The sequence below is a fragment of the Anas acuta genome, chromosome 4 (genome assembly GCF_963932015.1).
Source record: "Anas acuta chromosome 4, bAnaAcu1.1, whole genome shotgun sequence".
Classification (NCBI taxonomy): Eukaryota; Metazoa; Chordata; class Aves; order Anseriformes; family Anatidae; genus Anas; species Anas acuta.
The window spans coordinates 18218751-18290839 of NC_088982.1; the positions used below are offsets into that span (position 1 = coordinate 18218751).

A 72089-nucleotide genomic window follows, 5' to 3' on the forward strand; every position below is an offset into this window, starting at 1 on the left:
AGACTGGGTTTTCAGTTTTGTAGCACGACTTTTATCCATTCTCTTTCTGCTTGGGTCAGCTGTGTTCTCCAATGAGACTGCAGGGAAGCTGGCTGATCACCTTACTAGCTAGTCCTTACAAACTCAGTGTGTCCTTCTTCTCTACCTGTCCATAGCACAAATGAGGATAGCCATTGGGCTAATCTAAATCAAAGAGGTAATAGTCATAGTCCCCCACACTGTGACACTGAAGGACATGTCACAGGCTCACTAAGTGAGGCAAGGAGAAGGCTAGTGGCTCCTATGTTGGCTTTTCACCACATCACATCTTGCTGTGTCAGGGATACTAGATCACTGTTATGGGAATTAGTAACTGTGGAGGAAAAGATGGGAAAGATTGTTCAGAGAAGAGTATTTTAAAAGACAGATTTGAAGAAACACCAAGAGATCAAATGAATAAAACATGACAGAAGTAATCAGAGAGGTAAAGGAGACAAAGGGAGCATTAAAGTGAAAATATTAAGCAAATGATAGGGAGGAAAAATACATGGAAAGTAAAGATTGAGATGGTGAATAAGGTGAGATTTTCAGGGTCTTTGGATGTTCAGGTAAATAGCTTGACTTCATTAGATATATTTGTGTTGCAGTCATGCCAGGAGGAAAGACAGTGATCAAGTCAAACTCACTATTTTTCACACAATACGTCTTTCTACTTCTCAGCTATCGAGTCACTAGAGAGATGGTAGAGAGAGAAAGACTCACATTAAGTACAAATTGACTGGGTCAACTCCATTAGAATATGAAAGAACAAGATCAATGCTGTGATACCGGTAGAGAGAGCACATATAGAAAGTGGAAAGGTCTGAGAAGGGGCCTCACAATCTCAACATCCCTTACTGCTCGCTTTGCAAAACAGTAACCAGGACAAAGCTCCAGTGAACTGGAGTCCATAACTATGAATAAGAAATAAGGGAATAGCATTCATTCTCTCTTCTCTTACTCGTTATTGTGACAGAAGTCAACCAGAAAGGACTAATTGTAAAGAACCACAGCTGCATGAAGACCACCCATACCTTCTCAAGTCTTGCAATTTGTGCAACCTGATATAGGTAAAAGAAACCTACGAGAGGAAGGTATGCAAAGATACTACAATAAGAAATCTCTTTGTTCAAGTTCCAAGGTGAAGAGTTGCCTACAATTCATAAATTAGCTCAGCCTATTTTTACAGATCAAGGAATTTTTCCAGGGAAAACAAACAAACAAATAAATAAATAAATAAGAAGTCACTGGATTATAGTTATTACAAAGCCAGAGGGAAAAACTGCACAGTAAGCCACTATATTTATATCTACAGAACTATAGAGAGCAAACAAAATAAAATAAAAATAAAATACCCCTAAGCAGTCTAAATTGCATTGCAAATAAAACTTTATATTAAGAGTTACATTTGCATACCAGGAAAATTAGATGTTAAACTTATAGTAACCACAGACCAAACCATTAAGAGTAAAATGTGGTCTATGGAAATCTTGATGGCAGGATGACTGAGAAAATACTTAGTAAGGACTTCAAGATTTGACCTAATAGTAGGATTTGCATGTCCAGTTTTAAAAATGAAACCCCATGAAAGTAATTTTCTCTTGATACATGCACATACTTCAGTCTAACAGTAAAGGGAGAAACGTGAACACATTAAGGATAGAATATACCAAGTATCCCAAAAGGACCTAACTGAGTTTAATTTAGATTAATAGGATACTATATAAATACTTCTTGCTTGTTAAGCACTTTTTATTAAGATATAACTACTGTCTAACACTTTTCCATCATTCACACTGTAAAAACGTAGAATGAATAACAATTTCAAAAGCAATGAAATTCCATTTTCAGAGAAAACTAAAGCACTCAAAGCTGGGTTTGTTTTTAAGAGTGTAGAAATGGCATTCATCTCTTAATTTTAGCTCTTCAAAGGACAGCTTAATCTTGTCATTTAATCTGGTCCAAACTAGCTGTCTCAGTTTTCTCAGCAGTCAGTGAAAAGCAATAAATGTCTCCAACAAACAGCTCATCCATCGTAAAAGAGGAGTATAGAGTAGGTGGGATGTGTCAGTCTCTGAAGATGTTTATTTCTCTTAATTAACAATGAAGTCATGTAGACGACAACTGTACACCAGACTCCTAACCTTTACACAGCTGAAATGAAGTCAGGTTATCCTCAGGTCATAGTGTAGTTTTCAAAATCTGGAAAATACCAATTATTTCAAGACTATAGGTACATTTAGCCATTCAGCATCATCAGGTGGGACACTGGCTCTCTTAACACCATCTTGTTGTTTTAGATAATGCGATCTCTGCTGTTTATAAGAATTATAAAAAAAAAATAAATAAAAAAGGACAGGTACATGTCTGGGAAAGGAAACTAAGTCCAAACTCTTCATTGTTTTATGTTTAAAAGAAAGGTTAGCACAGTTATTAATTAGCACAGTTATTTTCACCAATTATGTGGGACTGTTTCTCTACAGAGAAGTTACACTTCTGCTCCTTTACCCTCAGTTTTCAGAAGGACTTATTTCTTCCCTATGAAAACAGTGAGTTACAAATAGTGAGACCAGATTTTGAAGTGCATATTCCATTTATATATGAAAAATTTGAAAACATGATGTATGTGAAAATATTAAGAACTGGACTCAGGTGATGAAATATAGAAAAACAAACAGAACTGTTTAAGTACAGAGAGAAGTGTAAAGGAAAGATGACTGTTACTGGCAGAGAGAGAAATAATTGCCTGTGCATAGAGCACTTCCTCAACTATCTGAATGTTTTTGAGAAATTAAAAGGAATACTTCACAGCATTATTCTGAGGTGAAGAACTAAGATTTGTATGGAGAAATCCGAGGTTCAGAGGGATTAAAGAATTCAGTCAGGAAAGCATTCATTAGTGTGCTAGATTTCACTGTCAGTGGGAGCTATGAGCTTAACACATACTTGGAACTTTGCTCAATCCAGACCATAATTCTCTTTTCGATTCTTCAAAGTAGTTAGCAACTAAGATGGATATAAATTGCTATTTAATTGTGTACATTTTATAGCATTTCCATAGGACCTGATTTATTATGTATATAACCCTATTGATTGTATCTTTATTTAACTCCATTAGAATGGTACTGAGAATGAATTTGCAACCAGCTTATTCTTACATTTAAAATCCTCACTAAAGTAAAATATTTTTATGCTTGTGAAATATGAGATAAATACATAAAAATACAGTTTCTTATAGACCTACAGTGGTCTACTAAGTGTCACTTAGAACAGAAACAATAACAGAAGACAGACATCCATCACGATATTTCTGACAGAAGTCAGGAAAACTTCATGAGCATCCTTTTCCAAATTTTCTTCTCCCAAGACATAATATAGAAACTGCCAATATATCTTTCAGATTTTAGAAGGTTCCTATGCAGCTGGGATAGCAACCTGTTTTTGCAACATTGTCAAAATAGATTATGTTTATTTTTTTTTCTATTTTTACTTGTCTAAAAGCAAAGTATCCATTCATATTTATAACAGTTGGTAGAGGAGCAATGCAACAGACACTTAGTCATGCTTCAGGCTTTGTGGTATCCACCTATTACTCGTTTCTTGTCTTTGCTTTGACTTACATTTTTGAAGCAATGAAAATTCTCAAGACAAAAGAGGATGTTCCTAAATAGTAGGCTAACAGTAAACATTCCATCAAAAAAAAAAAAATAAATTCAAAATATGGAAACACAGGGTCAAAGTCTGGTTGCAAAAAAAGGATGTAGTTTCCATGAAACAACTCATTCACCCAATGTAATCAACATGAATAGAGTGAAAACTTGTAAGTCTTGTACAGCTTGAAATACCATGGCTTTTCTTTTTACATATGTCCACCTATGTTTAGGCATTACCCCGTTGCTTACTGTTAAGAGCTGTTTTTATCAGCTGAATTTTAGTGACCTCCTTCTAGTAGTACAAATGTCAGTGATTATAGTAAACAGAAGATGATGAAAGCTCTCTGAATCTTTTACAATCTTCAACATCAAAATATTGTAATCACTATTTTTCCTAAGGCTCACTCTTCTACTCAATACATTAAGGGTGTGTGCTTTAATCTTACCATTTTCAGTTTGTAACAGAGTTCAGCAAACCACAGTATCCTCAATTCAACACCACCCACCGTTTCTATCCATTTTGTACTGTCAGAAGCACATCAAGCAGCCTCTGAGTGTAATCACATCAAAATCGATTTTCATGGCTGAGAGAAAAATAATGGAAATTTCTCTAATGTAGAAAATGTATGTGTTCCTTTTGGTTAACCAAAATAGACTATATATCAGGACTGTCAAAATTAAGTTTTCTTGATTCAGTGCTCATTCTCAGACTTGTATACAAATTACAAGACCTAACCACAGAATGTCTTCAACACAATTTTCTGTTGGACTGTCTCAATGTGGTTCCAAAAAATCAACAGTCTACTCAAATGATAGACTACGGATCACTCCCCAGATCAGATCCACAACTGAATTACTCCAGGGTTTATAAACAGAATCCTTGAACCTAAACTGAAATGGGCAGCTAGAAATTTTTACTTGCATGGATCCTTGTGACATTACTGACTCCTATCTCCTGTATAAAGCCTACTGCAGTATAGAGACCACACATGAAATCATGTGTCAGCTCTCTGTATGTATTGCCTCTCAAGAAACATGACATTCCATGCAATATTGTACAAGGAAAACTCAACAAAACTTTCCAGAAGATTTTTTTTTAACAAAGTTATCCTGTAGAGGAAAAAGATCACAAATGCAGTAATTGTCTTTCATTATTTGACCACATTTTTTTTGAATTGTATTCAGATATTACTTTGCTATTTGCAATATGCTGCTCATCTATGACTATTCCAATGAGTTGTGTCTGTTCTGGTGTCTGTTCCAAGGTTAAACTTGCTTACTTTTTTTGACAGGCTTGAAATGTTGAAGTGAATGTACGTGGGTTCAGTTGTAGGAATTCTGATAAGAGTCAGAAAGAGACAAAAGGCTCAAATAGTTGTTGTTATTTCCAGGGGTTATCTTAGAATTAGGTGCCAGAGAAGAGACTAGCAGATGTAATAGCTAGGCACATATAACTGTATGAAGTTCAACAAGGCCAAGTGCCAGGTCCTGCACCTGGGGCGCAACAACCCCAAGCAGAACTACAGGCTGGGAGGTGAGTGGTTGGAAAGCTGCCTGGCAGAGAAGGACCTGGGAGTATTGGTGGATAGTCGGCTGAATATGAACCAGCAGTGTGCTCAGGTGGCCAAGAAGGCCAACAGCATCCTGGCTTGTACAAGAATCAGTGTGGCCAGCAGGGCTAGGGAAGTGATTGTCCCCCTGTACTCGGCTCTGGTGAGGCCGCACCTCGAGTACTGTGTTCAGTTTTGGGCCCCTCGCTACAAGAAGGACATCGAGGTGCTCAAGCGAGTCCAGAGAAGGGCAATGAATCTGGTGAGAGGTCTGGAGAACAAGTCCTGTGAGGAGTGGCTGAGGGAGCTGGGTTTGTTCAGCCTGGAGAAAAGGAGGCTCAAGGGCAACCTTATCGCTCTCTACAGATACCTTAAAGAAGGCTGTAGCAAGGTAGGGGTTGGCCTGTTCTCCCACATGCATGGTGACAGGATGAGGGGGAATGGGCTAAAGTTGCACCAGGGGAGTTTTACATGTAGGTTGGATGTTAGAAAGAACTTCTTTACCGAAAGGGTTGTTTGGCATTGGAACAGGCTGCCCAGGGAAGTGGTTGAGTCACCATCCCTGGGGGTCTTTAAAAGGCGTTTAGATGTAGAGCTTAGGGATACGGTTTAGTGGAGGACTTGTTAGTGTTAGGTCAGAGGTTGGACTCAATGATCTTGAGGTCTCTTCCAACTTAGAAATTCTGTGATTCTGTGATTCTGTATTTGGGATGCAGCAAAGACATTTTCTGTGGGAATACATAGGAATCTTCTGAAGGTAATTACAGATGGCCATAAATATTTATAAAACTTTGAAAATGAATATGGTAGTGACCTACATTTTTAAAATGGGATTAACTCACTAATCTTGAAATATGCTTTTTCTGGTGCATATGGAAAAACAAGAGTGGCAGGTTTTGATATAGAAGGGCTTTTGTTGTTGCTCTGCTAAGGAAACATAGTCTAAATTAAACTATGTTGTCATGGGTGAAAAGTTGGTTTAGAAAACCACAAGATCATCAACTCCAACCATCACTTAACACTACCAAGTCCACCACTAAACCATGTCCTAAAAAATGTCGCTAAACACTACATCCATGTTTCTTAAGTCTGTCCAGGGTATCAGAAAAGCAGGTGTCAGATGAGGTTTTGTAGCAGTTGTTCTGGATGTTGCAATTCAGAATGTGGAACAGAGAATATGATCATTAAATTCGCAGCTGAGACAAAGAGAGAGACTACAAACACTTAAGGACAGAATTAGAAATCAAGAGTCTCCACAAATTGAAGAAATAGTCTGAAAAATATATGGTGCTATTTAATAAGTGTGAAGTATTAATGACAAGTAGGAATGAGAAGCTTCATAGTGTAGGAATTAGCAGTTTATTGGTTCAGGAACAATTCAAGAGGGCATGGGGAGCTACAAGCTGAACACAAGCAGCAATATCAAGCTGATATGAAAAAGGTTAATATGAAGTTAGGGTGCATAAACAGAAGTTTCACAGCAAGATATGGAAATGTTCTTCCTGTCTACTTAGTTCTGATCAGGTTTAATTAAAATTACATGTCCAGATTTGGGTACTGTGCTTCAGCAAGAAGCTCAGTTGGAAGGTCAGTCTCTCCACCTGGAGACACTCCCACAGTAGAGTGACCAGAATGAACGGAGCACTAGAAGAAACAATCTACCAGGAAAAAAAGAAAAAAAAAATAGACTGTTATTTAGCTTAAGAAAAACTGTCAGGAGACCCTACAAGGCTGTTGCACAACGGAATGGAACAATAAATCCTCCATGACAGCTCACAGGTTAAGAAGAGATGATCTTAAATTATAACACAGAAGATTCAAGTTACAATTTAGGAATGGTTTTCTGAATATAAAGCAGTGATCACTGAGGAGATGATTGTCTTTCCACTGTCAGGGATCTTTAAGAACAGCCTGAGCAAGAATGACGTGAATTTAGTAGATCTCAACTGTAACTAAAGAGGTGGACCAGATGAAGCTCTTTCCAACTCTATTTTTATGTGAAATGATGACTGTGCACTTAAGCGTCTGTGCACAGACACTTGGACAGGTCTAACCAATTAACTTGGTCATGATGATGTGCAGCATGTCTTAGTGACAGAAGCACCTGATAAAAACATCAGACAGTGTTGTCAGCTCCTGCAGTTTTTACATTGGCTTGGTTCCTGAACTTGTATGATGACAGCCTTCCATCTCATGAAGAGGGAAAAATTCCTAATCTAGCCTTTGTGAAGAACTTAAAAACCTGACTCCAAATGGCTTAAAACATCCAATGACAAAGAAAAAGGGACAATGTTTCTACACCATTAAATTCTCATGGTCGGGGAGGGAGGGGTAGGGGGGTGGGCTGACTCATGGTTTTTCAATGGAGTTGGCAATAATGGTAATGGACTAATTTGAATAGACAAATTTAGAAATTGATATTCCTGAACTTCCTATTACAGAGAAGGCAATGCTGCCTGAACAGCAGGTCTATTTCAGGAAATTAAAACCTCCTCGTATCCTTTCAGATGACTTGATCGTTTCTACATTTCAGTCAATGTTACACAGGGGACGTTGCACAATGCTTAACATGGTGGCAGAAAATTCACCTAGCAGAGAATTGTGAAGGCACAGTGTATCTGCTGAAAGACTCTCCAGCTGGGAGCAGACATAATGGGGGCACCAGGAATTCATTCTTGGGCAAACTCTGTTGGGAAGCTGTTGCCTCAAATTAACAGTACTTCTCCCACAGGGAGATCTAGGTAGAAACTGCACACAGAAGAGCAGCTATCCACTGCACCAAGCAGACCTAGACACCTGCATTTTCAAAATACACACAAGTTAAAATATATCATAGTTGTCACTGAGAGATTTGTTTGTGAGATTCGTTTGATGGAGTATCTGGCTACAGAATGAAAGAAAACACAGGATGTTGCTTCTAAAAAAATAATCTTTAAAATCCTTTTCTCCTGAATAGTGCTGTTATTTATGAACTTTTTTTTTTTTTTTTTTTTTTTTTTAATAAGGACATATGTATGTCCTTACTGATTGTTCCTGTTCCTCCTTTCCTGGAAACAGCTGTTTTCTGTGATCTCTTCCCTCCTCCTCACAGAGAGGTGAGAAAACCAGTGCTACGATAGATCGCTTTCACAGGATGGCAAGGAAAGTAAAATTATGGAAAAGACCTTTCTGATTAGGTATTTTCTCTCTTCCTGCACTTCCCTCATTAAGACCTAGAATAAATATCACACATTTCACAAAGCTCTGATCATATTAAAGTTATGGAAGGCATGTTTTAAAGTGCTATTTAGGCTCAGTTGAGCTTGGTCAGCCTTTCCCAATATCAAAGCCCTCCTATGGGATCACCTTATCTCTTTATGAAGCTGATAACACAGAAACAAGGCAGAGAGTACTGCCAGCTTCTACATTGTGACGCTTGGTTCTTTCTTTACCTTTATCTCTGCATTTAAAAGATCTATCTGTATTATATGTCTTCTCCAGGTATTGCCAATCAATGTGTCCATTGGCTTTTTCTTTGCTCATTTTGTTATGAGTAGTGTAATTCTCCCTAAGAAGGCAGCATTTTTCACATTGTGCAGCTTTTTCTGCAACACTCTTTCTGAATCCCCACCAAATTTTTATCATCCTTCTGAAAATCCACACTTCTCAGAAGACTCCACCTGAGACACACATTCCATTTTGCTACTCTTTCTATAAACAATATCAATAGGGCCAGAAGCCACTGAAACACTCTTGTCAAGCAAGAGCTCTCCTGCAGCTTCCATGGCAGATGTTTGTTTCTTGAACTTTTTAGTTCACCAAAGAAGAGCAATAGGATTTTTGGAGCATTCAAGAATACATATACAAAGAAAGGGAAGGAGAGGTGTTCTGCAAAAAAAGTCGTGCACACCCACACCATCTTTCAGCTTACTATCTTCTTAGAAACAGCTGTGATCTGAACCCCTGACAAAGTAGGTATAACAGTGGGAGATTTGGCTCCATGTCTGCAGGGGGAGAAATTCTTCCCAGAAATCCTTGGAGCACAATATTGAACTCCCTGAGCTGGGTTTAGCCCAATGAATGCAAAAAAGCCCTTAAGTTACATCGAAAAAGGAGGATCCTCCTTGCAAATGTTAAGCACAGTTATAATGATCTGTACATAAGGAGCAGAGACCACAGAGAAAAATCTATTATTGTTGCTGAAAAAATAAAAAAAAAAAACGTAGCAACTCATGAGAGTTTTACTTTTATTATTCATGTTGCTATTAGGAGTTGCATTATTACTAGATCCTGGCTAGCACAGATGGCTGCTGTGCTTTGAGGTCTGCTTTAGTCATGTTTTTAGCTACTTTTTTTCTGCAGATTTTATAGAGTCTGGGTTGATTTTAGCTTCCTTCATTTGCTTGATAATTGTTTTGTTTTTTGTTTCAGTTTTTACTTAATTAGCAGGAATATGTTCATGTTTATAGTGTGCTTTATTCACTCTTTTTGAACTTGTGGTAACCAGAATCAGCAATGCAATTATACCTTCTGTTGTTTGTGTGGGACTGGCTCAGGCCAGATGCTTTGGTGGTGGCAGTAGCTTTCCTAGAAGGTTGGTATCAGTTTGTTGGCAGTGCTGGACTGGTATTTCTCACCTTTTGATAACTTTCCCCTTTGCAAAGCATCTTTCTCAGCATCTCTTCTGTTTGCTGATAGAGCAAGGGGGAACCTTTTGTGCGAATAGTTCTTTCCTTGAATTGCTCATTTGAACTACTGCCCAGACACTATTGAGGCTTTTTGCTTCCTGGGCTCCTCCTCAGATATACATACACTCATCTCAGCCATCATTGCCACTGCTACTACTTTTTGCTTGCTTAACAGGTTATCCACATGCAGTATCTTCTGTTTCCTTGCGCCTTCAATTTATTGCCTTAGTAATAAAGATAAACAGCAGGAGTAAGTTACTTGCACTGCTGTACCTGGTCAGCTCTTGTCACAGGTGTGACTGAGCAGAAAATACTGATAAATTTTTATGGTCTGTTAGGCAGAAATTCAGGCTCAGTCATAAATGGGTGTGCCTACGCTGCTGTTTACCTTGGCTCCATTGTCACAGCACCTTTAGAAGAGATCAGGGTGTAAATTTCAGCAGACCCTGCTTTCCTTTTAAGCACATGAAGCACATGAGCCAGGAGGGGAAGTGTGTTAATAGCCACTTATTCCTCCTTGTCTGCAGAACCAGTACTTGGCCCTTGACAACAGACAGTTATACTTGCTAGATCTGAAATACATTGTTCAGGCCCCTCCGTGCAAGGGTCCATACACTTACATGTCATACCTTGGTCTTCAGTAACTTCCCACAGTCCAATTCTTTGACCACTAAAAGTGTAGCCAACTGGTTAGGATTCACAGAAAGCTTGGTGTCCTGCCCATGGTTGCACCACCTCTTCTCTCTCTTCCTCTAAGTATCACCACCCATTTGCAGTGGTAAAGAAAAATTGTGAAATATAGTTATTGGGAACAAGTTTCATTTTACTTTTATATTTTATTTTATTTTATTTTATTTTATTTTATTTTATTTTATTTTATTTTATTTTATTTTATTTTTGAATGAGTGCTTTTTAGGCATCTCTTAAAAAAAAAAAAAAAAAAAAAAAAAAAAAAGAAGTTTTGAAAACCTGTGGGTCTTAGGTCTTCCACTGCAGGAGGCAAGTAATTAATTACCATTGTCTCAATGTCATGGAATAGTTTTCAGTGTTATGACCAAAGGGAATATATCCCGAAGAGGATGCACTAACTTACAGTAATTGGCTCCTAATCTTCTGCTATAGGATTTGGGTAACTGCCTTTAAAGTCTATGGAAGTTGTTTGCATGCTGTGACAGGGGACCAGATCCCCTAGCTTTTATCTGCTCTTCACATTAGCCTGAGTGAAAGTCTATGAGACAAAACTATAACCCCAGCTCCAGATGCCCCGTAATTTGGATCTGGCTGAGAATTTAGGAGCTCAGGCCCATCTCTAATTACAACAGACAAATTATTGGATAATTTCTTCTGCTTTATCTTTGCAATTCACTGGAGCAGTTAATTTCTCCAAAAGCAGGCACATCCTTTCTCATTAGAAATTCTTTTTTGGCCTTTTAATATGAGCTCTTTGTTATTAAACACACAGATGCATTCACACACACACACTCACAAACATCCAAAAAGTTTTGCTGATAAGGGATTATATAACTGGTACCTAAGATAAAGTGAGATGTTTAACAGAAACTTGGCTTTAGCCACTAGATAATTTGCCACTTCATGGAAGCAGTCTCAGCTGACTTCTTCTCTTTAATTTGTCATAACTACAGCCAAAATTTGAAGAGTAGAAGAACAAGAAACACATTAGTTTTTATGCTTCCATAGTGCAGAGCCAGTGGGCAGCAAGGAAGGGCTGAAAGAGGAAAGGGGTGGTGGCAACTGATTTGAATATCCACTTTGTGGGGTTAAAGAACACAAATTTCTGGATTACATTTTTGTAATTTATGTTTCTTTCCTGCCAATCTGCCAATGATGGAAGTGAGTCATTCAGCAGTTGCAACTTAGATATTTATTTTACCTTTTCTTCCCTTTTTAGATCTCTTTTCATCCAGTACAGGTCCACCCCTATTCACTATTTGTGATTTCAGCCATTCATGCAGGGTAGTACAAACAGAGGCTGGAGACAGAGATTACAATTTGTACAGATGAAACAGAAACTGGAGCAGGATGTCTGCGATACCTGGAAATGTCAGGCTGTAGATCTAAAGTCACTCAGCGGCACTTCTGGATACAAAGCTCTGGATTCTTTTTTCTTTTCTACATTGCTCTGCTCTGGTTCCTTCTATCCATACAAAAACCTGGAGTCATATTTCCACATCAACATAATCCTAGAAAAAAAAACTTATCATTCTGCTTTGTTTTTATATTGAATGAATGCTGCATTATTCTATTTGAAGTGAGAAACCCCAGGAGTTTACCCTGAGACTTTCAGGAGAATAACAGTGGCACCCATAACATTTTAAGCTGTTGATTGTAATTATTTCCAACATTTCTCCTACTAAAACAGCAGTATTACATAGGAAGTTTTAGCCTCTTGACTTAGCTACAGAACTGCATGCCTCTCAGTTTCACAAAATTTTGGAAATGCATGCTTCATTGAAGTGTCATTGATTTTCAACTAAAGTGAAAATGCCCTCATTTAATGCTTTCTTGAGAGAATTACAAAGGAGGCTGGAGAGGGTTTGGACAAAGTCATTATTAATTATACATAAGAAAATTGGGATTTATATGTATTTTAATACAGAACTTCTTTACAGCTCCTAAATCAAAATATTGTTCTAAAATTATGTCTAATTTTATAAATGGAAGGACCCTATTTTGTTCAAGACTTTTAAATTTCTTTGCTTTGTTCAACAAACCCCTGTACTTGCTGTGAGGGGATTGCTGATTCCTTTGTCAGCAAGACCAATGATATTCAATCTTTGATTTCTGATTCATTTGCTACTTCCTTCCCTTTGATGAAGAGAATAAACGTCTAGCTTTCTCCTCTCCTTTCAAAAAAATTTATCTCGCCTCTCACTTCCTTAGTAGTGAGACCGTTTCATGTGAAACATTCTGCCTGTCTTTTGGACTATCTCCTCCTCTTCACTGAGCTGTGTAAGTACTTTAGAATTGTGCATTAGAGAAAACAAGCATTTCTTTCCCCTTCTATTGTTGGCTCTGATGTGTCAGTTTTGCCAATGACCGTGATGCCCCCTGGCTTTCCCTTGGCTGTTTCCTCATGTCTTCACATTGGCATTGGTCTCTGAGGTGCCCAAATCTATCCCCATTCCAGTAGGAAAGGGATAAGAATGTCAAATACTCTGAAACTGATGTACTTAAAGGATGCTGTGAGGTTGTGGAAGTATCTTTAAACAGACTCTAGCAATTAGCATAAATTAGGACCAATTGACCATGGTGTTGGCCTATGAGCTTCACTGAGCCCTGCAGGACCAGGGCACAGATTAGTTACAAGCAGTTATAGCCAGCTGCCAGGCACCACACAAATTTGAACAAAGACAATCAAAAATGGAATGTTCTCTACCCAAGCCAAAAACCTGTGGTATCCAGAGTTGCATGGGCAGAGAGCCCATGGACATCCCAACTTGAACCCAGGAGCACCTTCTACATGGCTCCAGCTGCCACTCTGTCCCTGTGACTTTCTTCCTGGACTTTTGCATGGGAAAGGGGAGTTGCGTAAGTTATTGTATGCCTATATTTGTCATTGAAGAGTTTAGATATCTGAGTCCATTTAGTTGCCACACTGTCATTTGGTCCTGAACCATAACCCAGGATCCTGAAGTTGTGTCTTACTAATATTTCAGAAAGTCCCAAGCACACCTTCATGCTAAGGGTCACAAAAAATCAAGAAAAAGGCAGGTTCTTACTGCCCAAGAGTGATTTAAACCAACAGAGCAGATAGCAAATGGAAGAAATGGATGACTGGAATCCTACCACACAACAAGTAGCATACTATATGTTTAAAGGTGAAGAAAGGAAGGTTCTGTGTGATGAACAAACTTATCAAAGCTTGGACAGCAAGTCTGAGAAAAAAAAAAAAAAAAAAGTTTAACACTCAGAGATGGGATCACAACCATCTTACCATATTATAATTGCTAGAGCTCATCTTATTTGGCTAAAATATGTTAAAAGTACAGTTCACCTAATCTGTATGAGAATTATATTATAATTTAGTTAATTTGAATTACCAAATTCTAATAGTTCAGCTAAGATCTTTGTCTTGTGAAGTCTTGACCACTGTACTTAATCAGTTCGAAAAAACATGTCTACTTACTCTGAAATGCTGAGTACAGCTACCTACTCACCTCAGTAGATATTAACCTCAGTAAAAACTATGCCTTTTCTTTCTGGGAATACCCTTCCAGTTTTGGGTTTTGCACACTCTCTGGATAACAGAGAAGTGCAAATGTCTCCTTTTTGTTATGCACCTCACTGGACAACACAAATAAGTTTTAGGCACAATTCCTGCTCCAGGACTCACTGGCTGTCCTGACAGAAAATGTTTATTTCACTGAGTATACAGAAATGTGAAGGAATATGTGCCCAAACGTCTTCAGGTGAGGCTGAGATCACAGTTGTGTCATAACTGTGCATGAGCTTTATAAAAATCTCTGCAATGTGAGGGAAAAAAAATCAAAATATTGATTGCAAGGTTTGATCAGTTGCTCTTTTCAGAAGAAATTTCAATCTGATTTGTCGTGTTATCGATTTTTTTCTTGCTCTTTGAGTAATTATTTTTAGTTATTCTTAGCTGATTGCCTCACTTTGAACTAGTATCAGATATCAGATTGGGGGGGGGGGGGGTATTTAAATGTGAGAAAAAATTAGATTTAAGTAGGATTACAAAGTCTGATCTGAAAGAGAAAGCTGATATGTGTCCTTCCGAGGAAGAAAAGAAACAGAAGCACTTTCTACTTCCTAATATGGAAGGTAAGGCCACTCACAAGTATAAGAAAAGTAGAACTTGTCTTATTATGTTCAAAGGTATGAGATAACTTATCAAGTCTTTAATTCATCATGTGCTTTACAGTGCTATTTAGATATCATTTAGATATTATTTCCAAATATAGACAGAACATTTGTAAATATGTAATAACATAATCTTTATGGCAATGGGTATTCTTTCACATGATTCAGCAAAACGTTGAGTAGTGTGTTCCAAGTTTCCAGTAAAGATTTGTAAATCTGGACATACTGAAATGAGACAACTTTTTGTCCTTGCAACCTACACACCTACACACACTGTTTCTAATTTTTTCTTCTTTCTTAAAAAAAAAAAAAAAAAAAAAAAAAAAAAAAAAAGTGCATAAATAAGCTTAAATATCTCCTGGTCTCTACTCTGCTAAAAACGACTTGATCCAAAATCTGCTTAACACATCAAAGGTCATTGCAGTTTAGTATCAAGTTTTCCAAATGCTGGTGATCATTAATTGACTGAAAGAACACTACAGGTAGTGAAATATCACCTTTGTATGGTTCTTCTCTCTTTCACCCGTCCTGTAATACATTCATATATTTTCTAGCTTTGGAAAAAGTAATAAAATCTCAGCCATTTCTTTTTGTCACACTAAGTGTTTATCCAGAACTTGCTAACTTAATCTGCAAATCTTGAGTCGTTCTAAATAAGGTTCTTCTCAAAGTTTGTCTCAAAATACAAACCCAGAAAAACATGGAATGAAATATTCAGCTTCTTTAGATAGCCCATAATTACAGGTTAGCACACTAACTTTTTTTTTTTTTCCATGACACACAATATTTTTCTTGAAAGAAGTTCATCATATTGAACATATGCATAGGCCTCATCTTAAGAAAATTGTTATGTGCTTCGTTTATGGAATATTTGAGACTATAAAGTGGTATAGTTTTAATGCCTCTATAGTGGCTTGGGGAGAAGATACACTCATACAAGTATCAGCAGTAGGTGATCCTTGTTTCTTTGCAGATTATTGTACAAATTGAACACCTTTCCTATGCAGCAATACATAATCCTAAAGAAGGTTCACTGCTTAATTTGTGCACAAACTAAGGACAATTCGTCTGCCTTCTCTTCACATGTAAATTATCAAAGTAAAAAGAAAGAGGAAATTGGCAGTAATTTTAAAATTATACATATATAAAGAGATTATTTTAAGAAATTAAAGCTCAGTTGTGCAGCAAAGAGCTCTTAGGTAGTTGGAAGAGGAATAGCCTTTTACAGATATTTCCAAATATTTATAATTTATCTGTTTAAAATTTTTGACATTTTTTACATAACTATGGGTCTTGAAAACTTCACTGCAGAGATTTTCTGGATTTCTAATTATAGAACAACAGAACCACAGAAGAATAGCAATTGGAAGGGGTCTTTGGAGAAATAAAACCCAATGCCAACTGAAAGCAGGTTCAGCTAGATCCAGTTGTTCATGGCCATGTCCAGCTGAGCCTTCAACACCAACAAGAATGGAGTATCTTCAGCCTCTCTGTGCAAATTGCTCCAGTACTTGTAAACCTTTATGAAAAAATATATATATATATTAATAAAAAACTTTATATCTAATTACAATTTCCCTTGTTGCAGTTTGTGTCTAATGCCTCTTTTGTCACAATGAAGTCCAGGAAGAGTATGGTTCCATTGTCTGCCCATACAGGTGGGAAAGACATCAGTAAGATCTCCCATATGCTTCTCTTCTTAAGGCCAAACAAACCAAGTTCTCAATGTTTGTGCCAAAAAAACTCAGCTCCCTGAATAACTTGACTTTAGAAAAACTTTGAAAAACTTTGTTTTTCATGGTTATGAGGACAAAAGATGATGAAGTATTATTTCAGGATGGCATAACTGGGATCTCTTAAATGGTGCTGCAGAAGCTGATAAACATGATTGTGTTAGGAGATTTGGGGAAAAAAATCTTAGATTATGCTCTTCTGATTAATTACAGAACTGGGAAAAATAGCACTTTAAAAAAGATTTAAGATATTTGCTTGCACAGACATTACTCAGAGCCAGCTTTATTTTTTAAAGATGCAATTTTTCTGTCAGTCTATAATATGGTACTGTGACTGGGTAATATATCTTCAGGCTTTACAGACTCCTGGTATGACATACTCTTTGACACAGTAGATCTTAATAGATCCTCCTGCATTAATCCTGACTAATGAGCAGATGAATAGTTAATTAAAAATGCTCCACACAGGCTTTGACACAGTAGACCATTACAGCTTCACTGTGGTTCTTGCTTTCTAATAGATGAACAAAACGTAACTTGCGTTTTTTTTCATCAGATCATAATGGCTCAGAAAGCTCCATTACAGTTTACCAGACCATTGATCTATGAACTAAACAGTATTTAAATATTTATTGATTTGATTTACTATGGTATATGATCTCCTGTGCCTTCAATGAATCCATATAGTAAAAAAGTCATTACGTCATTTTTTTACTCACTGATCTAGCAGATCATTAATAAGTTTTTTGTTTTGTTGGCATTAGGCTTGATTTTTTTCTAGCATTCTGAATGCTGGTGCTCTGCACAGGGGGAAGCCCTTTGACATGGATGGTTCTTCAAGTGCAATAAGTGCAGCATGAAGCCTTAGGCAGCAGCCCGTATCAAGTTAATATGATGTCTTTTCTATCTAAATAGAATCCTGTTTTTATTTCCTGAATTATACATTCACCAGGTTCTGATGACATTGCACATTTAAAAAGTGCTAGCAGGTGTAAAAGGATGTAAAATGACAGAGTTTTGATTTATACCAGAAAAGAATGCAGCCCTCAACTCCTTACTGAACTCTCACTAAGGTTAACTTGTATGTAAATCTTCTGCTAAGGACCCATGGAAAACAAGGAAATCTAAATAATAAGGGTAGCATGATTGGTCTCAAACACCTACAGAATTCAGATTCAATCAAGTCTTGATCTCAGTAACTGTAAGATTAATTTCCTTCAACTTTGTATTTAAGAGATTTAGTCCTTAATAGTAAGGGAATGGTCAAGTCTTCATATATAAATACATTTGGTTTTATTTTCCTTTAAATAAATTCAGTGTGTTTTTGGAATAACTGATGCTCCCATCAGCAGTGATTCCATATTGTTTTGTTAAGCCAAATGCATGTTATTCTCTCTCCAGCTATGCAAATTTTAGGTTGCTTCTTTAGAAAAAAAAGTGTGTATATATATATATATATATATATAAAGAATTTATCTAACTTTCCAAATTACTGTGATTAAATGCTACACACAAACAGCAATGTTATTATTTTTGCACTATCAATACTATATTACACAAAGCACATTAAGCCAGTATTCCTGGAAAAAAGCTCAAGCTAATCACATTGGATCAGCTTACTTGCCGTGAATTTGTCAAAAGCAGTGGTCAATTTCAATATTCACTTTTTTTCACAAAAATTCAGCAAAATATTTCACCCTCAATACTTTGCATGAATACATAGCATACAATAATACCAAGCTCTCAAAGGAAACTGAGAGAAAGAACATGGGCACATTTGTTCTCAGTTATCTTCTATGTGAATATATGCTAGAAAAATCTTAATATAAAATCTTGATTAGATAGATTATATGCCTTAAGTGCCAAAATTTACTTCCCTTTTGGTTAAAAAGTACACTCTATCTTATACAACTATATTTTGTGGAATTTCTGTCTATATTTTGGATGCTTCTCAGTGGAATCAAATGCACTGGTTAGATTAGGTAAAAATTTCCTGAGAGATATTTGCTCAATTGTAAAAAATAACATTTTAAAGAGAATTACCAAACCAGTAGAAATGAGGAAGAAATGAGTCATGGTAATTAACTTTCTTCAGGACTCTCATGTGTCAGAACCTAAATGTTACTCCTTGATAGATTTAGCTAAAGTATAATATTCTACCTACAGTTAATAGTAACAAATGCTCTATTAGTAAAGCGGAACATTTAGAAATATGATAAAGATAATGCTCGAGAGAGCTGAACAACTACCAAGATTGATTGTTGTACTACTTTGATGTCCAAGTTTAAGGCTACTTACACAGTTATATTCCACTTTATTTTGCAGCTCATTATAGAAGAAAAAGAGTGTCCTATCAGCAAGAGGTATTGTCTTCCTTCCAGTAATAAAAGAATGCTACACTGAAAAACTACAGGGACACTGGCCAAAGAGCAATAAAGAGAGATCAGGAGAACTTCTGAAACATTAATGATGTCCTTCTGCCAAAGCTTGTAAAAATGTGCTAAAACTTTGAGTATTCATGAATTTGGCAGCTTGAGATTTACCTCACCTCATCAACTCCCTGGGCTAAGTTTTCACTTACCCAATATTTTTCCCAGACGGGATCTCGGTAGGATTATGAGAGATAAGGGGGAAAGACATACATCCCTTAGCCAAGAGATAATTAAACAGAGTCATCAAGGCCAGACCTCTGACTGGGCTGTGAAATCTACTGCCAGATGTTGCAGATACATCTGTCTAAGTCCTAACAGGATCCCTCTCATCACAGTATCTAAGCATTTCACAAATATTAATGTGTTTTCACTCTGGGAAAGCAATATTTTTTCATACTAATATAGTACCAGGCAGAACTGACAAATAACAGTAGCTAAGTAGGTATGTGACTTTTTTTTTAATACATAAGGGAAAGAAAAAAAAAAAAAACAAAACAAAACAAACAAACAAACAAAAACTTAAATTCTCCAAAGCTTGAAAATCTACAGACATCTCATTGTTTCCACATGGAAGAATGTTTTCTCTGTAGTTCTGCAGCTATTAAACAACAGGGCATTGACAAATTGTGAACCATTTGTTGATGGTTCACTCCAGTATATTTTAAGTTCTACAAGCCTTAAATAATCTAATAGTAGTAATTGTGGCCTAAAGATTGAGAGACTGCAAGATAAACATAAAGAACCTTATATGCATATATGCAGATATTTACAAGCATAAACACAAAATTTATTAAAAAAAAAAAAAAAAAACACGTTAAATGTATATTAAAATATAATTGTGTATTTAAATATATACTTACATGTAATTTGCAATGTGTGTGTACATATACCTAATTATAAATAGGTACCTTATTTTTCAGCTATTTCATGATGCTTGGGGGAACAATTTGTGTTGGCCATCCTGGACTTCCTGCATTACAATGAACATGAAGTATGCAAGAGAGAAAAGTCTGCTTCTTAAATTACTTTAGCTTTTATATATTGCAGTGCGTTAGCATCTACATTGTGCACAGGAACAGAGATAATGGGAAAGGCACAATGGGGAAATAGCATCAAATCCTATCCTTCCTGCTAGAAAATGGGGCTCTCTTCTGCATAGAAGCAAGTAGGCTTTCCTTAGACTTCACAGACTAGTGGAGAAAAGCTTGTGTGCACATATGAGAGCAAAAATGGGACACTTCCATTGTGGTTGTCATTAAATGACAAATAACCAAATACCATGTGTAAGGGATCACTCAGTAGAAATGTCCAGGTGCTGCAACAAAATGCAAAAGCATTTGTTTAAATGTCTGCAGCATTGCATTTCAATAAACTAATAAATCGTAATTAGAGGTTTTAACTGAGATTTTATTGAGGAAATGTGTTAGTAAGTGGGCTGTGAAGTTCATTCTTTCTGACAGTGAAAGATGTCCAGGTTACACTGGCTATTACTGTGATACGTGCTTCCTGACAGCCTCTGGTGTCCAGAAAGGAGGTACATTTTCATTCAATAGTCCTGTGTCTACAGAATTAAACTGACTTGGGCAGACTTCATTTCAGACACCCTGGCCTTTCTCTGACAACTGGGGAGAAAACTCAAATGGCTGCATAGACAGGGCACAAGATGTCTTTAAAGATATGATGGGTAAGGGACCTTCCTTAAGCCAGCAAAATCTGAGTTACAGACTCTCCAGGGAAGAGTAAGTGTGCCCTTCTGGCACCCCTTCGGGAGCACACAGAGACGGTCCCAGGGTCTCCTATTCATGTGCTCTGGTCGGCCGAGTGACGGATGTGCTGGCTGTAGGCATCTCCCTGCTGACAGCACTGGCAGTTGTCAATCTCTTCCAACTCTCACCCTCCATGCTGTGTGCAGGGAAGGTCAGTTTACACTATCTGAAGACCTCAGCTGAATTATATTAAGCCATTATGCAGTTTCCTAAGCATTGCTTGCCAAATTCTATGGTAGCATTACATATATCACATACAGGCACCTGCTACTGATTGTGCTGGTGTTGCTGCTGCTAGCTAAACGTGGAAGCTTACATGCTAATTAATGATGCAACTCTGCTGTAAAAATACTTTTGTTTTAACAAAATTACTACAGCTGCATGTAGTCTTCAAATAATTTTCTATAGAAGATTCTAGATAAATTTTACTGTTAGTCTTTTTTTTTTTTTTGTATGATAAATACAATTGTGTACATAATTATCATACTTTTGAAGAGCTCTGTATTTTACCACGTTATTCCTACTGGTAAAATGATCCATTTATTTACTTCATTCTGTCCCAGGAGTTTGAATAGACCTCGTTGGAACTTGAGAGATTATCAAAAATAGGGGTGGTGGTTTTTTACATTTGAGCACTAGCTTTAACTTACGTTGTATTTTTAGATTTTAAATGCATTTTTAATTCACTTTAGCAGATGAATTAAGATATTTCCTTAGCCAGACCTTTACAGTTGCTGAGCAGTTCCCAACAAGTGGGGAAAGAATGGTTTGGGTCCATTTAACTGTCAGTAGACTTTGGTGCTGTCACTAGAATAATATTGATATACTGGTGATGCTGATGTATTTGAAAAGTATATGTTTGTTGGACCTTGTGTCTTTTTAAAGTACACTTCCCAATATTAGGTGTTTCCTATTATGATATATAATACAATTGATGTTATGACGTACTTTACTAGGTCTTTTGTGGACCTGCAAGGACTTCTAGCAGTAGTGTTTTCTGACTATGTGCTATCTGCTCTTCTCAAGGCTGGGGGGAGGGACAGGGGGGGTACACAGAGTGTATGTGTCAGGAATTACAGTACAGCCGTGTTCATTGTACTCTTGGAGGCAGAGGTAGAATTTTGTTTAGTACTTGTAGAATTAGTTGCCAATTATTTATTTTAAATTTGTAATTTGTGCCAGAGAGATTTAAGGCCTTGGCTAGTAACACACACCCAGCAAAGCAAACACATAAAACAAAATAATTATGGTTCAAAGTATAGGCAATGTCTTGAATAGAAATTGAATATGGATTCATTTAGTCCTGATGTTTGATTCCCAAAGCTGTCCAATTCCAAGGAGACCAGAAGATTACCTACATCTCAGGCTGATAACCATCCTTCAGATATGCAACTTATTTCACTGATGAAAAAAAGAAAAAAAAATCATAAATCTCCTAATTACTGCCAATATTTTAGGACCTGCATTTTAATGTTGGATCTAATCCAACATGTCCATCATGATCCAATGGCTTTCACCCATTCATTACTGTCCTGGTTTTGCTGTAGCAATGCACCATAAGATTTGGACAGCTGATAAGTAGAATATGCCAAACTCTGAACTGAGAAGTTTGGATTAGTTTCAGAAAATGCATGTATTAACTTCTTTGTTCACTTTTTAACATTTTTAATTTTTTTTTTTTTTGTGCAGAGGTAACAGACAAATCAGAGGTTTTTCCTAATTTTCTTCATTCAAAAAACTACCGAACACAATCCCCCCTAAAAACCTGAAACCTATACTAGTCTTTGCCTGGGGCAAACAATCTAAACCTACAGTCAGTAATGGGACTTCCACTATGTTCCTAGGGAAATTTTCCAGCAGTTTAATGAATAATATCATTAACACATTGTTGTGACTGTCCAGCTTAAGTTTTTTTCTGCTCAGCTTCTCTTCATGACACTTGGTTGTATCTTCCTGCATTTTACTAAACATTTTTTTTCTATCTTTTATCATTATCTCTAAAAATCCTTTATAAGTCCTTTAAAAATCCTTTTAAAATTCTTTAAAAATAATGTATGTCTCAAGCACTCAATCATCTTTCTCATATCTTAGCCATGAATTTCCATACAATTTTCTGTATAAAGAACATCTGCTACTCCATTAATTTATTTATTCTCTTTTTTAAATTGTCTTGTTTGCAGATAGAAAATGCATTAATGTCTGTTAAGAAGTATCATCAATAAAAAGTCATTATTCTTATAAAGTTCATTTTACCTGTGTATCTCACAGTTTATGACAAACATTGCACACCCAATTCCTTATACGCTCCTCTGGCAAGGGTGTGTAATACTTGAATTGTAAAGCACCGCTTAGCAATTCAAGGTTCTACTTTGAGCAAAGCCGGTCAGTATCTTCAAAAATCAGGCTACATGATTTTCAAGTTGAATATTCAAAAATGTAGGTCAAAAAAAAGCAATTTCCAATTTGGTTCCATTAACCTGCTATAATCCTACATACAAAATCAAGCAGGTATATGTTTACACTTCACAAAAAATATATATATTTATAACCCATTGACTTCAATGGGACATAAACGCATTCATCAAGTACAAGTATATTTTAGACGAGAGTCTTAATTAATAAATAGTATATTCAGTGGGCACATACTATACCAATTCACACATAAATGATGTGAATAAAATTACAATAATGCTTCTTCACAAAAGTTGGAGTATCACTTCTCCTTTTTCTGTTAAACAGGAATTAAAAGGGACTAAAAGCAATGGCCTAGTCTCATCACAATTGTTTCTTTTTGTTAATAACTGAGGTGACCCAGAAATGCAGAAGCAAGCATTCAGAACAAAGCGGTCAGGCTTTCTAAGCTGACTATATCAACCTTAGGTGAATCATAAGTATAAAGCCTCAATCACTTCTAGCTGATGAATGAGAGAATTTACAGTGATTCTCCACCTCTTATTTTAAGCAAGCATCCCTCACGACTGTAATTTATCCCCCCTAGTTATTATCTATCACTTATTTTAAGAGATATTGTTTGATTTGTTCATTTGTTGATACAACAAAGGGTGTTTGAATTCATCAAAACTGTGCAAGTTTTGTTCACTTCTACTGCAATAGGAAGTGTCCATGCTCCCCTTGTCTGTTCATTTAGTAGGTCACTGGATATATACCGTGTGTTTTTGGACTGTGGGCCAGCCTTGAAGAGCCTTAGCTGCAGCTTCGTTGTGATCTGTTCTGAGGAACATTTGTGAAATAGTCCAGAATTCTCATGTGAGATCAGGTAACAGCAGTTACTTCAATCCATAAGATACTAAAAGATGTATCTCCAGACATTGTACTGATATGATATCAGCTGCCACTAAAATGCAAGAAGGTGATTTTGAGACATGTTTCCAAAACAGCAGCCAGCATCCTGCACAGTCAGCTGTTTGGTATCTAAAGGTGATTTTGTCCAACAGATTTATCATAGGCTGAGTACTGACTGTATAGGTATCTAGCGTCTACTGGCCTGCTCCACATAGGTACAAAGCAGACAGTGAGCGTGGTCTTAAGTAGCATTTAGACGTTATTTATGTGTTTGTAATTGACTGAATTACAGCTCAGTACACAGCTTACAACCATGACAGCAAACCTTAGGGAACATTCCTTCAACAAATCAAGATACAACCTGCTAACTGTCTCATAAAGATAGGGCTACCTGTTCCCTTATTCATTTCATGCCTCTGAAGACATTATTAGAAAAACATTATTCCTCCCTTTTTGTAGATCTGCACAGCAGACGTCAAACAAAACCTGAGCTAGCTTTTTCCTTCATAAACAGAAAGAAACACATAAACCAACAAAACCTCTTAACAGGCTGGTAAAACAAAATCTTCAACTTGGCAGGACAACAGGAATAACAGAAACTGAAGTTGCCATCTTCAGAAAGCAGACACAAAAGATTTTAAATACACCCCAGTTCATTCATGAACCATACCTGAACATGTGCTTCTCTATTTTTTGTTTGTGACACTTCTGTATTAGCATCATTAAAGTGATTCATTATTATTTTAATAGCCCAAGCTTGCAGGTGTCTTAACAAAATGTCCAATACCAAAACAACCCTGGGACTTAGCTGCTTATGCTCCAGTCTAACAGATAACCTCATTTTTATATTTTATTCCCCAATTAATAGAAAGTAAAATTCCCCTTCCTAGGTAAAAATCTTCATGTACTATTCTACCCATAATTCATTCACTTCTGCGAAGTAACAAAACTTCTAATTAACGAGGCCTCTCTGGGGCCTGGTTAACTTCTACTTGCACTGCTATATTGCTGAAAACCTTAATATGGTCAACAACCCCCTAAAAAGAAGAGTCTTTGCACTTTCTGGAATGAGAAAAGAAATGATTTTGCATGGATCAGTAAAGATAGCAATAATTGCCATAAGGCTTACTGTAATTTATGCAGAAGAAGTTTCTCAATTGCTCATAGTGGACTGTCAGATGTGAGACAGCATGCAAATGGAGCAGATCATAAAAATAATTTCTAGCCTACATTCTAAGAACAAGACTCTTGAAACTTTCCTTTATTGCTAAGGAATGCAGAAACAGAGACAAACAATGTGATTCCTAGGAAAGTACCAGAATTGTATTTTTCATACTCTTCTATGGAGCTGCAGCAAACTAAATACAGTTTTCCAAGATTTATGCAAAGCTATCTCTTTGTAGGACAAACAGCTCATATATTGCCAACAGTATACTGGTCTTCTGTCAGTTTAGGTAACAAAGTTTTGCTCGAAAGGGTCTATCATTCTCTGTGGCCACTGGTGCCTTAAACCATGAAAACAGAAAAGTTTCTTGTAGTTGTTAGTTACTATATAGCTGAAAGCTAAATAAGTTATAGTCTGTCTCATTAATTTCAAGACTACAATGAAAATAAATTATTTAGAAAAGTAAAATTTATACAGAAGTTATGTACTTTGAACTTTGGCAGTTATAGTAGATGCTAGTCTACAACTTTTACAAATAAATACTTGCTGACAGCTAATTGTCTAGTTTCTATACTGCATGCCTCAGCAGAGTATCATATATATGACATTGAATACATCATTTCAAGCATTTTCAATCATTTTCTGTCACATTCCCAATGACATCCAGCTTTCTAAGACAATGTTCACTGAGCTGATTTTGAATGCATTGAAATACCAAAGCATAGCCTTCCAATGTAGTTACCTCCTAAGAGACATTTGAGATGATCTTAAATGTTTTTAACTATTCTATGATTCTGTGATTCTATTATGGTTTTATATTTGGATAGTCCTGTATGGAGCGAGGAGTTGGAGTCATTGCTCCTTGTGGGTTGCTCACAACTCAGGATATTCTCTTCTGTGTTTCTATAATTCTACTCCTGTTTATCCATACGTATTAGATGTGGGACTCATCTCACCTAAGTTTAACCATATAAACTTATATATCTAGTCTAAGCTAGATATCTAATGCAATCATCTAATGAGAAAGATAAGCGTTCTCAGAGAACAGCTAATTCAACTTGCTTAGATAATGTATAACATGGGTTTTGAAGAGGAAAGAAAACAAGTAAATATTTGGCATGGAAAGGAGTAAAGACTGTATTGATGGTATGTTCTAACATTTCCTGATACTACTCAATGATACTTTTATAGCATCTCTGAACTTTTACCTCAGCCATGTTGTGGTTATCTCGGAATCTCAAAAAGGTAAGTACCTATTTTCTATGCCCTTACACTGCAGGCTACATTTACAAGTCTATAAACTTGTTACCTTGATTTGGGACTTGTGCTCTACATATGTCAAAGGAGAAAAGTAGACTTCTCATGTGGGAACGCTGAGCTATTCTGGATGGGCTTTGTGGGGATTCTAGACCCCTCTCATAAACACCTCAGTGGGATACCTAAACCTAATGAGAAAAGACATGTGTCATCAGTTCTGTTTTCTTCTGAAAGCACTCTAGTCCACTCTCAAATTCCTCAATTAACAAGAAGAATAATAACCCAGATTTTTGTGATGCCCCACTCATGATTAGAAGGGTGAATGAAAAGATGCTGACTAAGAAAAGAGGAGCTCCACACTGTATACCTGCCTGTCTACCTTTTTCTATTTAACCTGCATTACTGAGTGACAGTAGACATCCCTCTTTTTTTTTTTTTTTTTTTTTTTTCCTCTTAGGAAAATACATTGCTGCTTCACCTGTTTCTCACCTTGTTTTACTTTACTTATCTTTAGGAATTATGTCTTGGAGGGATTTTCTTTGCTATTCAGAATCTGACTGCTGAAGATCGGTGGCTTTTACGTTTGCCTGTCAATGGCAGATGTTTGTGTAATCCCATGCTCCATACTCAGAGTGCTGGACATTACAGCCCTGACATTTGGCCTAAGATTGAGGATTTGCTATTAGTATTTCCCCAGGAAACTGACACTTGACAGACAGGATACATAATCCATGTTCAGATACACTTCTTAGTGAATTGATCTCCTTTGCAAGTTGATGTGGGCAAAGACACAAATGTAGTAGATCACCAACTCTTCCCCACCCACCATGTATTTTAATAAAATGCAATATGCATCATAGCGTAAGCTATGAAGCATATAAATCTGCAACATGCAGTTTGAAACTTGCTTACAAAACATTCTGAATGCCTTCCACATTTCCCTAGTGTTTATTTACTTATGCAGGAAGCCTAGAAAAATATTTTGATGTATTGCATGCCATAATTTTTAACATTACTCAAAATGTTTCAAAAGATTTTTAGGGAAAGTTAACCCACATCAATCATGACCCTGACATGAAAAATTACTGCCAACCTTTAAATAAAAAAGGGAGAGGGAGCAAGGACTCTTATACTGATGCTGAGTTGTTCAAAACATTCAAAGTGTTATGTACATGCTCTGTCTACAATGGAACTATATAAAAGGAAGCCAATCATTTATTACCATGGAAAATGTAATTAAAGATCTTTTATCTTTTCAACTTATAGGATCCCAGAATGTGCACTTTATATAGTAAGAATTATATTTAGTAACTATTGTATTAGTAACTATAGTAACTCTTTCTACTTTAGATTAACATAGATTTCAATGAATTCTCTGGGAGCTTTTCAAAGTTAGTAAAAAAGTGCATTCCAGCTCTCTGAGATGTTTCTCCTTCTGCATTGTATCTCCCCAGCTGAAGATGTACCTGTTATCCAAACAAAAGATGATACTAGAGTAAGCAAGTTGACCTGCTTTTCCAGTATTCTCTTTAGGAATAACAAGGAACTACGTGCCAAGACCTGGTTTCTCACAGGATCTGAATGCAGAAAACTTTCTATTTGGTAAGCACAAACAGCATTGCCTCCAGCTCTGTGCCAGAAACTCATTAATGTGCCTAACAAAGATGGCATATATCCTGTAATTTGTCAGAGAAAAGTAAAACATCAGAAGTCTGTGAGTTAGGTCATTAGGTCAAATCCCTGGATCTATGGAGTTTGAGTCAATTTGATTGGGTCCATTTCTGGGGCACAGAAATAAACACGATTCAAATAAGGAAATGTTTTTTTTTCTCTGATATTATGAAAAACATTAGACTTGAAATATTTCAGCTGTACATTTCTCTAGACTGGGTACTTTTAAAAACCTTGTTATTACAAATCCAGCTTATTTCAAAGCCTTGATCCGCAAAGCCTCTTTATACACAGATTTCTGTTTTGTTTTGGTTTTTGCAACACATCTAAATCATATAATCTAATTTATTCAAAGTTCTGACTGTGCTTCTCAGTCCCTTTCACCATTTCCACAAGTTGTTCAAACTATAAAATTTCATGAAAATACTGCATCTACCTGAGGATATAGAAACAGCTCTTCTTGTCCAACTTGCTGTGCTATTCTTGCAGTGGTCAGATCCACCCATAAAAGTCCTATCATGCTCTTAAATCATGCAGTTCTGTATATCGTAGGGAAAGAGAGTAAGGCAATATACTTCTGTACACGGTGGTAATTTTGCATGTTTAACTTGAACTCTTACTGTCAAACAAACTAGAAGTATTTTAACTGAGCTAATAAAAGGCCTAGAAATAGCCAACATTCTTGAAATAACTACCCCAGGACAGACATTGATGCTACAGTTAATTTAAGGAAAATAAAAATGTTAAAAGAGAAACCTTACAAAGAAGAAGATGAGAATTGTGTGTACACACACATTCCTCCTAGTCCTAGTTCTCAGCAGCAAGCTGGTTTAATTCAAGAACAGCTCCTTCTCAGCTTCTTAAAGGACTGGTCATCTGTCAAGGTCTCTCTTTCAAAGGTTAAAAAAAAAAAAAAAAAAAAGGTTGACTGTACAGATATTTGTAGTTCTCAGTCAGTCTTAGAGTTATCTCCTTTGCTTTAGAGAACTCTGAAGCACCTCTTGAGTTTTAGTTTCCTCATTTTGTGGAAGTTGCCAAAAGCATCTCACCTTCTCTTCTGCCTATTTTTAGTAATTGTCTTGTAATGGAAAGGAGCACTTCAGGAGAATCTATTGGCCATGTTAGATTATGTCTGACCACTGGACTGATGCTCTAAAGGCTTTAACTCATGGGATCCTGTGTCATAATTCTTCTTCCACTTCATTTACAATACTCCTATTTTTAGCATCAATGTGAGACAGACCCAATTATATCTGAAGTTCAGCAGCATATAATAGGTGTCTGAATTTGACTCTTGAGTTATTCTAATCACCATTTTCACAGTTTAACATCATTTTCACAATGCTAGTTGGTTTTAAACACTCTGGACTCAAAGTCACACTCTTAAAATCATGTGTTTCCAAAAAAAAGATACATAAATGACTAATGAACCATCAGTGTTGTGATATATATTTGGCAAACATAGCATAACATATGTCATTATATTTTAAGCAACTGAATTTTCCATCAACATTTTTTCTGATTGTTGGAATCAATAATCAAGAATGAACATATAGTCTTTGTAGCTGTGGAAATCTGAAAAAGCTGCTTTGAAACTGAGTCTTTCTTTTCTAGCTGTATTTTAAGTTCATTTCACTCATTCTATCCGTGCTTCTTTGAATCTTCATGGGCCCCTGTCCTTCAACAGTGATTTCCAACCTCGTTGTAGTCATGCTCCACTTGAGTCACTAATGCTCCACACCTGACTGTGTCTAACTGTGAATAGGTGGGAACATGGAACCCTTTTTTTATCTGATTTATTTTCATGTGGACTATTAGCAACCAGTTTGCGTTGCTACAGCAATATTTATCAAACCCAATGCATCCATCTGAAATACAGTCTCATATATATAAGTCTACCAAATTCTGTCTGGATTTCCCAGAGAGAACTGTCTTCATGTGTGTAGTGAAGTGAGTCCTGTGATATTATAAGGTAACTCTGATATGTCCCAGATTGCTTGGATTTATTTTATTGCATATACATAAAACAGCTGTGCAGTACAAATACAGTTGGTCTCTCGGAAGCCTCTCTGAAAATTTGTTGACACATGGTAACTCTATAAGGTTGAAAACTCTATAAGGTTGAATGTTGTTATGCATACATGTGGAACTAACCAGGCTGCTAGGTGTCAACAAATCCCAGATGCTCACTGCAAATATGCTGATTGGTAAGGAGCTAAAGGTATTCACCAGCCACAAATATTCAGTCATACACTCCAAAGTACTGATGTGTTCATTCCCTTTCAGCTAGGCATGATAATAGGGAGTTTGGACAACATGGAAGAAGGGAAATGGATGCACCAAGTCATGCCTAAGAAGCAGCGCACTTTACAAGAATATCTATCCTAAAAATAATTTTAGCCCAGAGCTTTTTGGACCTCTTTGGATAGGTTTAACTTTCAAGGACTTAATTAAACCTTGTATAGAACTGTAACTAAAACATTATTCATGAGATAAAATGTCATTACTTCTTTCAAGTTCAAGTGTAGAAGAGAAAACTTCAGTTACATTATCTTCACAGAACCTCATAGTAGATTTTGACTTGTGAATGCTGTCCTCCACTGTACATATATATCCCATTAATGTCAGCAGCACATCAGATTTGAGACCTGCTGTACAAATCTGAGAGGAAATTTTTGTTACTGGAGAAGATTTCATAGTGTCTAAAAGATAAAGAACTGTTTGCGCTGAGATTTGAATATTGTTCCCAGAGCTATATAATTAGTCTTAAATGTTGTAGTTACAACCCTGCCATGGATTTGCATGTGTAACTCTTGGTGATTAAAGTGGGATATGAAGAGCAGAAGTGAGCTTTTGTACTATATGGAAAGCAATATATGAACCTGTGCCCACTGAAATCATTGATAGTACTTTTTTTTCTTTTCTGGTTCAGGATTTTCTCCAGTGTCTGGCTGAGTACTCAAAAGATTCATTCTCAGAGATTCTATTCCATAACCCTTTTCTCCTGGTTAAAGATAAAGTATTTTCAAGAGGAAAAAGTAAAAAGAGAACCCAAATAAATGCATAATTTTAATATCCTATCCCTGGCATAAAAGGAGAAAGAAAGGTTTCATGCTCCTGCTGTAGTTTTGATTCTAAATCCATTGTAAATACAGAATGAAATGTAAATCCATTGGCTTTTCATGTTGTGAATTTTACAATATTTTTAATATTGATTCAGCTTTGTACTGGAAAGTATCTTTCATTAAAACATCCATAAACAGTTGAGGAAAGGGTTGAGGTGATGTCTGCGTGTCTGCTAAAGCTTAAACCCCTCCTGTATACAGCCAGGTGAAATCCAGGAGTGGGCAAAGTTACGTAAATCACACCTTTCTACAAGTATGATTTCCAAGATTTTATGATATGCTTGCCTTTACAATTGCTGTTCCTTGGTTACATTTCAATTGAGTTCTCCCTCCCTGTATCACTGTCTTAAGTATTTTTCACTATCTATTTATCTAATGTCAAAAGCTCTTCTGTTGAGAGGACTCAACAGGAAGTGGATGCAGGGAGTATGAGTTCTGATGAGATCCTTTAATCCACCCCTAATCCCACTCAATTAAAACTCCATTGATGACAGAAAAATCATTAAGTGCTGAAGAACAGGAAAATGAGTGAAAACAACCCTGCATGAGAAATTAGTTGCATGACTTTTAACAGGGGTGTCTTGCTCTTTCCCCAGTACACCTCCTTTCTTTGCCATTCCTGGAAAGTGAAGCTCTTAACTCTTTAAAATGAGCAGGTAAAAATGTATAATCTAGCTGGCATTTTAAGTAATGCAGCTCTGACTGTTCAGGGAGGGGTATGGACAGAATATCCTAATATCACACATCTCACCATAGCTACGGGAGATGGAGGGATCCAGAGGCTTATGTGAAGTGTCCATTCAGCAATTGTTTTCTTCTTCTATAAACTATAAGCATAATGCTATTAAACTGTGCTTCTACATTCCATCTATGAATGGCTGATTACCAGTGTATTACCTTGTAATTAATTTCCAGATAGGCAGTTTGCAGAGATAAAAGAAAAACCTACAACAAAAATAAGAAAAAAAAAATCATTATTCTGTTTATAAATAAATTTTGATACAATTCTTTCATTTTTTTCTATTGTAAAAGGCAGAGGGAAATTATTGTCTGATATCTCTAAATTTAATGTGTCCATTTTTTACTTTACCTAATGAATTATGGGGAGGAAAATAAATCCAATGTTTGATGATAGCCCTCCCCTTTCTTTGCACATCCTTCTCCTCTGATACCTTTCTTTGTTTTTTAGGTCATAGGGAAATCAGACAAATAGTAGAGGATGTAGAAAGAACTCTTTCTAAAGCAGGTCTAAATGGTATTTTCTACTGGGAAACCCAGAAACTGCAAGCTATAGATGTTGAGTACAGTTAATTTGTCTTGAAGCAGCATTAAATCCATTCAGACTACATATTCCCCCTCTCCCAAAGAGTATACGTGTTATGGAGCCAACAGCAGTACAGTGACCAGTTGGACTTTGTTACTGGTTCTGGTAGTGTCTAGAGGAAAGCCTTTGGAAACAATCTTTTTGCATGTCTATGCTGAGAATCTACAACATTGCAGTTTTAGTTTCTCATGGATTCTTCGTCTTAATTTTCTTCTTTTCGTGACCTGGCATAGCCCTATTTATCATCTCAGATAATCCCACAAGCATGAGGAGGACATCAGGTAATTTACAGAAACTTAAGACTCAAGCAGTTGTGAAATTCTTGGACTTATTTGTTCCTCCTTTTTGATTTTACACTGGAAGGGCGTGTATAGACTTTCATCTTTCTTCATCACTATCAAAAAAAAAAAAAAAAAAAAAAAAAAGAATGTCCTGGTACTTTTCCAGGCAATCTGTGTGCACCTATAAACTGAAATGAATCTCATAAACATTAACCATGTTGAAACAATACGCTCGCTGTTTGCAATCACATTATAAACAACTTAGATGTAAGACACAATTTGTAGACATCTGTAATGTCACTGCACTACACATGGAAACCCCACCTCCACACTTAAAACGCAGACTAATTATCAGCACCTATATCTTTTGCCTTGTATACAAGCATTCAAACAGTATATGCAATGTCCGGCAAAGTCCACAAGGCATTGCTTTCAATAAGTACTTCTTCATCAAACAGTGCTCATAGATTACTGCTGACCACTTTTACACTCCTTTCATGGCCCTTCTCCCTGTTTCTCTGGTACACGCTCATTGCTGTCTACTGGAAATCGCAGATTGCTGAACTTCGTTGCTATATGTTTAAGTGCCATGTTCAACGCCTTGTATTCTAATTCCTGTTTAGTGCCTTTAGGCATTGCAGTACAAATAATAACTCATGGGTCCTGACCCTGCAGATACTTCCTAGTACAAATAGTATCCACTCAGACTGGAAGTATGTCCAAGAGCAGGCTGATGATTTGTGCAGCTGGCAAACAAAGGCTCAAGAGATTCTTTAGAGGTTTCACCTGATAATCTGGGGAACATTGCCATGTCTGTATTCACTGGCATTTATTTTGATATAACAAAAACTTTAGAAAGATATGCACCTTCCAAGGATTGAAGTACCTTGCAATTTCCAAGATTTCCCTTGGATGGCTTGGACATCATCCTGCTTGCTCCTCACCCACCAGAGTCGCAGTTGGCTGCCAGTCATCAGCTCCAGCAACAAAATTACACAATCTGCAAATCTTCCACAACTCCTCCAAGTTCTATTCATAGAAATATACTATGATCTACATTCACTGGTGCTAGTGCCAGCGGTAATTTTAGAGGCGACTTGGCTGGTTTCTTCTGTCTCCTTTTTTGCACTATTTTGATACAGGTTACGTAAAGTCAGAGTCAAGACCTTGCTGAACAATTTCTCTATCATATTACACTGCAGACTTGTTGTTTTTAGCACATACTCAGTGCTGTTGCACAGAAATCCACTAGCAGACACTCTCTGTCAGTTTATTGTGTGTTTTGTGTATTGTGAAATAAGAAAAATGACTCCTGTGCTGTTGTTTTGTTGGTTTTTTTTTTGTGTGTTGTTGTTGTTGTTTTCAGGAATAAAGACTAGATAGTTTGATTAGCCCAATAAATAATATTCTAAACTCTGGTGTTTTTTTGTTTGTTTGTTTGTTTGTTTGTTTGTTTTAATCATGTAAAGAATTTAGTTGCATAGGATTCAGAGAACATGTGACAGTTAAATTGGATTCCTGAGATGTCAGATCCCTTATTATCAGTATTACCAATACACTGGTTCCCCTTGTCTCAGTTTTCCCATCTGTCAGATAGGGTTGAAGTTCCTTATTGGTTGTATGAAGACACTGAGGTCTACAGATAGTCAAGCTATTATGATCAAGTAAATTGTGGTCAGAGTTCATCTTGTAAAAGAGCATTTGCCAAGAAGCTTTCTACTGTTGACATGTATAATACGTAGATATTCTACATTTTCAATAACTACAAATCTAAACACTCTTACAGACTAAGCCTAGATCTCTGGAAAGAGATGAGTTCATCTACCTAATGTCTGCTGTTCCTGGACACCAGAACCTGTTCACTGACAGCTGCTCTTTTACCCTTCATTCCTCTACAAACACAAATTACAAAGGGTGCAGCCATGTATGTGCATGCTATTTTATAACCGTGAATAAGGAATTTAGTCTTTTCAGCAATTCCAAGGAAAAAAATACAAGCTGTGATCTCCTCCGTGGCTTTGCCACAAGCCATAAGGTGTTCAGCTTCTGCAGCAGGATGTATGTGGAACAGCCTGGGAAGCAGCCTGCACCACAGGAAAGCTGTGGTTTGCCCTGCCCAGCACCTCTGCAAGACGAAAACAAACCTCTACAGCTTTTCTGTCCTCTCTTCCTTGCTCCTTTAGCCTGCTCAGAGAGAGAGTTGGTTCTCATGAGGCCGCTTTTCCCATCAGCTATTACAGTTGAGGAAAAGCATTTCAAAGTGCTTGGCTGAGCATGGAGTATGAGCCTCTCTAGCCCTCTGCAATATAGGTAATGGGTTAATATCTTTCTCCCAACTAACATATATATATATATATATTTTTTTTTTAATTCAGTTTTGCCAGAGTCAGCATTTCCAGCACCAGAGCTTTTTGTCCAGTCCAACCTGGAAAAGCACACATGAAATTGCTTGACTGGGGGAAACAGGAGTAGAGGGAGAATTTTGTACTTGTGAAACAGGTACTATGGTAAGTCAGTAGGCTGTAGAAAAGCCAGGATAGCAAACAAACAAACAAAACTATATGAATCAAAGTCAAAAATTGTCTCCTCTGGTGTGTCATCATGGAAGAAAGCAGCACTAATTCAGAGACAGCTGATCACACACTTTTGATTCTGTGTCAGTTCAGCTAGAGAAGATGTAGCGCAGCTCTAAAAGCAGAATAATGCAGGATATGCAGGATAATGGCAGACTACCAAACCCCAGGTCCATTTTTACCTGCCACTGCAGATACAAGACTAGAAGTGGGCCTGTTCAGCCTGGAGAAGAGGAGGCTGAGGGGAGACCTCATCGCAGTCTACAGCTTCCTCATAAGGGGGTGTCGAGAGGCAGGAGACCTTTTCTCCATTAACACCAGTGACAGGACCCGCGGGAACGGGGTTAAGCTGAGGCAGGGGAAATTTAGGCTTGACATAAGGAGGGGGTTCTTCACAGAGAGGGTGGTTGCACACTGGAACAGGCTCCCCAGGGAAGTGGTCACTGCACCGAGCCTGTCTGAATTTAAGAAGAGATTGGACTGTGCACTTAGTCACATGGTCTGAACTTTTGGGTAGACCTGTGTGGTGTCAAGAGTTGGACTTGATGATCCTTAAGGGTCCCTTCCAACTCAGGATATTCTATGATTCTATGATTCTAAGTGGTCCAGACAAAAATTGTGAGACACTATCATTGACATTCAGGAAATGTAAAATGGCTTAAACCATTCCTAAAATATATTTGCTTCCTGAGAATAGAAATACTGGGTCACTTCTGTGTTTTTTTCTCATTTCATGTGAGCCTCACAGGCACTGTGCTCACCAAGCAGTGAGAGGAAGTGAGACCACAGCCTGGATCTAGCACTGATGTCATGAAGGAGATACAATCCCGTATGCCTGCCTTTGTTGCAAAATCTTGTTTAATTCAGGTACAACATGGGATTGTGACACTGCTATACATGTATTTCCTGATCTCCACTAGTTAGTAGAATTTGTGTTGTAAAATGTAACTGGAGGAGAGAGTAGATGCCTCAGACCACTGAGGAAAATTTTGTTTCTTCAAGTCAACTTGAAAAATAATTGTATTAAAAACATGAATGCTCCTAAGAACTTCTGTGGAAAAAAAATTAACAGCTTCAAGAGATCACTACCAAATGTCACCAGTTCATAGAGAAATATCCAGAGCAGAGTTTCTTAAGAGACTTCTAGACAGTTTTCATGCAGACTTCCAGCTGAAAAACAATTTTGATGGAAAAGAAATTTCACTTAAAATGTTTATTTGCATTATTGTATCATTTCATTATTTTGAAATTTTTCATTTTGTTAGGACTTGAAATATGAGGGTTTGGTGATGGGAAAAGAAACATAATACATCAACAAGCCTTGGACATTCTTTGTGCCACTTGGAAAAGACATTTTCTTTTTATTTCTTTCCTTCTATTGGAACTCACATTTTTCTGAGAAAATTCATTCAGATAAATTTTTTCTTGCAGAAAAAAAAAAAATATATATATATATAACTAAGCTTTTAGAATATAGATTTCTAGTTTTTTTTTTCTGTATAAAAATTTTATTTACTATGAATAGGATTTTAATGGTGTCCAGCTAGTACAGAAAGAAATTACAATCATCTTGCCAATATGTAAAGTACAAAGAATAAGTAAAAAAAATAAAAATAAAAATAAAAACCATATGTTTATAAAACCACATTTTTTAAACAAAGAATAGCTGCGTTATTTGTTCTTATGGATTGTTGCGGCTTGCCTCTTTATGAGTTGCTGAATGACAACTTAATTTGCAAGTGGGAGAGCAAAGACTATAATGTGATAATTTATCTCCAAATGAAGACAGAGCAGGAACATACACAAAATGAATCAGCTCCCTTCATAGACTGGTATTGAAAATAGTCTTTTAGTAAAAAAAAATTCACTATTTAAAAAAAACTGTTGTACTATTGTAGTCAGCTGAAGTAATTTCTCTTGTCCTCTTAATGGCCTCTTTACATGGGACACTAATACACCATTTTTGGTGCATTTCATAGGGCAGTATATGGGTGTGCTTGAGAGGAGAAGAGGGCATTTTAATATGCAAGTCTACTGGTGTTATTGGTTTTTTAAGAATCAGAATGATCTATATTGTTTCCTAAATTGAGCCTACATATCGTGGTATTTAGAAACATGTTGTGTCTTGTTAAATTTTTTCTGTAATATAGAACAAGAACACAATAGCTTCAGTAAATCAAACTAAAATGAGTGATTAAGTACCTGATTTAATACTGTGCATTAATTTTAGTTCAGATGGTCCTTGCTTTGTTGTATAATAAAATTGCACACAAGACTACATCATTTGCATGCTGCGGCAAGGTGCATTATAAAAATAATCTTAAATTATCAAGACCTAAAAGGGAACAATTGTCAGGATACAGTGCCCATGTGTCAAAGACAAGCCTTTAGTGAGGGTGCTCCTTATTTAAGAGCATGTACTTTGTTGCTTTAGCAATTCTTCCTTTTTCCTAAAATCCAATCATAGTGACATCCCTTTAGGTTTCTAGAGGCTTAGCCATTACTGCTCCTCCTGCAAACCGTCAGTAACCTCTTACTTAGCAAGTTTTAAATTTCCCTGCATCTATCTCAAAACTACAGGTATACTGTATCACATCCTTCCAAAGGATTCAGAGCTAAAAGGAGAATTTCTTTCTAAATTACTGCTATAAAATACTTTATATCTACCCATCTCTCTGCAGGGTCCTGCTATCTTCATTCAAGCGATTATTCCACCTCTCCAGGCTTTTATCTTGGCTGCTAGTTACTCCTTGCTTCATCCAAAATCCACAGCTGGCTTTGGAAGCAAGGCAAACAGCTCACTGGTAAACGCACAGTATATTAGTTTTATTGGGCTATAAAACAAAAATGGCTGATTAGGAAGATAGCGGACATGGTCTGTTGAGAGCCTTGTGGCCACCTCACCATGTGGAGCCCATGTCATGCCTGCGAGGCTGCCTCCCCGCGATCCTGCTGCTGCTGCACGTGGCTACTATGAGCAGGGCATAGCACCAAACACTGCAGCCATCAAGAAGAGTTTCAACACTGCTGAAAGGAACCTGGTTTGTGTTTTTTCTAGCCATCAAAGGCCTTTTGTTGCAGATTTCTTTCAAGCTGTATCTTGCCTTTTCCCAGTGCTGAGAAAGCCACCACCTTTTGGGCTGCTCCTGAAACCTGAAGGCCTCTTCAGGGTCTTGAGGAACAGCCATTGAGCCAGGTAAGAACTGCTGCCCTCCACTTGCCAGCTCAGCATGAGCCTTTAGATCTTCCTCAAGATGCAATGGAAAAGCAAATGCACCAGGTTGTTAGGTGAAGAAGTGGAAGGGCCTTACCAAAACAGCCTGAGTGCATGGAAAATAGGCTAATGCATGTGTACCCATGCCCATGGGAGAAAAGACTGAGCATGTACAAAGGATGCCTTTGTACGGTGTGCATCTGTGTGGTGCATAATGGTAGAGGCTGGAAATAATGGACAAACATGGTAGGTTACCACTGAGGAAAGTGTTGCAAAGTCATAGGGGTGACTACACAGGGGTATACTTATTGTCATGTCTTAGTCCATGTAAATCTTAACTGTTTTGCTACAGTTTTATTCAGAGCAGTATTGATCTGAATTAAATTCATGTTTATCACAACTCTTCTTCCTCTGCATACAACCACTTCACTGTCCCCCCAGGAAAGACATATTCCAAAAGCATCACAGAAAGGAGAATTAATTTGTATTCAGATAAATATGGGTTTTGTCACACAAGGGGAGAGCATAGCTTCATGCTTTCCAGTGTTCTGCTTCTTAAAAAGGCAAACATACTAATACAAAAACAATGATGTCCTAGCTCAACTGTTGACTGTTTTATAATAGAGATGACAATCTCCTCCTGACCCCCCACAGATCATCAACTTAAACTCTGAAGCTTAAGGCTTCATTACCCTTGTAACTCTTCAGTAGTAAGGTTACAAAACTTAATATGTTGCTCCTGACACCTAATCCCTTTTTAATCCTCCCAAAGGGCTTACTTTGGCTATTTCCATGGCAGTGGTTCCACCACTGGTTGGTTGCACACTGCATAAAACTGCTTCCTCATACTCTGCCTGAGCTTGTGGACATTGATTCTCACTTGGTGTTCGCTGATTTACAAATCAGAAGAGGAAGGTCTCTGATTTGTAGAGATCTCCTGGTCCTACTGTGTTCAATTGGAGCTATGGGGTGCTGAGCCTATCTGTAAATCAGCCTCTAAGTGGAATGTCCATTGCTCGATAAAATATTAAAAGCCTGTAATTAGAGCATAAATTGTAGGAAGTGCTACAGTTTCTCTAGTCAAACAATATACACTTCTAGAATTTATCCATAACTATTCATAGATAGATACCCCTAGATATTTCTTGCACTTTTGTGTTTGTGCAATGACAATTATTAAAGAAATAACATCTAGCAGCAAATGCTATACAGTCATTTTCATGGAAGCAGCTACATCCCTGTAAGGAAGCAGCCAATTTGGCTAACAGAAAACTCTCTCATTAGCTTGTTTTCAGTTCTTCTTGCTTGAGAAACTTCCTTTGTTCTCATCAATGTGACTTTGAAATGAGACTAAAGTGAAAAAAGCTGGCTGGCACAGAAACTTCTCTTACACTGTACTCCAAGTATTCATAGCAGAATTTGTAAAGAATTTGCAGTGATAGGAGTCAGCAGTCAAGTTGAATGATTTCCTATAGATGCCAGGTGTCCAAAATAACAAATTTAAAGATCATACCTTAAAAAATATTTAAAATCTAATCTCCATTAAAACCATGTGATGAATTTGACCTCAAAGTTGCCTTTTCATAGAACTTATTCCATATGATTTTTGCCTAAGTTGAGCCTTATTTTGATACTTGTTAACTGCTCAAGATTCCATTACATAATTGTCTGTACTAGTATTCACTGTCTCCTAACTTAAAAAGGCCTGTGAATCTGATCAGCATGACACTTTTCCTCTCCCACATCTCTAGTAAAAGTGTTATGAGTCTATATCCAACAAAGATCATTGTATCATGCTTGTTGTAACCTCCCACACTGTAATCTTTCATGGTGTTTCAGAAAAAGGCTGAATGCTTCTCTTTGCTGTGTATGGAAAACCAAATTAGAGATACATATGAGTAAATGCCTTAACTGACCTATATTAGGGAGAAAAGAAACAAAAGAGCTGGAAACAGTTTCTTTTCTTTTCCTGACTGTTACAAATAAGCCTTTTTTTTTATATATGTGTATTTTTCAGTCCTCATTTTCTTGCACTCTGTTTCCAATAAACTCACTGGAGATACTTTAGACTTTTTGTTTCTCTCATGTTTATGTGTTAATCATATTATATGACAACGGGAAATACCTGAGCAACAATAAAAGCAGAATGCAAAGCAAGTATGGCAAACATAAAGGACCAAATTCTAATCCACTTAGGTTAATGAGCTGGTTATTCCTGCCCAGCATGACTCCCTTTGAGCTCAGGACACTACTTAGAGACTTTAGCAACAGAATAAACGGTATGAAGTTTCCTCATAGTTTGTGTGAGCCTCTATGAGCATAATTATAAGACACCAAGCAATACAGAATGATGCCAGAAAGAACTGGCAGCACCTCAAAAATCTCTTTTGAGGAGTGCTGTCCGAAGGCAGGGAGCAGGCTCCATCTTCAACAGCAAAACTCCTGGGAATTGAATGGCCAAGGCTAAAGCTGCCCTCCTTCTCTGACAGTCTCTAAGGCAAACTTTAGGTGACATGACCTGCCTCTCCAAGGACATGCCAGTCCCTCTGGGGAGCCAGGGATCTGTCTGGTGGAAGGAAGTCACCCCCTTCATGCCCCAGCAGGGGGGGACTGCATCCTCTCTCCTAAACTGTAAGTTAAAATCCATCAGTCATTTTAAATGTGTCATACACAGAGCTCTAGCCTACAGCATTTGAATAAACAGCATGATACTGGTTTTGTATTATTTTTCTTTCATCTACTAAATAGTCTCTCTTATGCACTCCAATACTACAGTAATGGGCTCTGGATAATAACTTAAACAGAGTTAGTCTTTAACCATATTGCAGTGTTTGTCCTTACAATGCAACAGCACCGTGGCATTTTACAGCAAAATATGAGAGAACAAGTGATAATGAACAAATATGGTTGCATCATGTTGGGAAACAATAGGCTAAGTGCCAATCTTCAGGCATTTCTAAGTGATATCCTTGTGTTTATACTATTAGTTCAACCAACATTGCTCTGCTTCGTACTAAAATAATAACAAGAACAGAACCGTTTGTTCAGCCTGACTGCTGGAAAAGGAAAACGACATTGTGTGTAGAACTGCAGGAAATTATGTTGACTGATAACAAATATAATTATTTCCGAATTATTATGATTGTGTCACAATCATTCCAGGAATGCAAAAGATTTTTTTTTTCTACTCATCCCTTCCCCCCTACAGCACAACTCCTTATCTGCCTTCTTTGTTCTTACCTTCTGCAGCAGTTGCAACACTGGCACAGTGCCCCAGCACATGAAAGCTATGGTATTGTGGATTATCAGAGTTTTGCCTGGAATAGGATGGATGCAGAAACAGTCTGTTTAACAAAGGCCCCACTTTATCTTTGCCCAGTCTTCTCTCCCTTGCTCTTTGAAGCCTCAGTCAGGTATATTGTGTCACAGGGTGGCAAAAAGAGTGGCTGATTTCGAAGAGGTTTCACAGGCTGCAGAAACAGTTTGTCCTTCAGAAAAAAAGTATGCACTAAACAGAAAATACGTCAGATGTCACTGCTAAAAGGTTAGTGATCAGGGGCTGAGGTGTTAGCTGATGATAAGAAATGGTACACAAAATAGATTTTATTAGGAACAGGGTAGAATAAGAAACCATGATTGGAGAAGGCACAAAAATTGGTAAGATATTGAAGATTATAGCTGATGGGGTAGATTATAGAGCAACTGAAGAGAAAGGAGATGGATTGTGAAAATTAGACCTCCTAGACAAGGAGAAAAGTACTGAAAAAAGTACTAAATTAGAACTGATTGACAACAGCCTGTTAAATAATATTGAAAAAAGCTACCTGAAATGGGGTAATAGTGCAGCTGCTGGATTCTGGTTTTGCATGAATTGAACCACGGGAAACTGTTTGGATGAGAAGAAAGCATCACCTGAGGCTAACCCTGATATGTTAGTCAGGAAAAGAAGGTGGCAGCTTCAGCTGCAGAAACCCACAGGCCATACATAGGAGAGAAAGCCCCCAGCCCATTCCTTTCAAAAAAAAACTTTTATCAGCACCCAGACTTGCTACCAGAACCTACGACATACACTGAGGTGAAGAAGTATCCAAAAAGCAATGGTAAACATTTGTTAGATTAATTTGTGATGGCTAAGTGGCCACAGATAAGGCACGCTTACAGAGAATAATTACAGAGTATGTCAAACCTCAGCTTTGGTATGGAAAAAGATCATCAGTCAGTAGCAGAGGCCAATGTCCCATGAAGTGACAGTTCTAGTAGTCCCCAGCCACACTTTTATCGGGCTACGAGACATAAGAGCAGGAGGAGGGAAGGCAGATTTGTTTGTTCGGCTGCCCTGCTGCATGAGGCTGGCAGCGAGCTGCTGGCACTTCAGGTTGGTCACTCAGAACTGTGAAAAGTGCCTCTGAAATCGGCAGTCATGACTGTCTGCCTCACACAATGTAACCAGTCACATCTCATCAGGGATATCTAATGTCCTAATGATGTCTGCAGATCTTATTGACTGTGCACAAGTGTAAAGATTGTTTCAGACAAGGAGACTTTGTCCCAAGCACTAGCTCTGGACTGAACCTGCTTGAACGGGTTTTAAACAAGTTCAGGATAATTGTAGCAGAAGTTTGTTGTTTTGAAGAAATCTGTGTTTATCCCAAGCACTTTGGTGTCACGTCTACATCTCTTATCTGACTGCCAGGGTCTGGAAGACTTCCAGTTTGTAATTGGGCTTTTCAATTTAGTGAATCTCTGGTTGAGGAAATCCTGCAAAAGTAGAGTATCAGACAAAGCATGAGGCACAAGTCCAGCCAACTCTTCTCTGAGGCCTTGTTCTTGGTGGAAACATTACATTTCAGGCAATTCTAGAAATCTTTAATTTTGGTTTGTAGTAGCTAACCCAGAAAGCTAAGTCCTACAAAACTCATATCTCTTACCCTGCCATGTGGAAGGGAAGCAGCCATGTTCTGATCTTGCCTTTCACACAACACACAGACTAGTGGAATAACAGAGGCATCTGAATAGCTTTATTATTACACAAGTTCATGAGGCCTCTAACCATGTTTCCTTTTCATTTCTCCGTGTATAATGTTTCAGCTCCATTTGTCCCGACAACCTCCTGCATTTGCTATTTTTATAAGGATTCATGGCAAGACTACCATTTTTCCTCCCTGCCTTCCTAATAGAGTGCAGCCTACACTACTGTCCATAATTTGTCCCTATGCTTTGATTCTTAAGGTATGTTTTAGAATATAAAAATCTTGCAGCACATAGGAGGGTCATGGGATCTGCAGTATATATAAGCTGTCAGAAGTTAAAGAATATGAAGCATTCTCAAATAAGAACACCCTTTTACTCCAGTAAGTGATGTATTAAAACTATCTTAGCTGCAACCTGCCAGAGAAGAAATTATCACAAGGTCTTATATAGTGAAACTGCTTGTAAGGAACATTCAAGGAGATGGAGCACAAAGTCCTCAAATAATGTTGTCTTAAAACAATGAAAATGGAAAAGAAGAAATTTGAGACATCCAAAATCTGGAAGCTTATCTTGGTAGATAAACTACTGTTACTAGCTACCTATTAAGCCAGCTAATGTTTAATTTCACTAACCTTGAGTAAAGGCCTATGTAAGAGGTATAATCAGACAATAGACGCAAAGGAAGAGATAAGGAGAAATGTAGAGTTTATCAAGGAGAAGGGTTAGTAGGGGATTTTGTCTGCTAAAAAGAAGAATAATATTCTTAATTGGGAGAATCAGATATGAAAGAGAGGATACTAGAACATACTAAAGACAAGAGATCTGAGCTTTTTAATCTGTATCCAAAAGAACTCATTAATATATATTTAAATACAAATACATATATATACACATATATGCATTTTGCAGAGATGTGAAAAGCTTTATATCTTGAATCGCATTCTAATCACACTTCCCCCTTCTGAAATGTGTGTGCTTTGATGTTGGCAATGGGATTACACTATTTGTGTTCTGTCTATTTATCTATACTTCATAAAACTTTGTTAGATATATATTATGGTACATCCAACGCTTTGATAAACAGCAATACTTCCTCTTTTAAATTATTACCATTCTTTTTTACTCATCACAGCTACCTGCCTCTAAGAGACCAGAGTTATGCAAAACATCTTTATGTTTTATGTTGATGTCCCAGGCAATTCAAAAGGGCTAGAGTGACCATCTGCCTGTGAGCACCTGAAAATAGTTTGCTGTAGAGAGCAAAGAACAAAAAGAAACATTGTTCTAGACCCCATCAAAAGAGCGAAGTCCAGGAGTAGGAAAAGTCTCAGCCAGGCTTCCTTTCTCCGCTGTGAAACACACTGAGACAGAAGCTGGGGTTGCATTGCTGGCTAGTAATAAAAGCCCAGGGCTACAAAAGCCCAGATTTGGATGGATCAGCCATCTCTAAAGTAGATCAGTCAGTATCTGGGCTCTTTTCTGGAAGCCTAGAGTTATACTTTCTATTGTCTAGACGTTTCTAAATACCCAAGGATTCCAATGGTTAGTGGAAAATAGGTACATGTATTTGGACTTTACTGGAACACAGAGAATTTGAATATGGTCCTATATGATCCATCCTAAAAGTGAAGAAAGAATGCAGAAGTGAAGAGACAAGCAGTGAACATTTTATTTGTCCAGATTCCAGCAGCCATTGGTCAGGTGGTGAGATTAAGGATTGTAAAGGTCAAAAGGGCTAAAGGACTCATATGGCCATTTGTGCATACTGTAAATAGTGGTATGTGCAACCACCCCAAAAGGTACTTCTGATTTTCAAGTACCACTTACTGTATATCTGCATGTATATATTTCTATATGTAAAGATGTTATATACATTATATTATATATAATGTAATAAATATTTAATTTACTACAAATAATATATTCTTCATGTATATATATATTAAAACAGGTATATGCAATAATGCTGGGGAATGTAAAGACCACAAGTTGCAGTATTTCCTATAGTAAGCAGTTGTCTTTTTTGAATTTTAGATTAAAGGACTATGCAAAGAAACGAAACTATGAAATGCCCTAAAAGAACACACAGTATAGGGGACTTTCAGGCCATAGTATCACAAGCATAAGAACACAAGCAGTTAAACTTGCTTTTTGATTTTTATTTTTTTAAAGCCAGTTTCAACCTGGATTGACTCCTTGATCTGGTTCAAAACCCAGCATAAGCACGCATGCTGACAGCAGAGTGGGGAGAGGGCATGGGGTGGGAATGAGCAGTCCAGGGAAGTATTTATTTTACTGGCTTTGCTGGTTCAAACCGCATGTGAAATTCTGGCCCTAGTCACAACAGGCATTTGGGAGAACTGCACAGACAGGTTACAAGAAATAACTTCTGTTCTTGTACTGCTGCATACAGACAGTGCACATTCTGCCACATGCACATATCAGAGCATTATAAATAATGCATTCTTTGAATCTTGTTACCAAAACAAACATACTATTGTTAAGACACCCTGCCAGCATCCAGTGTTGTTTCCACTAAAAATATTCCTTGGACTCTAAAGTTTCATCTGTCAGCCTTATAAAGCAAAAGGCAAAGGTCTCAGACAACTAGTTAAGAACAAAACATTAGCGGAAACTTAAGGGTAAAACATGCTTATGAAACTTACCTGTTCCTTTCCTTGTATTTCAGCATGTTTCACTGTTAGCCCACTGGCTAATAATAACTTCCCATGTGCTCATTGGAAGATGGATGCATTTTATTTGCCTGTTTAAGTCCCAGAAATCTGCCCTATTTCATCCACATATGAAGATAAAATATATTGACTGGTGAGGTATGAATAGGTTGTAGTGAGGGCACAGTCTGCTGGGATAAGACATTTATTCTTCCCATAAGGGGATATATCCAGTGCCTTCCAAGTTTCCACAGGTGCTTAGGTTATAATGAAGACAGATATTTCAATTTCATCAAGTTTTAAGGAAGGAAAAATAGAAGTATTATGGTTAAAGACCCTTTCTGGCACTTGCGTATTAGTTTTGGACAAAATCCTTAAGTCTTTTCTTACAGCTAAATCATCATAAATGGATATGCCTGTGGAGAAATAAATAAATAAATAAATAAGTCTATTTAAATAGAGCGCTGGCCATAGAGGACACAGAGAAAGGGCAGGGATGAAGGGAAGCAGACTTATCATCCTTATCCCCTTGAAGCACTGAGTGGTGTGATTCTTTGGGGGTGGCCTCCCAAAGTACCACTAGCAGCATCCACCCCTCTGTACAAGGAACTGGAGGAGACACAGACCTCCCCTCCCCCCATTTCTCATTGCCACTTCTGCAGCTGTAAAAGGTCTCCTCCTCTGGTGCGCACCGCTAATGGCAATTTGAAGATGGCCCTGTTACTCACAGGACTTTCTTTCCCAGATCATTCACAGCTGCTTTGTAACTGTTTATTTATACTGGGGCAGTGCCTCTTTGCCTGAGGTATTTATATGGTCCCTATCATTACTATGCCCAAGTTCCTCCCATTCTTAAATGTGTTTATTCACACAACAGCACCATAGGGCACCATTATCCCATCTCAGAGCTAGGAAGCCAGGACACAGGACAGTCAAGGTCTAAATAGAGGCATGCAAGCATCTGACTTTCACTGATAGCAGTGACATTTAGACATCTAAATAGAACTGAATGTCCAGGCCTAAACAGCCAGCCCAGCTCTGCTGGGTAAGTGATGGAGCAGGGAATTCAAGCCAGCTCTCACTGCCCTTACACTGCTCTACAGCCCAGGAGATCTTTTGTTTCTATGAGGAATGGACCTGGCAAAACATGAAAATTACACTGCATAACAAAAATGCTACCCACCCTTAGGAATACACATTGCAGTCCCTTATTGCTGTTTAAATGTTTTTTTTTGTTTTTGTTTTTTTTTTTTTAAAAGATATAAAAGAGGGAGAACACTCCAGTAATATAAAAGAGAAGTAACTGTGGACTTAAAAGTTAATAATCTCTTCTCAGAGCCTCAGAAATGCCTTTCTAAAGTTACGCCTCCTAGAGGCACACTTTTCCCCACGAGGAAATCCTGGTAGGAAAGTCACATCCAAGTAATGGAGTTTTCCTGCTGTGCTGTGGGTTTTCCTGCTCAGGATAGTGCATGGTTCTGAATTTTTCCTGCCTAATGATTGCAGGATTTGGTCTTTTAATTGGTTTCTGTATATTAATTGGATCTGAAAAGCTAAGGTATTTATTTTGTAAAGCAGTTCTGAATGATGAATAACCAACTATTTTTCATAAAGAGTTTTACTATACAGTCTGAAAGGGAATGCAGATTTATACAATAAATACAACTGCTCCAAAAGAGATCAGATTTATCTTAGCAACTGGCAAAGTCTCTCTAGGATTCATCCCCAGTCCCAGCCTATCAGTCAGTGTATCTTTCTTCTAAGGCTTAAATGCAATAAAGCATACTCTTTTATAAATTATAAAAGTTTTATTTTGTCGGAGACATGAGGAATTCCTTCAAGTGAGAGGTTTTTTCTCTTAATGGATCACATTAATAGCAGTAATATTAATAATTTAACTTTTATCCTAATCGGGATTGTATCCAAATTATTAGGCATGTCCTTGAGCATAAACGAGCAAGGGCAAGGGCAATTCAGGGTGGCAAATTTAACACAATCTCTAGAACCAAATAAGTAAATAAAAGAAAAATCTTACCAAAAAACAGCTGAATCTTAACAATTGCCGAGCCAGCAGGATGGCTGGAATCGTCGCGAGTTCACCCTTTATGGCCCAGGAAAAATACATTGTTAAGCAATTTTGTTGTTCCTACCAGCAGACCTTGAAGTGGAAATTAACGAGTGGTGGTATTCTCTCACACCCAATCCCCTGTACATTTGCATTCATTTGCATATGAATGCCCAGCTAATTGTTTTGAAGTAACAATTAAGAGAACAATAGAGGAAAGAAAAGGGACTCCAGGCAGCAACTGACACCTGGGAGTCTGTATTAAGAAAAGCTTTTACATATTTGAATTAAAAATAGACAATGGAACAGAAACAGGCAGGCATAAAATTCATTACTGAAAAAAAAGCTAGCACACCACATCCGCGCACGCTATCACTCTCCAGAATGTTTCCCACTCATGCAGCCGAGAGACATAGAATATACTGGATGGTAAAGGTTTTTCCTTCTTTTGTGTATTTTTGAAAAAGGTTGCTTTCTCACATTCCTTGTGTGCCTAAACCAAAGAGTTTGAGTTCAGAAGGAGTGGAGGATTTTGCCAATTTGGCATAAATTTCAAAGTGGATTAGCCTTTCCAGAAAAGTTCTGGTATGCATGGATGTAGCTGTGCCTTTCAACCTTTTGCTTTGGGTTAGAATTTGATCTGTTGGAATATGACAATAGAGGTATAATTTCTGTTATAACACCATCGGTGCCATCTGAAATTACTACTCAGGCTGCATATCCAGTAGGGATCCAATTACCCGATTGTTCATGCAATGTGTTCTGTTAGACTCACTCCTCCCTCCTGGTAATGATGATGTAGCTCTTTTTATCTGGAGCAATTGCTGCTGTTAACTGCATGACTGGCAAATGCTTAGGCTCTGCTGTCCCCTCCTGCAAGGACAAGCCTGGGAAGCAGGCTAGAAGAGGAGCTAGCAGCAGTTGTGCTCAGTAACAAGTCCTATTACTAAGGAGGTTTATTGACTTCAAATTACTGATCACTAAAGCACTTTTATACCCAATAGGATCATCTGAGACCTCCTGCAGAGAAAAATGCCAGCACACAGCAGATGGGAGGAAACGAGGCCGTGAAGGAGGCCACAGAGTCCAAAGTTGGGAGAGGGGAGTGGAGAAGGAGTCTGGAGAGCGGAACAAAGCTCTGGGTGAAGAAGTCATGCCTGTGGGTTTGCTAGGGGACATGAACACAAACAGGCCCCTGAAAAAAAGCTGGGAGCTCAGTTCAGGGTCTGTTTCCATAGGACAGTATTGTCTCACCTAAACCTCTTTCAAAAAATGTGCTTTCATGGAACATAGAGAAGGGAAATTGTATACTTCGTACACCTCAGGAAATTAAAAAAAAAAGAAGAAGAAAAAGTACGAAAACAAAAAGATAAGTTCACCAAGAAAACCCTCACTCATGACCTATTCCTGATCCAGGTGGGACCATAATCTGCAAAAGATGCCTGGGAGACACTCTTAGTGCAAATATGAAAAGTGTAATATCACCATAAATTGCATTTCCTGAAATGCAGAATTACTAGCCCTGGGATAGTTGTGAACTAGTTCATATGGTGCAGATAACAGCATCTTGGCATTCTGACACTCCTGAGTGTCAAAATGCCCCAGCATGCACTTTGCCTTTTTAAGTTAAAGGTCTTATTATTCAAAGTAATCAAAAGTTACTCTCTTGCAATAACATAGTGTATTTTAAATAGAAGAGACTTAAAATTAGAGGAGCACATTATCTTTTTTATTATCCTTCCCTGGCTATCTGTAACTTCTGTTTTATTTTGATAAAAATGATTGGGACGTAAATACATTATGCAACTGTATATGTCACTTCAGAGTTAAGGCGTGTGAATGTAGAGTATTATATCTGAGGATGATTCTAATCATGAGATGAAATATTCATAACATGTTCCTCAATATTGTCATGTTCAAGTTGTCTGAATTGCTGGAAAAATAAATGTCATATCTGTATATGACTGCAATGGTTTTTCTCTTACTTTATCACAAAGATAAGTAAGATAGACCCATAGACTGATAGAACTTTCACTATAAAGTATTTGAAAATATGGGATAATCCATCTTTGCATTATTTGCTGAAATGTTATACAGTAAGGCATTTCTTTCTCTTCCTGTTGTTGTACTTTTCCTGTTTTTCTATTCTTTTCATGTACTTCTAATACATTAAATAGAATGTTATGGATTGAAAAATAAAGGTCTCTGTTATGGATGAATTATTTTTTTCCATCAAGTTGTCTGAAGGTTAGACAGTCAACACCTACAAATTACACAGATGTGTCATATTCCTAAATGAATTGTATTATGCTGGCACACCTATGAATACTAAAAGAGATCTGCCACAAATCTCAGTATAAAATGTGCCTCTCTAATTTGTCTGGGTGTATACTGAATACAAGAATATTCTGCCACTCTAAAAAGCAACAACATGTTGGGGCTGATGTTCTTTAGCAATAATTGTATTTGTTCTCCATTATTTATCTGTTTGATGAATTAAAAGCTCTTTCCAAATATGCGAAGAAATTAATAGCTGTGCATCGGCAACATTATTATACTGCTTTCTTATCAAAAGCCATCCACATGCATGCTTTATGAAACAAGGAGTGAGGAAGGAACATTCTAGCAAGAACAAGGAAGAGTGAGTCTATTGCCTGGTTTGAAAACAACTGTTACCTCAAACATAACATACTCATGAATGCTCTTAAAATGGCCCCTTAAAATGCCATCCCCTGTCAATTTCAGTGAAGGTGGTGGAAAGGAGATAATTAGTTGCCATTTTATAGCAGCAACAAATGATAACACATTGCGCAAGAAAAACAACTCTGCAACTGTTGATTGAGGAGCCAAGGCATGTGGCAGAGTGTTGATCGGCCACGACCGCAATGGGGACAAAGGGAAGAGATGAGCTTAGCAGTTTTTTCCTAAAAGCCTGATGAAAGCAGTGTTGGGAAAGGTTAACACCAACACCAAAGACATTGCTAGGTGGGACTGATTTAGCAGAGGAAATACATGAGAATTTTGAGGTGTATGAACTAGTGAGTGCAGCATGCAGCCACTTCTTCTGGCTCTGTGGGAAGATAAGTTTAAGATGAGATAAAAAAAATATTTTAAGGTTATTTCCTGGGACAGGTGGATAGTGGAACACTTGGAAGTAGCACAGTTTTAAGGATATTTAGAAGAGAGATTGTGGAAATCGACCAAGCAGAGAAAAACTGATACTTAGCCAGGGTAGGAGGAATATAGATACAGATAAAGCTGTTATTCAGTGTCTAGCATAACCATGCCCAAACCTTTGAGCACTACTATTATGCAAAAAATAAGTAGCAATAATAGCTTACCATAGAACTCATCATATGATAAAATGTTACTTTTAAACACATGATGCCATTATGGCTAGGGTTTCTTCTAATATGTATTTATGTCAGGACATTATACATTTATTTGTTCTTTTTAGATGATTTTAACTAACTAATTTAGTATTTGTCATACTACGAAATGCCCTATTATTTCATATTTATTACTGAAAGCTTAACCTAAGGTGTCACGAGTCATAATTTTGTCGTGGACTCAGTGAGAAGTGGATTCTATTTCCAACATTAAGCTCCAATGACAGTGCAGTAGTAAAATAATTAGAATGTATACATGAAAGCTGAGATAAAATGGTACCCAGCGGGCCAGTGCTAATGCATATGGTAGTATAGTAGAAATACATAAAGAAAGATTATACACTAGATAGTCCAAAGAGATTCTAGGCAATCTACCATGAACAAGAATCATAATTGCCATAAACCATAGCAAAATGTGCACCTAGTCAGAGGTCACTTCAAAGCACAAAGAGGACAAGCATAATGAAGTGTGGTCAAATCACAGAACCCACTGTGAAGGGCTTCGATTACGGCACCTGCTAATTCCTTAATCTTTAATTGTGCATGTGTAAGGTGTATTCTCTGCCAAGACAATTCAAAGTTGCATTTTCTTCTGTGTGAATGTGTGAATCAATATTAGTGATTGAGTAAGACAAGCTCATCTGTTCACTCTGTCTTGAAACATGACTTATGTGGTGAGACCACATCTAGTGGGAGGGCAACTGAAATACTTATCGCCAAATGAGTGAGAGCTTGCCAAACAGGTTTTCTGATCTGTAACAAAAGCATCTGGACAAGTGTTAGTGCTAAAATTGTCATTTAGTTTGAGATCAGAGAGGTCTGCATTTACCAAAGCTTCTGCTGTTTTGTTTGCCTCAACCAAGTTAAGTGAAAATCGGCTGTGTCCATGTCTTCTTATTGAGGAGCCATGGAAGCAACAGTTTCGTATCGTAAGAGAAACATTTCTAGACACCTGCAGTTTGCTGCTTACATATTTTGAGGAGAAAGGAGGCTGTCATGCAAGGCTTTGAGTTAGTTTTTGTGTCAGTTCACGCAGCTGGTATTTCCTGCTCTTACTCAAGCTGATTTCTATTCAACACTGTTTCCTTCAGTACTCCCTGTTCCACAGACAAAAAATGCAACCTTACAGAGCAAAGGCTCAGACAGCCTCTGAACTGGTGCTGTAACCACTTCGGGTTCTTAGATTTCACACTTATTTACTCTTCGTGGACGGATGCTGCTCGCACTTTGCTTTGGTAAATCCAAGCTGTGCTCTGAGTTACATAAAGAGAGAACATAGAGGCATTCCCCCAAAACAAACAGAAAGGAATGTCAGTCAGAAACCAACAGTGTATGGGCAAGAGAAGAGTTACAAAGCTTCATTAGACATGGTAGATTATGTATTAGCACAGCATATAAAAGTTATATTTATTGGCATTTATTTTGTCCATTTATTTTGCATTTGTAAGGTCATCTCCTTGAATCAGCATGTGGAAGAATCTGTCCTCTGAAGCAAATCTCTCTACCACGGGTGCTTCTGTAGTTTTTTTTTTTTTTCTTTTTCTTTTTCTTTTTTTTTTTTTTTGCTTATAAAAGAAGAAGACATGACTGATGATTGTGAATTAAATGTAACCCAGTGAGCTGTCAGTGACAGATATGCATTACGTGCACTAGTACTAGTCCAGATGTCATTGCTACACTCTAGTATTCTCCCTTCAGCAGCTTACAGCCCATAATTAAAGTTTAACTTTCTTTTTAACACTTTCAGATCCCAAAGACCCACTTTATTACAGCTACTTATTTGAAAAAAAAAGAGAGTGCAGTGATATGCTCATAAGCATGCAAGAATTTGGGGAAAAAAATGTTCTTAACAAATGGAAATAGTAATTTTGATGAGTATAACCAAAAAGGAAAATAACACCACTTCCTAAGACATGATAGATTGTCATTTGTTTTGTTTTCAAAATGTTTATGTGGTGAAAATCTAAGAGTAATCTATAGCCACAAGCACTGTACTGGCTGCATCCTCCTCATCTTTAGCAGCTTCTTCTTCACTTTTTCCTTTACCCAGTTTCTTTATTCTATAGTATTAACCCTTACATTTCCCAAATTGCACACAGGGTTTTAACAACATGACTCCCACTGACTTTAATGAATCTTGATGCTGAAGATTATGTAGTTGACTGATGGCTGTAGTCTACATGTACGGTATGCAGTCACAGATCATTACACTGTCTTGTCTCTCTTGCGAGCTATAAGCAGTAGCTATAGTCTCTAGGCAATCAACTTAATTTTCAATGGGTTTAACACAAAATATCATGAAATTGAAAAGAAGCATTATACCCATGCCGAAAGGAGAAAGTTTGACTTCATGCTCTCTGATCAGAGCAACCCTCCCTTCATTCAAGAAAAACAGTACATCTTGTTTGCTTTTTGTTGAGGAAAAGTTCTGAACTATTGGCCAGTTCATCTCCCTAGGTCACCAGAACATTCCCCTTTCTATGACTGCATGCTGACGTTTGCCTGGCTAAATTATTTCAATTGCAATCTAATTCAACAATAGGCTAAAGAGAAAATTCATTGGAGTTGTGTGGATCCTGTCAAAAATGGAAAGGAAACTGGTGTCAAACGTTTTGTCTGCCTGCCTCTGCTGTCACCTTGGAGAATAATGGAGCTATGCAACAGGTACATCTGAAAAACAACCCTGAGTTCTCAGACAGACAAAAAAAGTCCTGGCACATGTGACTCTCCTGGGACTTTGGGAGAGCGCCACACAAAAATGATGATCCTTCCTTTTCTCTTTCCTTCATGCGGCCTATTTTTTTTCTGCCATGGTCTTGAAAAGAAAGTCTGGTTGGCAGCAGTACTGTTCTCTTGTCTTCTTTGTTCTCCAAGGAAACAGCTTGTGACAGGAGAGGCAAAGTTTCAAGTAATGAATGAGTGCTGCAGTCATTTAGGGTTGGTGCATTAAATGCACAGGATGAAGCCAGAATAGGTGTTCTGCTTGACACTGTTGCCTTGACTTTACTAACTGACTTCAGTAAAAGCACCTGCAGATTTGTGTGGTGCTGGTAGATTAGAATAAAGAATTTTTTATTTTTTTTTTTAAATTTGCCCTTCTCTTTGCCCCACTTTTCTCAAATAATTTATTATTATTATTGAGATTGTAGTTGAAGTCTTTTGCTTTTGACTCAGTCTGAAATTAGCTTCACCTATAGAAATGAAACCTAAAGTGTAATAGCAAGTATGTTTTACTTGTAAGGTAACATTAATTTATTTCATTTTTAATTAACTATTGTAAAGATGTTAGCAAATCATTATTATTGTTTCTAATGAATGATTTATGAGAAGTATATGTTTCTGTTGTAAGAAACAGAAAGATCCGTGACTGGGACATTTTATGGAAGCTGTTGCAGGGATGTGGCTTTGGATTCAGCCATTGTAATTCTGCTAAAGATCATCCAAAATACATTTAACATGAATTAACTTGTTATTGTCAGCCATATTACAGAATTTTTCAGACAAGAAATAATGAGTTAAAAAAAAAATCCTATCTGTTTGTAATATAAAAGGGCATATACGTAGGTAATATACTATGGTCATATCCTCAATATACAGAAAATGCCAATTCATGTGTTTTGTATATAAACGATGAGTCAATGATTATAATAAGCTGCTAATGAGAATGTGATTAAACTTTGTTAATGTAAGTAGTATTGTGTAGTTAATTGGGTGTTGTTTAATCACGAGAAAACATCTAGATACCTTCGCACAAAAAAGGAAGTATTTGCAGTCATGTACAGGTATGGTGTATGTGTCCAATCTTACCACATTTCAAAGCATTTTTCAGCCAAGAGAGTGCTCCAGACATCCTTGTGATAGGCAAGTTCAATTACACGCACACACAAACACACTTTAAAAATTAGAAATAAGGTGCAGTGTAAAGAACTGGAGTTCACACAGGAAGTCTGTGATGGAGAAACAACCTGAAACCAGCTCTCCTGGATCTCTGGCTGGAGCTTTAGTCTCCTTAAGAACCTTTTAGTCTGGGAAATGCCCAGAATTATTAATGAAATTGTAATATTTCTAAATCTACATATTGGGTTTAGCACTTGCACAGTGTCATTTTTCCAGCTGTTATACAAGTTGTTTTATTCAAAATGATTGAAGAAAAAAATTGTTACCAATAAGATTGATCAAGGAAGATCAGATTGATCAAGGGCTTATAAGAAATTGATCAGAAAATGAGTGAGTCTGTTTTATCCAATACCCTGTCGGTTCCTTACTCTGCACATCATTTCTAATTTTTGAAGTGTATTTATGTGTATTTCCCCAGATTGCATTTAGAAAAAAAAAAAAAAAAGGAAGGAAGGAAGGAAGGAAGGAAGACAGAGAGAGAGAGAGAGAGAGAGAGAGAGAGAGGGAGAAAGAAAGAAAGAAAGAAAGAAAGAAAGAAAGAAAGAAAGAAAGAAAGAAAGAAAGAAAGAAAGAAAGAAAGAAAGAAAGAGAAAGAAAGAAAGAAAGAAAGAAAGAAAGAAAGAAAGAAAGAAAGAAAGAAAGAAAGAAAGAAAGAAAGAAAGAAAGAAAGAAAGAAAGAAAGAAAGAAAGAAAGAAAGAAGAAGACAACATTGAGTTTAAGATTATCTAGAAAATCTTTCTGTTAAGTTGGTTTAAATGAATGCTGTGGTCAATTTACTTGCATCAAGAACTACTTTGCTGGACATCACTCCTTCATCTTTTGTATTTGGATTCTCACAGATGTGCTCCAGTTATTTGGCTGCCTTCAGCATTGCCATTCTATGGTATTCTCTGATGTCGACACAGAAATCTACCTATTGCTCAAAAGCAGCCTTTCACCACAAGAAGTAGAGCTAGAACTCCTTTTTAAATCTGATGTGTCATTATCCCTGTATCTGTCCAAGCTCTATTACCATGGGCTTTGCAAAACGGCACTTTGCCTCCTCCTGATGTATATTGTTGTAACTCCTGCTGTTGCATAAATACCTTAGCACCTTAAGCCTGGTGCTTACTTATAATTTTATTTACGCTTCCAGATACCCACTCCAGTGTCTCTGGCAAGCCCCATGCTGCATCATTGTGAGCTGTCTCAAGAGGTATCTGAAGGGCAAGTGCAGAATCTGAAAAGCTACTGAAAATTAGAAAATTTCATCTTGTCTGCCAGCCTGGGCATTTTCTTACAGTTTCATTGTTCTCACAATCCTTAAAAAGATAATCAGAAAACATATGGTATAAGACAAACTCAGCTCTTTCAGACTCAGCCTGTTTGTAGTTTAATATTCGATTGTCAGCATTTCCTAAGAAGTTGCTTCAGTTTGAGTTCATGTTCCCAGTTTACCTCAACCACCCAATCTCCTATAACAATCATGCCATAAGCTATACTCTTTACATCTAGAAGTCCAGTTTCAGTCCATGTCAGGCCTAGGCTGATGCCTACATGCCCCAAATACCTGCCAATAGCTGTGGCAAAGATTGTCAAGAAGCTAGATGGATCGCTGGCTTAACATGCCAGAATCTGTTCTTGATGTCGCAAGCAGTTTGACCATGAATAAATCACAGCAGCATGTCTGCAGTTGGTAGCAATGGATACTGACTTCTTCCAAGTGCTCTGCTCAGTGGTTTTGGCTCATAACAGATCCTTCCTTTACCTGAGGACTTTCTAACTACTTTCAGCTGCTAATTCACTCTGTGCTAATCTCAATGAGCATAATAATACCTTTTGTTTGCAGCCTTGTCACTGCTTCTTTCTGTGGCCTTATCAGAGCTAATGGTCTTTGCTTTTCAGTAGTTTCCCCAGCTACAAATAGGAATATATTTCTACTTTTGTGTTGCCCTCAGGGTGTCCAGTCCTTGAAATAGTCTTTAAGTTTAAATTCTTCACAGACCTCAAGATGTCTGCTCTGCTATTTTCTCTGGATAAGGAAATTGTAAGTCTGTACTGTGATGAGCTCCACAACTTGCTCTACCTTGCTGCTCAGCAGTCACTGATACCCCTATGTGTCAGCAGCTATGTGCTCTGAGCAATAACACTGCCTGTTTTGGGAGTTTTCTTATTGACAACCTGCATGTGTCCTTAGGTAAAAAAAAAAAAAAAAAAAAAAAAAAAAAAAAAAAAGTAGCTTTTGATGATGATGATGATAATAATAATAATAATAATAATAATAATAATAATAATAATAATAATAATCAGTCCTCAGTCACATGTCTAAAGTCTGATATTAGCACTTTCATGTAGTGCTGGAGCTGTGCTGCAGTTGGTTCCACGATTCTGCTGGGCTATTGAACAGCAATAGGCTGGTGATTATTTAGTGCCTCGACCAATATGGCAGCATTCAGTTGGCAGGCTTCTTCTGTGGTATATTTATATATTTGAATCAGCACATATCTTTGAATTTGCCAAAGTCACTTTGCAGACAGATTTCTCTGTATCGGAAATCATTGTTCTCAGTCACTGCATGTACTGCCATTTATGTTTCCTCTGGTAACGGTGAGATTAGGATGTACTTTTTTTAACTTGTCTTGAATGACTGCCCATAAGGTTGAGCATTTTTATTTGTGTATTTCGAGTTGCTCTGAGCTCAATTTAAGTTGCTTGTAGATCCCTACACGCAATGCCCTGTTTCTGGTGTTATTTGAACCAATATGCTTGCTCTATACAACAAGCTATCACTGTTTTGATGCTGGACTCTTCAGCAGTTCATGTTCTTTAGAGAAAATCAACTAGGATTCCGCTCTTTTTTTCTAACCAGTGCCTCCCAAGGACTCAGTCTGCAGCAGGAGGACCTGCTGTTCCCCCAGAAATGTGAGTAGCTCTCACCTGGACAATAAGGCTTCCCAACTCTGCTATCTCGATGTTTGCCTTCCTTGCCATTTCTTGGATTCAGCTGAAAAAGAACTCACTCTGTAATGTCACTCTGTATAGAAAATATAGTACCTACAAAAATTTACCACTTATACACTTCTAATGTGGTGGGTTTGCGGTTTTGTTGTGTGTTTTATTTTCATTTTTTTCCCCTTGAGAAGTGTCTATCCCAACTATCCCAACATGCTAACCTATGGGTAAAGGAAAAGGAAATTTAAAAATATTAAAATATTTGCTCTCTTATGCAAGGTTATATTTTTTGTTTGTTTGTTTGTTTGTTTTGGTTATTGTTGTTGTAAAAGGCAGTGATTTTGTGGAAGGACATTTCCAGTGCTACTTTTATGCTGCCTCTTTGGTTTGCATTTAGCTGACGTTTGCCTGTTAACCAGACAGTCTCTTGCTGTGAGACTCAGTAGCCTGACTGTTGCCAACATGTCTCACGTACTGCCTGCTGAGTCGAAACATGAGAGGCCTCCATGTTTTAAAGCTCTCCTGCCTTGCTGTGATGACTCATGTCCATGGAGATGCTGCAGATGCAGCCAGTGCTCCAGGCCAGGCTTCCCGGTGACTCCCCCACAATTCCTTTCACCAGCAGCTAAAGTCTTTCCTCCGAGGACCATCACGTTTACCATAAGCAGATGCTGACAAGCAAATTTGTCTGTAATGCTACTCCAAATATAGTTGTCTTAATCAGGAGATGAGTAATACAGAGCTCTTTGGCCGAAAAGATCTGATTGTATCAAAAACACAGATACCAGAGGGAAGAGAGTAGAAATCACTTTTACAACCCTAGCTTTTATAAGGTGAGATGGAAAGAGACTGATTTTAGTTACACTCCTAAGGAGGTCACAGTGTATGCATATTTGTGTCTATCAGTTTGTGTCTCTCTGCTAATAACTTCTGACCTCATTAGTTGATTTCAGCCAAATTTGACTGAAGGGTACCTTTACCCTTCATTCTCAAAAATAATTGAATCTGTGTTTTATTAATAATTAATTAATGTAATTAAGTGATAATTAATGAAATAATAAATCTGTACATTTTATGAAATTATGTAACCACATGAAGAAAAAAAAAAAAGCAAGTGCTCCCTGCAAGAGAAAGAAAAATTGAAATGTGAGCATATCCTTTACATGCCTTAGACATTGACAAAGCCAGAGACACATTTCATCTTTTTTTTTTTTCTTTTCTTTTTTTTTAAAAATATAATTAAGGCAAGATAAAAGCTGATGGGAAAAACCAGGCTGCATTAGTTGCAGGACTCCCAGGAGTATTGTTTAAATATCGTCCTCTTCATTTCAGTGCACTTTGCAGGCCTATCTACATCGGGGAATTGTGGACTGCTTGGACAAGGCAACGTATTAGGGATCATACACAGCTGCTAATGATGTAGAAGAGACAACTGCCACCAGTGGAGTATGTAAAACCTAATTACCAATACTGCTGAAGGACTGTTGTATTATGTCAGCAGTCTTCAGTCCTCAGAGCATCTGAAAAAGGATTCATGTTGTCTGGTTGCCTAACAGAGAATAAAAACGATAACATGGAAGATCTTTTTCAGTGCTCTTATACTCTTATTCTCACTAACTATGACTTACTGACAGAAAAATCAAAGAGGTTTTTTTTTTTTTTTATGCCAAAGACTTTTTCTGCTCAGGCTGCTAAACCATCATTAATATCAGTGTAACTTCACTGAGCTTTTAACATGATGCCATTCTCTAGAAAAGGCTACTTTTCTGCTAGCATTTACAGTGGATAACAATCCTCAGTAACTCCTCCCATATGTAACAAGACTGCGAATGGAACATATTTCATAAGAAAAAATATATATCCTTGCACCTCAAAGAATATTTGGTGGTGAGATTTATACATTTTAGTTTGAAGAATGAGACTTGGTCAAAACAGCTACAAACAGAGACCACATATTTCATACCTGCAAAGCTGCTGAATCTGCTTTGATGCTCTATTCCTTGCTTCACAACAACATATTGGAGCTTAACCTTCATCATATGATTATGCCTGAACTTCTCATGGTAATTAAGTGACCTTCCGGAACAGTGAACAAAACTTTCAGACTGAGATTAGTTCTGAGAGGTGTGAACTGGTCTGTTCATCCCAACCGATGTTAGGCTCTGAAGCCTTGCAGAAAGTTTACACTTCAGTCTGATTAACTATTTCACTGCTGATCATTTAGAATGAAAACTCACTAATGCAATTAGGCCCCAAACCTAGCTTCTCCCAGATGGCCAAATATCCCAGACCCACCAGTTTCTTCCTATCTACACTATATAAAATGCAATTCTCTGCTATCAGGACAAGAATCTATAGAATACTGAAGATGAAGACCAAAAATGTAGGGAAAGCATGTAATAAATTAAATTTTATAATAAAGTAAATAAAACAAGGACTTCTGTCCTGGTGTTATTATTTGTGCTCATACTTAAATCATAACTGTTTCTTAAAAGTAGGGGAACCAGTTGCAGAATTTCCAGGCTTACTCCACAAGAATGCAAAAGAAGCCAGACATACACTGCAGCACAAGACAGATCCAGCTGGAAAAAGCACACGTTGAGCCTTGATCTTAGGCAGACTGAATAGTACTGAGATAGGGCTGGAACACTTTTACATTTAATTTTTATTTGCAGTTATTCTGAAACATAAGAGCATGACTTTGCTCCCCATATTTCTCAGTGCCAAGCATATTTAACTCTTGGAAACACTCGGTGCTTCATAACATTAGTGCCTCTGTTACTTGTTATGCCTCTTGTATAAGGGCTTGTCTCCGCCTGTAAGTTGTGCCAGGGTGAGGTTGAACAGGAATGTGAAGCATCTCAAACAGCTCCTCATGTAACCGCTCTTACCCAGTAGCACTTTTCCACTGCCTCTGAAGCTATTTCTCAGCAGTGCTGCAGTGCATGCGTCCCTTCCCCATCTGACCTGTGAGCCACCCAAGCACCAAGTTCCCCAGGAGCCAATGCCTCTGACACAGCCTGAAGCATTTGGAGGTGCTCAGCCCACCACCACCTTGGCCAGGGATTTGGGAGGTGCTTGCTTGACAACTTGACACTGAACACCCAAGCATTCCTTTCAGGTTGAGAAGAGTGTGGTGCTTATGGCAGTGATAAGGTCAGGTTGAGTCAGTGCTCAGGCGGAAAGAACTAGAGGGAATGAGCTTGCTGAAATCCAAGTACTGGCTTATGAAATTTTTGCTGGCACTGCTGGAGCTAGTCAGCATTATATAGTTCCTGGATCACCAGGGACTTTACGATCTGTCTTAGTCTATTTGTGTGCTAACAATAACTCCAGCAGATAGTTCTGTGAGTTTGGCTTTTTGCAGGAAACAGTAAACTGTGCCTGAAAATCAGTATGTAAAATTTATTTTAAAGGAAGGGAATAAAAGAGTGCCACACAGGAATATGTGAAAAAAAAAAAAAAAAAAAAAAAAAAGCTCCAAGATATTAATAAAACTTAACTGGTTTTCCAATCAAAATAAATAAAATAAAGCTTTACTGTAATTATTCTTTTTTTTAAATATCTCATCTCAGATCTCTTTGAAGGTTGTATTTGTTAACATCTCTGTAGTTTGTTATTTTTTCTCATTATTTTCATACTTTCAGTTTTCTGTATCTTTACATCAATCTGGTAATCTGGTGGAAGCTTGTTAAACAGTTATTTGAATTTTTGTGTCTTTCTGCTGAAACCTTTGCAGTGACTCACATAAAAGTAAAGCAATTTTTTTAAATCCATATATAAAATCTAGAGCAGTAGCCCAAGTTCTAGCAATGTATTTTGATTTTATCAAGACTTTCTAAGAGAAAGAGTTGGAAATAAAGTGAAATTTCTCCCTTGAATATTTAGATGATGTGAATATATTTTATGGCTTCCATGGAAGACACAGGACTCTGCAGACATTTCTTCCTGAGAAGTGTGATTTGCACTCAGATTCTTTTGGAGATAAGTCATTTTAATTGACTATTCCAATATAACTCAGCCACTTGTAAAACATCATTTTTTCCAAGCCTTTTTCACCAGATCTCAATGTAGCATGTACTTTATCATCCTGGATACTCAAACTTTTTGTGCTGCAAATACATTAGTGGATTAGTGGATTTGGTGAAATATCAGTCTGTGCCTTCCATATTATCTGAATGAGACACATCATTTCAGCACAGGTAACTTGCTTTCACATACACAGTTTGTAACGAGGAAATGTTTGAGGAAATCTGATTTGGTTACGGTCAGCTTAGCTTAGGTAATGATATCTAATATATTTGTCCATTTTTTTTTCAGACATATTAAGATATAATAATTCACATGCTGAATGTGCTAAAGTACCTGGGTGTTATCATGATATACCATGGAAGAGTTTATCCATTAAAGAATAACTTTCCACGTGACATCTTTGTTTCTTTACTTTCTTTACTGAAATTTGGAATTTCCTATTTGTCTGGCAGTGATGTTGTGATATGGAAAAGTTCATATCCTTTGTCAAATTCCACCAACTCGTGAGAAGTCATCTAAGTTCCACTATCTAAAGGAAATCAGTTGGTGTGGTACTTTGTCTGAGCTGCCAATTTTTTGTAGTTGTCACTTCTGCAATTTCCAGTAGTTCATCTGATTTCCAAAAGTCTAAACAATTTTCAGTTCAAGAACTCTGTACAAGAACTATGCAGATTTACATGAACTTTATTTATTTATTTATTTATTTATTTATTTATTTATTTATTTTCAGGAGGGTAGGTTAGGTATCACTTGGGCTGCTATTCTAATAGATTTCAAAATTATTCACTAAGGTTTTGTCATGTTTTGCCACTATATCAAACAATTTTTGCTTGCCCCATAATAGCTTTACAGCCTTCCAGTTTTGGACAGTCTGGGAATATGACATGGATATCTTTGTGTGTAACATTATCTGGTGTCTTCAAAAAAGTTGTTACAGAGTTCTTTGAAGGCAAATGAACTGCCCTTCCAATAGGATATACATGAGCATCTGAATTTCTAAATTTCTTACAAGTTGTCTAATATTTCATCACTAGTTCTTTTTTAGCCTCTGCTCTTAAACTGATGTAGAGGTAGCCTGGTTGATGCTGGCTGTCACTTCTGAATTGCTTTGAGGTCAAGATTCTCGTGTTCTCTGTCCTGTAAGGCTGCTCTGGACAGAAAATCTACTAACTACATATTGATCATTTTCTTGTAGTATTCATCTAAAATATAACACTGAGATTTCAACAGAAAGCACCAGGGACATCAAAACACTGGTAGCTCAAACTTAAATTACCAGATGATATTTTTCACAGGGTTTGTTTCCTTTTGTTTGTTAGTTTGTTTGCCATTGCTGCTGCTGTTTAAGATTTAAAAAAAAAAAAAAAAAAAAAAAAAAAAAAAAAAGTGGAAAGTAAGTATTTAAATGAAAGAGTTACATTTTCTAGAAGTGTTTATTATTGAACCTGTTTTAAAAAAATATTTGTTCAACATGTTTTAATTGGTAAACTCTGCCTTCAGTTAAACATATTTTTGTGTAGTAGTGTCACTTATATTTGAAATGTTATATTGTTAAATAATAATATGCCTACAGTAATGAAGGAATTTAAATGCTGCTTAAACCACAGCTATTTCTGTCTCATAACCTCATATAATCACACAGAATCACAGAATACTTGAGGTGGAAGGTGATCTCTGGAGATTGCTTAGTCTATTCTCCTCAGAACAGGGTCAGGTAGAAAAGGCTTCTGAGGGCTGTGCCCAGATGAGTTTTGAATAGCTCCACAGCCTCTCTGGGCAACCTGGTCCAGTGTATGACCACCCTTACAGTAAAAAAGTTGTTTTGTACATTTCTCTGGATCCATCAGGGCCCACTTACGTGTATGTCCAGTTTGTTTGCATGTTCTTTAACTTAACTCTCCTCCATCAGGGTAAGTCTTACCTGCTCCAGACTTTCCCACTGGTCTCAGGGACTTAAGATTTCTGAACACCAGTCCTACCAGTAAAGACAGAAGGCAGTGAGTACCTCAGCCTTCGCCATGTCCTGTCTCACAATATCCACTGCCCCATATATTCCCTCATCTTTCTTGTGTTGCTGATAGACCTGTAGAAACCTTTCTTGTTGTCCTTCATATGTATTACCAGATTCAACTCTGTATGGTCTTTTGTTTTTCTAACCCCAACCCTATACACATGAACAGTGTTTCTGTATGCCTCTCCAGTCAGTTCCCTTAGGGTAACAGCAAGACATGTTAAATATCCGTCCTTCTCTGTGAGAAGTTTTCTTGATATGTTTAACCTTTGATACACTCAACACTTGAGACTCCCATAACTCATCACTTCCAGTTACAGAGGAGGAATACCATGATTTCTTTTCAAAACAGATGAAAAAATATCTTTAAACCATTTGAGAGAATTGGCCACCAAAAAAGTTATGATGTTCTGTGGAGGATAATGTGTCTTCCAACAAGCTTCAGAAAATTTTACAGTTTCTGAAAATAGTGTGATCATGGAGAGGTGCATTTTCTTAGCAAATGGGATGACATCATTTGTCAATGAACATGGAAGGCTTTTGAAAAACTGAATTTACTCTGGATGTGATGCCCTGAAATTAAGACCGCTAACTGCCAACTTTGAGACTGGCAGGAAAGTGTGTTCCTTTTGCAGTGTAAAGTATAGCCCTTGGACAAGATGCACTTTGGGAGAATGTAAAAAGAGCCTCTTACAGCATCTTACCTCTGAGGTCACTTGTTCTTTTCATCTGAAGATGCCACCCTACAGGCTTGGGAAATCCTGTGTTAAAAAATAGCTGTGGGTTGGCCAGAGACTGTAAATTGTGGTTTGGAATTTGGGATGCTATCCAATATGAATGAGACCATTCCCTTTATATAAACAACTTGGTATTTTTTCCTGTCCATTATACTGGTACTAAATATAACATATACTAATGGGTTATGTAGGCTTGCAATGGATTTCCTCTTGAGGTTCAATATTTTTTGAATTAATTTATTTTTTATGTGTTCCCACTCCTATTCCTAGCAGTAGATTGTATATCCCCACACTCAGGAAGAAAGAAACAAAGAAAGAAAGGAAGAAAGAAAGAACATAGGAAAGAAAAAAAGAAGAAAAAAGATTGAAAACCATGATTTATCTTCTATTTGAAAAAAACATCTGCAGAACGAAATGAGCCTCTTGATGCCGGAATTGTCATCAATGATGACTTTGACAAAATGAGCAATACATAATTTGCTAGCTCCCTTGCGAAGCTTAAACAGATTGTCGAATAAAACACTGGAGGAGATGCATATGGGGTGAGTAGACCAGCTTTGAATACGAACACATGCAGGTGGTCGTTTAGTAGTGGTTCTAAGAGGCAGGACATCCCTAATTTGGAGGGTCATTTGCATTTGGAAATGCTCACTGCTAAATAGTGATGTATTCCCTATAGTAAAACAGGACTGATACTGCCAAAACTACAGCTATTTCTGTTCCAGGGTAACTTGAACAAACCAGACAGCCCAAGGCAAAGTAGAGAGTGGTTTACACTCCAACAAACCTGCCATTAGTAGTGGGTTTGCAGAATACAGATTAGTAAGATTTTTGAAAGTGCTCTCTAAAATAAAATTTAAAAAATAAATAAATAAAAAAATAGAAGTTCTTCACTCTCTGGTAAGAAATGACGGATTTCTTACAAGGCAGGCACAGCATCTGTATTGACTTAAGTGCTGTGTAAAATAGCCAACCTTCAAAAATGTTTTATCACAACCTCCAATTTTTAGTACAACCACTACTCTGAATTCTCAAATTGCTCACTCCACCGTCAGTCACTTGACAAAATCTGCAACATATAAATATATATGTCCCCGCATCTTTCTTACTTCTTGACTACGTGTCTGTGTGCTCTGTTGGATCATGAAAGACATTTGAAAAAAAAAAATATTTAAAGAAAGAGATATATGATCATTTTGACTTTTTTCTATTCCAGCCATAGCACTTGTCTGTGTCAGCCAAAGTAATTAAAATATTTCATTAAGAAACTATTAATCTACCCATCAAGAAAGGTTTCTCTGAGATGCTGTTCCTGCAAAAACCTTTCCTTTATATGAGTCTGAAGCCCCTCTTTAGATGGTCTGATTTCCTTCAACATCAATGAGATTAGATGACATTGCGAGCTTTTTGGGACCGAGGACATTCCTCTAGTTTGGACAGAGGATGATATCAGGAGGCCTTACATCTTACTGGGACCTTCAGATACTAGTGTGCTATAAATAACTAATGATGATGTCAGCTTGGGGGCACTTAGCAACGTGTAAGAGCATGCTGCTCCTTCAGCAATAGTTTTATAATCTCAGCTTTTTAGCATATTACCTCTAAAAGAACATAACTTCCTCTGGAAGCTTCATTTCCATTTAACCAGCCTTGTCCTTTTTTTAGATATACTCCCCTTGACATGTGTAAAGGAAATGTGATCCAATACCCCAATGAAATCTTGTTCAGATTCGTTAATTACCTTTGATCAGACTCTTTCCTCCATACCTTGGTTAATAGTGTACATTGGAAAAAAGAACAGCTAGATCTGTTATCCCAGCAATTATTGGGAAATGAAAGTGACAATTTGCTTACTTGCCTGAAAGATCAAACAGTAAAACCCTAATTTCAGTCACTTGGCATTGGATTATATATATTGAATCTGGCAGGCATACTTTATGCAATGTCCAGGCAAAAATGACCTCAGGCTTTCATGGACTAAAACACAGTATTCTCAGAATCAAGAATCAACCTGCCTATTGACTTACTGACTTTTAGGAGACTCCTACTGTCTTTCTTTCTTTCTTTCTTTCTTTCTTTCTTTCTTTCTTTCTTTCTTTCTTTCTTTCTTTCTTCTTAAATTGGAGTCTATGATAACCATACATATATATAATCAGAAATCAAAAAAAATATGGCCTAATGAATTTATCATACATCATACAAAGTACAACATAGTGTGTCTTGACACTGAGTGTTTAATAACCCATCCTTAGAGACAGTGGAAAACTGCAGTAATTGAAGAAGGAAGAATATTTGACTCTTGAGTATGAGTTTTTATGAACACTATATAGTTCATAGCACACTAGGGATCTTTTAAATGCAGAACATTGGTGTACAGTAAGTTTACCTCTTTGACAAATGATTATTTTACCACATACTCAGTTAGGCAACTTTTACTACTGCAGATGAACAAAGACAATAAAGCCAGAGAGAATACTCATTTCTCTTTTTCATGTTCCCCCTTTTCTTGGATCTATTCATCTATTCTCCATGTTGTCTTTTGGGTGAAAAAAAAAAAAAAAAAGTAAAAAAACAAACAAAAAACATTTCAGGACTAGTGTGAGTTAGTCCAGTTTGCCAAGATCAGGATCATCAGATTTTCTTCTGTGTGATAATAAGGTCTTTGCTTTACAGACACCTGTCTCTCTACTAACTTTCACCATGAAACTGAGACATACACTACTTAAAAGTAAACTAGCTAAATTGTTAACTAACCTGATCTCACAATGGAAGCCTATGGAAAAGGTTCTCAGTTCATTGAAACCAGTTAACTGTTAAACCACTTCTGAATGCAAAGGCCTATACACAGCTTTATAGAGGTAGGTAAATAGTGAAAATACGAAAATACATACAAATTTTTACATCAATAAGAAACAGAAACCTGAATACATTAAAGAGGTTCTCTGTAGAAAAAAAAAAAAAAAATCATAAATACTGCTTGTACTTTGCACAATATAGTCTCAACATAGTCTCTTTTAAAGCCAAATGGTTCACAAGGCTAAACAACTAAATAAAGTTCTCTGAAGATTATCTCATATGGAAATCATAGTGCACTCCATTAATTACCCTCTCTGAGGAAAAGAAGGGTGAAATCTGTTATAGAGTCAGACCACAAGACAGAAAGTCCCAGGCATCCATTATATAATTTACTCCTGACATAGCACATTAAAATCTGAGAAAGGAAGACCATTTTACTGTAAAGTCAGCAAAATGCCACAGAACTAAAAATCTGCTGCCTGCATGCCACTAACCATATCTACAGTGAATAACTACTCCAACAAGCACGCTGGCATTAAAGCCATAAGAATTTTACAGTGTTTTGTGCTTTCATTTCAGCCTTACATTTCAGTTGTTCCAGCAGGAATTTTAAGCTCTGAAATTTTGGTGAAATATCAGACCTCTTATTTACACCTTCATGTGTTTTCAGACTGTGACCTGGTACACCAAAGGCATGCCTGTTGAATGAACGTTCCCTCCTGCTATCCCATTCCTGAATATGTTTGCCAACCAGGGGAGCAAACATTCTGGGCAAGAGTTTCCAGGACATGGCAGGTAGTGAATCTGTGACCTCAGGCACAGAGGGAAGGGTACTGTCTGACCCAAAGGTGGCCTGGGGAGCTGTGAGGCTTACAGGCTGAACCGTGATTCCTTCCTCCTCCAGGATTTTAGGAGTAAGCAATTTCTTAAACCCCAACACTGCTTCTTCAGCCAGCAAACAGAGGCAAAAACAATGTCCTGTCCATTCCCACTTCTAGGCAGGACAGCGGGGTAAATCAGGCTGATTTTTCCCCACATGCACATCAGGCAAACTTTGAATTCCACATTTGTCATTGATTTCAATGAGAGATTAGTCACCTTTTTGGTAATGGTTTGTGGTTTAAAAGCCCTAATGCTCAAAGATGGGATCACAAAAGGTGATGATCTGCACTGTCCTCTTGCAGAGTCCAAGTCAAGGTCCAGTTCTGTGTCAGAAAAGGAAACACAGTTTGGCTCCCTGTGTGCAATTAATTCATTTCTGCAGTGACATCTGGTGAGCAGCAGTGGAATGGATTTAATGATTTTTGCCACCTTTATAAACTGCCTGAAAACGTGCTGGGTGGTTTGGTCACCCCTTGAGCTTTCAGACTCACCACCTTTGCTGGCCTAAGGCTGTATTTCTGCTCCCCTCTTGGTTGGCTGCACAGCATGGAGCAGCTCAAACAGACTGCATTAAGCTGGGTATTTCCTTAATTTACTTCTCCATGGAAGCTCTGATTTTAGTAAAATTACAAAGACATTAGAAAGCTACCACATGGTTCGCCCATCAGGACAGCACATGTTCTCCTCGTATTTCAAAGCCAGTGATTCGTTTCTGTGCTAAGGTTCACACTGAAGCATCAGTACCTGACAACTGGGCAGCTCAAAGTTCAAAGACCAAAATGCTACCGTGTCTGGGTCTGTTTTGAAAACAAATGCAGTACAGTAACAGGGACAGTATATCCTAAGACAACAAAAAGAATATTTGTTTTCAGCATGCTATTTGCTGAGCGAGGTTTTATCCAAATCCATTAAAGAGCACAGCTAACAGCACTGCTGTGGCTATGAACACCCTTGCACGATTGTACTTCATTATGTGTTACCCCTGAGAGGCCTCAGTAGACTAAACAAGTACGGCTATACTGAGGGATGAAAGGATCAGAGATCAATTTATAGGAAAAACAAACTCTCCTCATACCTCCTCTCTTCTCAGAAGCAGGTGATTAGCTGCTGCATACGGCACTTCAGCTGGGAAGCCAGCTAACATCAGCATTATGGTTTACATCCCACTTAGTGCGTCCCACAGATCGTAATCTCAGCAACTGAAATTCATGATTTTACAGCAGCAGAAAAGCCTCCCTTTGCTTCTGACTAGTGGTAAAAATGCTTCTGGTTAAAGTGTTGTCTGTTCAGTGTCATCCGTCGCAGAGAGGCATGGTTTGCAAAACAAAAACCTCCTTAGCTCAGGCACCTACCCAATAGCCTCCTAAAGCCTAGATTGTTTTTTTATAACTTTCTTCTGCTTACTGTTAGTAGAAAGAAAAGTCTGTATGCCCAGAGTAATACAGGTGCTGGATGGCTCAGAACTGACTTCTTGTTCCCATGCAAAGGAAAAAACCTTAAACATTTATCATGAATTTGGAGACTTTCTTGCTTTTGGAACAGTTCAGTTTCTTAATATGCTCTTCAACAGACACTGTTTCTCAGGAGATAATTTCATGTTGTCTATCTAAACAAATTAATCTTTGCTGTTTCTACAAGATACCTTTTTTTTAAAAAAAAAAAAAAAAAAAAAAAAAAAAAAACTTTTAAATTAAAGAATCAGCCTTGTGAAAAAAGGAAATAAGAGAGAGGAAATGGAGAAATGCCAAATGTTAGTAAAGCTTCTATCTGCAGTACTGTTTGCCAACAATAAAGGCATATTTTACTTAAACATTTCTGGAGAACATGATTTTTGAAATATCCTTTTACAGCATGATCTACAGTGAAAGCCTTCTGAATTTACTACCCACATATTTATTTATTTATTGAGTACTCTTTCTATCTGAAATTCTTAAAAGCAGCTGAGTAACAAACTATGAAGGTTGTTCACATTAACAGCATACATAAAAATTCTTGAATGGATACTTTCAAGAGGTGTTTTCAATTTAGCAGGTTATGGTTAGCATGAAAAAGGCATGGCCTATGTTAAAAGCCAGAGCATTGCTTGTGTCATCTCCCTTTCTAAGATTACACCATGAAAGCATAAGAAAGCTATATGTTCAGATTAAATGAGTTTTTCCCTTGGTAATAATCAAGGCCAATCAGAATATATGCTATTGTCTTTTGATTTCTGGAAGTTGCCCAAGAAAATAATTACATACAACGGTTCAAAGTGCATTACCAAAGAATCAGAGAAGCTCTATCAAAACCTGCTGAAGATATTTGCAAAAGGCTTAAAATCTTAGTGCTAGCATTCATTCAAAATCTTAAAACAGAGTCGGCATTGATTGGTATTGGAAATTGAAGTGAACTTTGGGACTTCTCCATTTGTTCACTTCTATATATGGGTAGATTCACAACAGCCGAAAGGATAAAAAATCATGGTGTTGCTGGTGTATTCCATGAGCATGACACATTGTGGTGATTGACCTACTTCCATGCTCTTGTGAATATGAATGAAGCATTCTCAAATCCTTAAAAGGCTGCCAAACATATCTGTGACAAGACACCTTTCATTCTGTGCCAGGACAACAACCTTGATCCTCAGATCTCATAAAACAGCCTCCAAGACTTTTTATATATCATCTATCTACATATCCATTAATCAATTTAGTCTTGTTTCAACCATTCTGTTTTATCAACAACATTTTTTATTTAAAATATTTAAATAATGTCTGGAAATAACAGCAATGATTTTTAAGAGGTTACAAGAAATGGAGGAGTATTAGATAGGTTGCAGTGTTTCCCACTACATAAATGCTCTATAATAAATGAATGTTAGTACTTTAAAACACGGTTATTCAGAAACAATCACTAGGAAAACATGTTAAGATCAGCAGCTCTCTTATATCTATATCCTATAGTTGCCCTTTGAAACCATTCCTCATGGGAAGCTATTATGCTGCAGAAACCTTCCTGAAAGCTGCTCCCACACGAGACCAAAAGCTAAATATGTTGTGTAATACAACAGTGCAATTACAACAGTGAAAAACAAACAGAGACTCCAGCACTCTCCAGTGTATCACAGACCCAGTGCTCTTTGTTCTGTGTCA

At 37.3% G+C, this 72089-nt stretch overlaps 1 long non-coding RNA gene across 1 annotated transcript; it reads right to left on the bottom strand.

Annotated features, from left to right (window-relative positions):
• Positions 1-15036: 15036 nt before the first annotated feature.
• Positions 15037-48395, bottom strand: LOC137855208 (uncharacterized). The gene is made up of 3 exons (XR_011095595.1): positions 48253-48395; positions 32080-32127; positions 15037-16249 (listed from the first exon to the last, which is right to left on the bottom strand). It is a non-coding gene; the product is annotated as an uncharacterized lncRNA (long non-coding RNA).
• Positions 48396-72089: the final 23694 nt, after the last annotated feature.